General features: G+C 48.1%; 1 long non-coding RNA gene across 1 annotated transcript; it reads right to left on the bottom strand.

Moving 5' to 3' along the window:
• Window positions 1-34,972: 34,972 nt before the first annotated feature.
• On the bottom strand, window positions 34,973-60,309 carry LOC134911891 (uncharacterized). Its single transcript, XR_010176939.1, has 3 exons — window positions 59,965-60,309; window positions 50,051-50,223; window positions 34,973-35,109 (listed from the first exon to the last, which is right to left on the bottom strand). It is a non-coding gene; the product is annotated as an uncharacterized LOC134911891 (long non-coding RNA).
• Between the last annotated feature and the right edge of the window lie 11,780 nt (window positions 60,310-72,089).

The following is a 72,089-nucleotide window of genomic DNA, read 5'->3' as shown; positions in this document are numbered from 1 at the left end:
CACACCCCTTCCAGCATATGGCAACGCCCCTTAGTGGGCCCCTGTGATTGCATTTCCCTGGTGGGCCCTTCATGCCCCAGTCCGACACTGGAAATATGTACAACAAATCAGTCCCCCACTGTGTTACATTTCACTTTTTTCCTACAGCAAAATGTAGCCAAGGAACGAATTGTCATTACAAGTATAAAGTTGGTGAGCTCTATGACCGCTGAACATTCCTTGGTCTTTTCTCCTGCGTTGCACTTTGCAAACGCTGAATAAGTCTTCAGTGCTTAGCAATGTAATGATACAATACAATATTGTCAGTAGCTGCATGTTCAGGCTGACAGCGTCATGACATCAGTGTGCGATATTGCACAGTGGGTGTGCACTGTGTCAGCGGCCCGGGAGGGAAAACACTATGCAATATTCCTCCTTAAGGGGGTATTCAATTGTTTTGCGCTGCTGCAGCTAAAGTGCTCGGTAGCTATTTATTGCGGACCTCTTGAGCCGAGAACAGAAATCTGCGCAAAGTAGGGCTTTTGGGCACCTTAATTGCTTTATGCGGCTAATCCTATCCTGCATTTTGGGCACGTCATCCGCAATAGTGATAGCCACCTAAAATAATTCTCCTGTTCACTATAGACGGGATCTGCGGCAGAGCAAAATAATTAAATTACATCTTCCCCTAGACTGGAGACTGGATGATCACATTTGAGGGTAGATTCAACTATTAGTGGAAGCTGCGGAGGCGCCTTTTGGACCTCGCTGCCGCAGCCACACCTCCTATCCGTCGCAGCCACACCAGCCAACCAACAGGAAGGCCGCAGGGACCAGAACCGGAGGTAAGACTCCGGATGCTGACACCCGTGATCCTGGAGTAGTCGAGTTGAGAGAGCTATACTCTGCAACAATCTCTCCCTGGAAGATGCTTTTATCAACAGATCGTCCAGATATGGAATTATGTTCAGTCCCTGCCTGCGGAGGAGTACAGATCACATATATAAGAGAGCGCATAAAAGTTTTAAACAATTTTTCTCTTACGTCCTAGAGCAGGCATTCCCAACCACGGTCCCCAAGGCACACCAACAGTGCAGGTTTTAGTGATATTCAGGCTTCAGCACAAATGGTTAAATCAAAATAACTGAGCTACTAATTAAGTCACCTGTGCTGAAGCCTGGATATCACTAAATCCTGCACTGTTAGAGTGCCTTGGGGACCGTGGTTGGGAATGCCTGTCCTAGAGGATGCTGGGGTCCATATTTGCACCATGGGGTATAGACGGGTCCACCAGGAGCCATTGGCACTTTAAGAGTTTAATAGTGTGGGCTGGCTCCTCCCTCTATGCCCCTCCTACCAGACTCAGTTTAGAAAATGTGCCCAGAGGAACCGGTCACAGCTAGGGGAGCTCTACAGGGCTTCTCTAGTAAAAGTTTTTTTAGAGTTTGTTATTTTACAGGGAGGCTGCTGGCAACAGCCTCCCTGCATTGAGGGACTGAGGGGGGGAGCAGTGTCCGCCCTGCGGGGTCAGAGCCACTGCCTCTGCTGACTGGACATTGAGCTCAAGAGGGGATAGATCGCGCCCCGCCACAGGAGAATGCTCACCCCGGCAGCCATCCGCCACCCCCTCATAGTGCTGAAGAGTGGCGAGTTAGTCACTGTCCCCCCCTTACATGCGGGGGGTCAGTGTGAAGAGGGCAGCTTAAGGGTGGGAGAGTGGTATTAACCGCGTTCCCGGACGGTTCAGCGGTACAGCGCTGTGAGGGGCGCCCTGAGCCGGCACAGAACCCTGCACTGACCATTTCCAGCCTGTCGGGGTCCGCGGATCTCAGCCAGCACAAATTTCCTCAGGCCAGTATAATCTTCAAGAGCGGGAAGACAGCGCCATTGAAGGGGCGGAGCTTCTCCTCAGAGCGGACCCAGCAGCGTTCAGCACCATTTTTCCTGCCTGCAATCAGTGCCAGTGGATGTCCAGGTCCCTCCAGAGCAACTCCAGCTATCTGTACAGTACCAGGGGGCTGTAGAAGGGGGGGAGGCTGTGTTATAGGCTGTGTCACCTATTAAGGGACACAGTCAGCGCTGGTTAGGGTCTCCCTATACCTATAATAGCGCTGCATGTGGGTTGGCTCCAATCTCTGTGTCTCTCTGCCATTCTTGGGGGGAAACTCTGTCTAATAAATACCCTGTGTGTTTGTGGGGTGTTTGGTGTGTGTGACAACATGTCTAGGGACACTGTTTCATATGCTGCAGAGGATTTGTCTTCCCAGGAAGACTCCATACCATGTAATCAGGATTGCACTATTGTAGCATAGATCCCGGCTAGAGAGCCAGAATGGTTAGTCTCTCTGAGGGGGACTATTTCTCAGATTTCTGATAGGGTTGCTGGGACTGATCATGCCACTCAGATCCTACAATCCTCTATGGTGGTATGGTCTGATACTGCTTCCTCGGGATCCACTGCGGTACATTCTCAGAAATGTGCACTTGCACTGCTTACGCAGGATAATACGGACACAGACTCTGACACTGCAGACGGTGACGGGGATGTGTCGAGGGGGACAGCATCACTTGCTAAGGGGGTGCAGTTGATTATTGAAGCTGTGAGATATATTTTACATATTTCTGACACAGCTACTGAACAGGTGGAGGAGGCCTTTTTTACAGATAATAAGAAGCCCCCCCTCACCTTCCCGGCATCCAAAGAATTAAACGCTATCTTTGAAAAAGCCTGGGAAACTCCAGAAAAGAAATTTCAGATCCCAAAGAGGGTCTTGGTTGCTTTTCCCTTCCCAGGGGAAGATAGAAAGAGATGGGAGTCCCCGCCGATAGTCGACACGTCTGTCTCCAGGCTGTCTAAACAGGTGGTGTTGCCAGTTCCGGGATCTACCGCGTTGAAGGACCCGGCAGAATGCAAGGTGTATACTACGCTAAAATCCATTTACACGACTTCTAGGGCTATATTACGGCCTACTATAGCCTGTGTTTGGATTGCAAAAGCTATTACCAGGTGGTCAATCACTCTGCAGGTGGAGTCGACTTCGCTGGATAGAGGTGACGTTGATTTATTTTTACGCCATATTCAGGATTCTGCAGGGTTCCTGGTAGATTCTATGAAGGACCTGGGTTCCATGGCTGCGGAGATCTCCTCCATGTCCGTCTCAGCTTGCAGGGGTCTCTGGCTGCGCCAATGGTCTGCGGACGCGGAATCCAGTAAGAGTGTGGAGGGCCTACCCTATACAGATCAGGCTCTCTTTGGGGAGGTGCTGGATGCGTGGATTGCCACAGCTACAGTGGGTAAGTCTACTTTTCTACCCTCAGCTGCACCGGCTATGAAGAAGCCTTTTACACCAGCCACGTCACAGTCCTTTCGGCCCGCGAGGTCTAGAAAGAACAAGTCTTCGAACACCTTCTTTAGAGGTGGTCATGCCAAAGGAAAGAAACCTACTCCTGCAGGTTCCCAAACCCAGAAGCCCGCTTCTGATACCCCTAAGTCCTCCGCATGACGGTGAACAGCTAGGCATGGAGGAAGGTCAGGTGGGGCCAAGACTCCGGCAGTTCAGCCAAGTCTGGGTGTCGTCTGGCCTGGACCCCTGGGTCCTGGATATAGTGTCCAGGGGGTACATACTGGAGTTTTAAGATCCCCCACCTCACCGTTTCTTCAAGTCGGGCTTGCCAGCTCTGCTGGCAGACAGAACAATACTTCTGGAGGTCATCAGAAAATTGATGGTGTCAGAGGTCATTGGGGGTAATTCCAAGTTGATCGCATCAGGAAATTTTTTAGCAGTTGGGCAAAACCATGTGCACTGCAGGGGGGAGCAGATATAACATTTGCAGAGAGAGTTAGATTTGGGTGGGTTATTTTGTTTCTGTGCAGGGTAAATACTGGCTGCTTTACTTTTACACTGCAATTTAGATTGCAGATTTAACTCACCACACCCAAATCTATCTCTCTCTGCAAATGTTATATCTGCCCCCCTGCAGTGCACATGGTTTTGCCCAACTGCTAAAAAATTTCCTGCTGCGATCAACTTGGAATTACCCCCATTGTTCCAGTTCCACCTCAGCAGTGGAACAAAGGTTATTATTCAAACCTTTTTGTGGTACCAAAACTGGATGGTTCGGTACGGCCTATTCTAAACTTAAAGTCTTTGAACCCTTATCTCAGGGAGTTCAAATTCAAGATGGAATCTCTGAGAGCTGTCATCTCAGGACTGATGGAGGGGGAGTTCCTGGCGTCGCTGTAACATCAAGGATGCTTACCTCCACATTCCCATTTGGTCGCCGCATCAAGCATATGTCAGGTTTGCACTGTTGGACGATCACTATCAGTTCCAGGCGCTGCCGTTTGGCCTCTCCACAGCACCAAGGATCTTCACCAAGGTGATGGCGGAGATGATGGTTCTCCTCCACAAACAGGGGGTGAACATAATTCCATATCTGGACGATCTCCTGATCAAGGCGTCGTCCAGGAAGAGGTTGTTGAAATCCATCGCGCTCACGACACAGCTGCTGAGGAAGCACGGTTGGATCCTGAACCTTCCAAAGTCTCATCTGGAGCCGACAAGGAGGCTGTCTTTCCTGGGAGTGATCCTCGACACGGAAGTGCAGAGGGTTTTTCTCCCGGTGGAGAAAGCATTGGTGATTCAAACAATGGTCCGGGATGTCTTAAAGCCTACCCGGGTATCGGTTCATCAATGCATCCGCCTTCTGGGGAAGATGGTTGCCGCCTATGAGGCTCTGCAGAAAGGCAGGTTTCATGCTCGACCGTTTCAGCTGGACCTATTGGACCAGTGGTCGGGCTCTCACCTACACATGCACAAGATTTCACTCCTCTGGTGGCTACAACTTCCGCACCTTCTGGAAGGCCGAAGGTTCGGAATTCAGGACTGGATCCTTCTAACCACAGAAAGCCAGGATTTCACTCCTATCTCCGAAAGCCAGGATTTCACTCCTCTGGTGGCTACAACTTCCGCACCTTCTGGAAGGCCGAAGGTTCGGAATTCAGGACTGGATCCTTCTAACCACAGATGCAAGTCTAAGAGGTTGGGGAGCAGTCGCTCTGGGGGAAACCTTTCAGGGAAGGTGGTAGAATCAAGAGTCCTTTCTCCCAATAAACATCCTGGAGCTAAGGGCCGTGTACAATGCCCTTCTGCAAGCAGCACACCTTCTACAGGATCGGGCTGTTCAGGTGCGTTCGGAAAATGTGACCACTGTAGCCTACATAAACCGACAAGGTGGAACGAAGAGCAGGGCTGCTATGTCAGAGGTGTCAAGAATCCGCCTCTTGGCAGAAAGGCACGCTGCAGAGGTGTCAGGAATCTTCATTCCGGGAGTAGACAACTGGGAAGCAGACTTCCTCAGCAGACACGATCTCCATCCATGGGAGTGGGGCTTCCATCCAGAGGTGTTCGAGGAGGTAACCGGTTGGTGGGGTGTTCCTCACATAGACATGATGGCCTCCCGCCTCAACAAGTAGCTCGGGAGGTACTGTTCCCGGTCAAGAGACCCTCAGGTAGTGGCGGTGGATGCACTGGTAACTCCGTGGGTGTTCCCGTCAGTGTATGTGTTCCCTCCACTTCCTCTGATTCCAAAGGTTCTTCAGCTGGTAAGAACAAAGGTGCTGGCAATCCTCATTGCCCCGGACTGGCCAAGGAGGGCTTGGTACGTGGATCTACTGGATCTTCTGCTAGAAGATCTAAGGCCTCTACCTCTTCGGGAGGATCTGCTACTGCAGGGGCCGTTCGCTTATCAAGACTTACCGCGGCTACGTTTGACGGCATGGCGGTTGAACGCCAGATCTTAGCTCGGAAGGGTATCCCGAGTGAGGTCATTCCTACCCTGATACAGGCTAGGAAGGGGGTAACGTCTAAACATTACCATCACAACTGGTAAAAATATTTTTTTTTGGTGTGAATCCAAGCAGTTTCCTGCGGTGGAGTTTCAACTTGGACGTCTTCTCCTTTTCCTGCAAGCAGAGGTGGATATGGGACTGAGATTGGGCTCCATCAAGGTCCAGATCTCTGCTTTGTCCATCTTCTTCCAAAAACAATTGGCTGTCCTCCCTGAGGTTCAGACCTTTTTGAAAGGGGTTCTGCACATCCAGCCTCCCTTTGTGGCGCCAACGGCTCCCTGGGATCTTGATGTGGTGTTGCAGTCCCGGCAATCAGCTTGGTTTGAGCCTCTACAGGAGGCTGATATCAAGTTTCTCACGTGGAAGGTGGTCACTTTGTTGGCCTTAGCTTCTGCCCGACGTGTGTCGCAATTGGGGGCTTTATCTTGTAAAATTCCCTATATGTTCTTCCATGAAGATAGGGTGGAACTTAGGACTCGTCCACAGTTCCTGCCTAAGGTTGTATCGGGTTTCCATATCAACCAACCTATTGTGGTGCCAGTGGCTACTGACTTCTCAATAGCTTCAAAGGCTTTGGATGTTGTCAGGGCTTTGAAGATCTATGTGAAGAGGACAGCTCGTCATAGAAAGACTGACTCTCTCTGTCCTCCACGATCCCAAGAAAATTGGGTGTCCTGCTTCTATGCAGTCGATTTCTCGCTGGATCAGGTTCACTATCCAGCATGCGTATTCTACGGCTGGATTGCCGTGTCCGAAATCGGTTAAGGCCCATTCTACTCGTAAAGTGGGTTCTTCCTGGGCGGCTGACCGGGGTGTCTCAGCTTTACAGCTTTGCCGGGCTGCTACTTGGTCTGGTTCGAACACGTTTGCTAAGATTTACCTGTTCGATAATTTGGCCTCTGATGACCTCAAGTTTAGTCAAGCAGTCTTGCAGGAGCCTCCGCGCTCTCCCTCCCATACTGGGAGCTTTGGTACATCCCCATGGTACTAATATGGACCCCAGCATCCTCTAGGATGTAAGAGAAAATAGGGTTTTAATTACCTACCGGTAAATCCTTTTCTCGTAGTCTGTAGAGGATGCTGGACGCCCGCACAGCGCTTCGTTTTCCTGCATTGGTTTTATAGTTCAGTACTGCCTGGTTCCTAGGTAAGTTCTGCATTATTTACTGTTTCAGCTGTTGCTGGGTTTTCCGGCATGTTAGCCGGATTTGTATGTATTGTGAGCTGGTATGAATCTCGCCAATATCTGTGTAATTCATTCTCTCGAAGTATGTCGTCACCTCGGGCACAGTTTCTAGACTGAGTCTGGTAGGAGGGGCATAGAGGGAGGAGCCAGCCCACACTATTAATCTCTTAAAGTGCCAATGGCTCCTGGTGGACCCGTCTATACCCCATGGTACTAATATGGACCCCAGCATCCTCTACGGACTACGAGAAAATTATTTACCGGTAGGTAATTAAAATCCTATTTATTATACCTTAAAAGACTATAAAATGTCTATTTTAACATAAACACATGCATAATATCGCTAAAGAGCCATTGAAACAATGTAATATGGTACTTACTAAAATACTGCTACAAAAAAAAGAGTATAATTTCATGCATAAACGTGTCAGTCCACAATATTGTATCTATTAACAGCTGCCACTTATCATCCAATTTAGCTTCAAAATGTATTTTGTTTCCACTTGTGTGGCTAGAATAGAACTTAATGTCCCGCACCAATATATTCTAAACTCTTTATCCACACACAGCTGGTATTTAGTAGACCACTTGAATTTTATGGACTGTATCTTCAGTTCAGATAGAAATATTAGATACTGCAGCAATATTCTCCCTTTATCCGATTTTATTGGACAGACTGTGGACCCATTGCTGCAGACCTTTTACATTAGCAGACTTAAGTTGACGTGCAGAGAAATGTTCTCTCATCCACTGGCACATATGATGTAGCGTGTCTATCAAAAATGAAAAGTGATGTCAATTAGAGAACTGTGTCTCACCTCGCCACGGCCCGGGTGGTGTTATCCTCGCTGGTAGAGATCAGCCCGTAGCCGTGGCGGCTTGCCGCTGGATTTTCTCTGCTGCAGCCGTCCGATTTTCTCCTCACTGGGGCTGATGCAGACAGAGCGTAGTGTGGCATCTGAACTTCCCCTGCTGGAGCCGTCCGGCCTCTCCTTGCCGGAACCTGTGTATCCAAGGCGTGATGTACGGATGTAGTACAGCACCCAGCTATGGCGGCATGCCGCTGGATTTCACCTACTGGAGCCGTCCAACTTCTCCTCTCTGGAGCCCAAGCAGGCAGGACCTGGGCCTTACAGTGGATAACAGTGATGCTAATTCACCAAGCCTGCGGCAATAGGGTCTGTCCCACAGTCCGATAATTGTTTCAAAGCACAATAGCAGGGTGCCCTTAACGCGTTTCTCCGCTGTAGTATTTTAATGGTTTCATCAGAAGGTAACCACCTGTGTTAAGCACACTTCTATTTAAGCAGAGTCTCCTCCAATCAATTGCTCTTATTCATGATAAGAGACAGGTGTGCTGCAGGTGTATATGCGTATATATTCTTTGTGGCCGGCTAAGTGTACTCTCTATCAATGCATTACAGGGACCATGTCCCACATAATCATAATATATATTAAAACACCATATAATAAACATCATCACTAAATAGAAAATATATATAAACTATATTTACAATTTTTAATCATGGCAACACGCGAGAGATGAAAGGTTATCACAATTATACCAATGTACGAGATAAGTGGATTCAAAAATAATGTTTATTATATGGTTTTTTAAACATGATTTTAATACCTACCGGTAAATCCTTTTCTCCTAGTCCGTAGAGGATGCTGGGGTCCACTTCATGACCATGGGGTATAGATGGTTCCGCAGGAGCCATGGGCACTCTTAAAACTTTTCAATGGGTGTGAACTGGCTCCTCCCTCTATGCCCCTCCTCCAGACCTCAGTTATAGGAACTGTGTCCAGGGAGATGGACATTTCGAGGAAAGGAATTACTTTAATACTAGTGGTGAGACACATACCAGCTCACACCTCAACCATGCCGCACACATGGCAATCAACAGAACACACGCCAACAGGCATGAACCAATTTCAGCAACAAGTTGAAACTAACATAACACAACTTGTGTATAACTAAACTGCAGGTAAAGTACGCACTGGGACGGGCGCCCAGCATCCTCTACGGCAGGCATTCCCAACCGCGGTCCTCAAGGCACACCAACAGTGCAGGTTTTAGTGATATCCAGGCTTCAGCACAGATGGTTAAATCAAAATAACTGAGGTACTAATTAAGTCACCTGTGTTTAAGCCTGGATATCACTAAAACCAGGACTGTTAGTGTGCCTTGAGGACCGTGGTTGGGAAACACTGCTCTACGGACTAGGAGAAAAGGATTTACCAGCAGGTATTAAAATCCTGTTTTCTCATACGTCCTAGAGGATGCTTGGGTCCACTTCATGACCATGGGGTTTATACCAAAGCTCCAGTACGGGTGGGAGAGTGCGGATGACCCTGCAGCACCGATTGACCGAACTTGAGGTCTTCATCGGCCAAGGTGTCAAACTTGTAGAATTTTGCAAATGTGTTTGACCCCGACCGAGTAGCTGCTTGGCAAAGTTGTAACGCCGAGACCCCCCAGGGCAGCTGCCCAGGATGAGCCCACCTTTCTAGTAGAATGGGCAGTCACCGAATTCAGTACCAGCAATCCTGCCGTGGAATGAGCGTGCTGAATCGTACCTCTGATCCAGCGCGCAACAGTCTGCTTAGAAGCAGGACACCCAATCTTGTTGGGAACATACAGGACAAACAGAACCTCTGTTTTCCGTATCCTAGCCGTTCTTGCAACATAAATTCTCAAAGCTCTGACCACATCTAGAGACTTTGAAGCAGCGAAGGTGTCAGTAGCCACTGGCACCACAATAGGTTGGTTTATATGAAAAGAAGAAACCACCATTGGAAGAAATTGCTGACGAGTTCTTAACTCAGCCCTATCTTCATGGGAGATCAAGTAAGGGCTCTTGTGAGACAAGGCCCCTAACTCAGACACCCTCCTTGCGGATGCCAAGGCCAACAACATGACCACTTTCCAAGTGAGAAACTTCAACTCTATCTCTTGGAGAGGTTCAAACCAATCCAATTGAAGGAACTGCAACACCACGTTAAGATCCCATGGTGCCACAAGATGCACAAATGGAGGTTGAATGTGCAGAACCCCTTTCACGAATGTCTGAACTTCTGGAAGGGAGGCCAATTGTTTCTGAAAGAAAACAGGCAAGGCCGAAATCTGGACCTTGATTGAACCCAATCGTAGGCCAGCATCCACACCCACCTGAAGAAAATGGAGAAAACATCCTAACTGAAACTCTTCCATTGGAGCCTTCTTGGTTTCACACCGAGACACACATTTTCTCCAAATACGGTGGTAATGTTTAGATGTTACTCCTTTCCTGGCCTGAATAAGAGTGGAAATTACTTCTTTGGGAATACCCTTTCAGAATAGGATCCGGTGCTCAACAGCCATGACATCAAACGTAGCCGTGGTAAGTCTTGATACACGCACGGCCCCTGCTGTAGCAGGTCCTCACGAAGAGGAAGAGGCCGAGGATCTTCTATGAGCAACTCCTGAAGATTTGGATACCAAGCCCTCCTTGGCCAGTCTGGGATAATGAGGATCACTCGAACCCGTGTTCTTCTTATGATTCTGAGAACTTTTGGTATCAGTGGAAGTGGAGGGAAGACATACACCGACCAAAACACCCACTGGGTCACCAGTGCATCCACTGCTATTGCTTGAGGGTCTCTCGACCTGGAACAATATCTCTGAAGCTTCTTGTTGATTCGAGATGCCATCATGTCTACTTGAGGAACTTCCCAAAGACCTGTCACCTCCGCAAAGACTTCTTGGTGGAGGCCCATTCTCCTGGATGGAGATCGTGTCTGCTCTGGAAGTCTGCTTCCCAGTTGTCCACTCCTGGAATGAAAATTGCCGACAAAGCTCTTGCATGTCTTTCTGCCCAGAGGAGAATCTTTGTCACCTCTGCCATTGCCACTCTACTTTTCATTCCGCCCTGACGATTTATGTACACTACTACTGTTACATTGTCTGACTGGATCTGTATGGGTTGATCTTGAAGAAGATGCACCGCTTGTAGAAGGCTGTTGTAAAAGCTCTCAACTCCAGAATGTTAATGTGAAGACAGGTTTCTTGACTGGACCATCTTCCTTGGAAGCTTTCCCCCTGTGTGACTGCTCCCGAGCCTCGGAGACTTGCTTCCGTAGTTACTAGGACCCAGTCTTGAATCCCGAACATGCATCCTTCCAGGAGGTGAGAGCTGTGCAGCCACCACAGGAGCGAAATTCTGACTTTGGATGACAGGATTATCCTCTGATGCATGTGTAGATGGGATCCGGACCACTTGTCCAACAGGTCCCACTGGAATACTCTGGCATGGAATCGGCCAAACTGTATTGCCTCGTAGGCCGCCACCATCTTCCTCAACAACCGAATGCATTGAAGAATCGACACTCTTGTTGGTTTCAGAATTTGTTTGACCATTCTCTGGATTTCTACTGGAAGAAATACCCTCTGTACTTCTGTGTCCAGTATCATCCCCAGAAACGATAATCTTGTCTTCGATTCCAACTGTGACTTTGGAAAATTTATGATTCAACTGTGTTGTTGAAGTAATGTCAGGTAGAGTGCACAATATTCTGCACCAACCTTTCCCTGGACCTCGCTTTTATCAGGAGATCATCAAGGTAAGAAATTATACTGACTCCTTGCTGTCGAAGGAGGACCATCATCTCTGCTATCACCTTGGTGAAGACCCTCGGTGCCATGGAGAGTCCAAACGGCAACGTCTGAAATTGGTAATGACACTCCTGCACTACAAATCTAAGATAAGCCTGATGCGGAGGATAGATAGGAACATGTAAGTAGGCATCTTTTATGTCCACTGACACCTTGAAGTCCCTTTCCTCCAGACTGGAAGTCACTGCCCTCAGATATTCCATCTTGAATTTGAACCTTTGCAGGTAGAGATTCAATGTTTTCAAATGTAAAATCGGTCTGACCGAGCCGTCCTGCTTCGCGACTACGAAAAGGCTCAAATAAAACCCTTCTACTGGTTGCGAGAAGGGAACCAGGACAATCACTTGATCCTGACACAATTTTTGTATTGCTGCTAATACCACTTCCTTGTCTGGGATAGAAACTGGTAAGGCCGATTTGAAAAATCGACATGGGGGAATGTCTTGAAACTCCAGCTTGTACCCGTGGGACACTATTTGTAAGACCCACAGGTCCAGGCCCAATTGAACCCAAATCTGACTGAAGCGTTTCAGACATGCCCCCACTTGAGCGGACTCCTGCAAGGGAGCCCCAGCATCATGCTGAAGATTTGGCATTTCTGCTCCTGTGATCCTGGAGACTCTGTGGACTTTTTACCTTTTCCCCTTCCTCTACCTGCAAAGAAAGGGGAACCTTTACCCTTTTTGTATTTATTGGGCCGAAAGAACTGCATCTGAGAGTGATGCGTCTTTTTCGCCGGCGCAGGAGCATTAGGAAAAAATGTTGACTTACCTGCGGTAGCCGCAGAAAACGAAGGTATCCAGCCCATCTCCAAACAAGGCCTCGCCTTTATACGGGAGAGCCTCCATATTTCTTTTGGAATCTGTGTCAGCATTCCATTGGCGAATCCACAACGCCCTACGTGCTGAAATTGTTATGGTAGCAGCTCTTGATCCCAAGAGAACAATATCTTTCATGGCTTCCAGCATATATACAGCAGCGTCTTTGACATGACCTAATATTAGGAGTATCTCGTCTACCTCTATCTATTGTGTCAATGTCTGATGACAAGTTTTCTGACCACTTTTCAATAGCATTACTCACCCACGCTCAGGCAATGGTAGGCCTGAGCAGTGTTCCATTGGCCACATAAATAGATTTCAATGTATTCTCTAACTTGCGGTCTGCCGGCTCCTTAAGTGAAGCCGACCCAGGAGCAGGGAGAATCACCTTTTTTGTTAACAGTGACAGGGCACTGTCTAAAACAGGGGGTGACTCCCATCTTTTCCTGTCTAGGATGTATGAGAAAATAGGATTTTACTGGTAAATCCTTTTCTCCTAGTCCTTAGAGAATGCTGGGCACCCGTCCCAGTGCGTACTTTACCTGCAGTTTAGTTATTACAGTTACACAAGTTGTGTTATCTTGGTTTCAGCATGTTGCTGCAATTAACACACACCAACAGGCATGAACTATGTTGAATACCATGTGTGCGGCATGGTTGAGGGTCTGAGTTGGTAGATATCTCACCACTAGTTAAGTAATTCCTTTCCTCGAAATGTCAATCTCCCTGAGCACAGTTCCTACAACTGAGGTCTGGAGTAGGTGCATAGAGGGAGGAGCCAGTTCACACCCAATGAAAAGTCTTTAGAGTGCCCATGTCTCCTACGGATCCCGTCTATACCCAATGGTCTTGATGTCATCTCCAGCATCCTCTACGGACTAGGAGAAAAGGATTTACTGGTAGGTAATCAAAATCCTATTTTTACGGTTAAAACTATGTTAGCAAACAGTGGGATCCGGGCAACTCTGGGTATCCCAGCTAGTACATAACTGTGCCCACCTTTCACCCGCCCTGTTGTCATCTCCCACAACCTTGCTGCCTGACCCTGCTGTCATTGGCGTGCCGCGTGCGCACAGGCAGTGGGGAGTGATGCTCTTGAGGCTCTGCTGGGCGGCCTGTATCCAGAGTCAGGTTATAGAGGAGGGTGTATTTAGAAGCTGTCCCTCTTCCTGCCTGCCAGATCCAGATGAGTGAGGGCTGGACTAGGAGTGGGGGAGGTCATCGTCTGAGGAGTATTAGGGGTGAGCCAACATAGCAATGAGGGCAGGCTGAGTGAGTAGCGCAGCGGGCCGCAACAGTAGTGGCCTTGATTTAATGAGTAGTGGGGGTGAGCTGGAAGAGTAGCGCAGCGGACTGCAAGAGTAGTGACAGGCTGGATGATTAGTGGAGGCGGGCTGCAACAGTAGTGGCCTCGTACTTTATGAGTAGCGGGAGCGGACTGGAAGAGTTTTGGTTGCCGGTGGGTGGACAGGCAGCCGGGAGTGAGGACTCGCGTCAATGCTGCAGTAACATACAGGGATGGCCTCAGCTACACAAAACCCTTGCACAACTGCAGCTGTTTAGCCCAATGAGAGTAGCCGCAGTTGGGCTGCCACAGAGGCAAGACCAGTCATTTGAAGCTGGCAGACACAGTGCACCCAATTAGATCGAGTTTGCATTTCTAACTTGATCTTATTGGCCAGTGCTCATCTGCAAGGGTTGATTATTGGCTTGCTGTCCTGGAGCTGTTGGCTGCTGTGATTGGTCTAAGCAGCTCTTTACCTTTCTTTAAATGTACAGGATAGGATGAGGATGAAGTTAGGCTGAGGGGAGAAGAGGGACAGCAGCAGGGGGGGTTATAGAATCAGAATCCATTTTATTGGCCAGGTATACACGTATACTAGGGGGTGTAGTATGGCTGTCCGGCGGTCAGGAGACCGCCGGCAGCATACCGACGCTGGGATCCCGGCGGGGAGGGGCGAGTGCAGCAAGCCCCTTGCGGGCTCGGTGGCGACCTACGGTCTATGGGTGTCGTGGACACCCACGAGTGGAAATAGTCCCTGTTGGTCGGCATGCCGACCATCGGGATAGTGAGGGGTCGGGATGGTGGAGGAGGTCATGTGACTGTCGGTCTCCCAACCGCCGGTCACATGAATACCACCCATACTAGCAATTTGTTTTCAGTTTCCAGAGCATCAGCCAGGTGTTCACATAGAAGGGGTAAACACATATGACATACATAAAGTACACAATGCAGTAGACACAGTAATACTGTAAGCTACAATCCCTAACACGAAAGACTACAATACCATAAAATGGGAGCGTCTACCATCCAGCAGCAGGGGCAAACACAGGATTTATCGTGGGGGATTTCCGCATAAATTAATATTTAAAAAAAATAAAAAAATATTTATATATATATTTCCTGGCGTCGGTCACACAAATACATCCCAACTGACAGACCCAGGGACCAGGAGCACGCTGACATATAGATTGTATATGGGCACACCACTGACATACACACAGGGACCAGAAGCACACTGACACACACACACACACACACACACACGCAGTATATGGGCACACTGACACACACATTGTACAGAGGCATACCGACAAATGCACACACACAGTATAAAGGGGGAGCTGCCAGCCATGCAGAAGCACATACCTTCTCTGTAGTAGTGCAGCTACAGCTCCCCCTTCGTCACACAATGCTTCACTGTCAGTCTCCGGCTTCCCTCTGTTTCCCTGCATCGCGGGAGGACACACAACTGCGCTGTGCTCAGTCTGTGCTCTCTGTGTCCTGGGCGAGCGGGCAGGAGAGCGGGTAGGTGCTGGTGAGTGGGTGGCCATGGCGGTGTAGAGCGTAGACGGTCACTCACACTCTGCAGTAGAGCAGCTTCCTCCTGAGTCTGGCGCTGTATGCTGCCGCGTATCGCGCGTATGCGTCGGGTCGGCACTGGCTGCTGTGAAGCCTGAGGCTTGCCCCGATGAGAGCTCCGTGCAGCAGCAGCTTCAGTGATCGCGGTCGTGGTTTGTACTGAGATGGAGACACGGCTGTCTCCATCTCAGATTAAAAAAAATTGGCTGGTCAAGGGGGGTTTCTGGGTACTCAGAACCCCCCCTGCGTGCGCCACTGAGCAGCAATACTGTCAGGAATCCGCAGTCTCCATTGCATCACTTCCAGTGAACAGGGCTCTCCTGGCTTCAGTCCTCTGTCCTCAGAGTATCCCCTGTGAATTGGACCTGTAGAACTACAGGTCCCAGCAGTTCCAGTTCTGTTCCAGTCTTCAGTCTCCTGCAGCCCACAGCTCTCCGTGCTCCACCTAACCAGTTCAGTTCTGTTCCAGTTCTAGTTTTCAGTCCTCTGCAGCCTGGAATGCTTCAGCTAACTCACAGCTGATCTGGACACCTAATCGAGCTAGTATCTCTGCCTGCAGTTTGTGTCCAATCACTGCTGTGCAGGAGGTATAACTTCCAGTTTGTGGCTCTCTCACATCGCCTTGGACAACACGTCACATCCCGTGAACAGGCGGCTCCTGTTTGCAATCCTCTGTCTACAGAGATTTCCTTGTGTATTAGACCTGTGGAACAACAGGTCCCAGCTGTTCCAATTACGTTCCAGTTTCCAGCAGTTCCGGTGTTCCTGTGGAACTACAATTTCCAGCAACCACTCCAACTCTCCTGCAAGTCACATTCTGTGAACAGGCGTCTACTGTTTGCAGTCCTCTGTCTTCAGAGATCCTTGTGTATTAGACCTGTGGAACAACAGGTCCCAGCTGTTCCAGTTACGTTCCAGTTACCAGCGGTCCCAGTGTTCCTGTGGAACTACAAGACTTATCCATCATACTGTCATATTACCATTCCTTCCATAGACTCTCAGCTTCCAAGCTGCACCATTTCCATTGCATACTTTTTATTGTTTATTCCTGCACATTATTCTGCTGCCTTATTGTGTGAACTTTTATGTTAATAAATAACATTGCGCACATGCGCGGGAATCCAATCCAGTCTCCGTACTTCTTCCATCCTACCTCCACTGACCCACTGGCGCCCCCTCCGGGGACACAAACCAAACCGAACCTGACAGTTTGTCCAAGGCCCATGGACTCGGAAGGTGGTTAGAATGTGGGGTCAGGGGCCTTACAAAATCTGGTCTCCCGTTCGGATGGTCAAGAGGCTGCGCAGCAGCAGATGATCCAGTTTCTACAGGGAATGTCTATCCGTTTGGATACCTTGCAGCAATCCCTTCCAAATTCTGTTTTCTCCAGTTCCTGTTCAAGTCACTCCTGCTCCAGTCATTTCAACTTTCCCTGCACAATCCGTTCCTGTGGATGGCTGTTGCTCAAGTCAGTCCTATGGCAGTCCCTTCACAGCGAATTCTCCTGAGAGAGCGACTTCCTCCTTTGAAAGCTTCAAGACTCCTTTGTCTGCTGTGAACTCTGAACCAATAAGCACTCTTTATCATCTATTGGAACAACTTCAAAGTCTCCTAACAAAAATCATTCCAATAATGCCAGAAATCCTGGGTGGTGCTTTAAACGCAGTGAAGAGTACTGTTCAAAGTATTGAGACTAGTGCGACCTCCATGTCAACTTTTTTTCAAACTAAAGTCTCTTCTCCTATGCAGAGGGAGGGCAGATTCCAGAGCTACCCGCGCTCCAAACTCACGGAGGCTGAACGCCGGCATCGCAAGCAGCTTCACCTCTGCTTTTACTGTGGGAGTTCTAGTCATCTTATTAAGGACTGTTCCTTCCGCAACTCAAAAGTTGATGACAGGTCCCAACATCACAATATTTTCACCTGCAAACCTTCCAACGTATCCTCTACAGTTTCAAGTTCCTTTACCCCGGACAGGAGTGTCCAAAAAGTATACGATTGGGGTCCTGTGACAAATAGACCCAATCCCAAGTTCAGAAATCAACAGAGACTATCTACGTTACCCAAAACTAAAGTAGTTTCTGTGCCTACAGCCCGAGAAGGGGCATCCGTGCCCACAGCCCGAGAAGGGGCGTCCGTGCCTACAGCCCGAGAAGGGGCGTCCGTGCCTACAGCCCGAGAAGGGGCGTCCGTGCCTACAGCCCGAGAAGGGGCGTCTGTGTCTACAGCCCCAGGTGGGGCATCTGATGTTGTGACCCCAGTAGGGGTATCTGATGTTCAGGTTCCAGAAGTGGCATCCGGGCATGCAACTCAAAGAAGTGTGTCTGATCTATTAACCCCAGGAGGGGTCTTTAGAGTTTCAGCCTCAAGTGAGGAATCCAGGGCCAAGATCCCAGGAGGAATTCTTAAAGCCACAGATACAGACATGAACTTTTGTTTGCCAACTTCAGAGAGTGCTACCAGCTCAGTACCACTCCAAGAGGGATCATTAGAACATCCGGATTCTGTCTATACAGAGTCAAGTGTCAATGGACCTAGCCCGGTTCCAGCCGTCGGTCCAAAGTCTCCACTGGTTCCAGCCAGCCTGAGTGGCTCCAACGATGGGCTACCTCCTTCGGTTCCAGCCGATTCCAGAATCCTCGGAGCAAATCCGGTCCTATCCATCAGTCCGAGGACTCCACCGGTTCCTACCGCTTCAAGCTCTTCCGGACCCAATCCGGTCCCATCCGTCTGTCCGGATCAGCCTCCTCTGGTTCCAGCCAGCCCGAGTAGCTCTGTTTCCAATGCTGAGCTACCTCCTTCAGTTCCAGCCGATTCCAGCATCCTCGGATCAAATCCGGTCCTATCCGTCAGTCCGAGGCCTCCTTCGGTTCCAGCCGAATTCAGTAAACCTCCTTCGGTTCCAGACGATTCCAGCCTCTTCGGATCAAATCCGGTCCTATCCGTCAGTCCGAAGACTCCTCCGGTTCCAGCCGGTTCAAGCTTTTCTGGACCCAATCCGGTCCCATCCGTCTGTCCAGATCAGCCTCCTTTGGTTCAAGTCAATTCAAATAGTCCTGTACAAGTTCCGGATCCATCCATTTGTCTAAAGTTGCCATCGGTCCCTACCGATTCCAGTTCCTCTGAACCCGGTGTGGTTCTCTCCGGTGTTTCAAGTAAGCAACTCCTGTCGCTATCTCCAGAGTCTACAGTTCTTTCAGATATTGCAGTTGCCTCAACCCAGATGGAGGCTCTAAGCATCTCACCCCAAGATGAAGCTTCTAGCGTTCGGTCAACCTCAGCTGAGAATTCCCGTCAGTCAATCCAGGAGATGACGTCCTCTCTCCACCCTCGAGCATTTCAAGTTGATTCTACTCCTGCTTCTGAATGCTTATTTCAGTCCTCAACTCTCAAGTGTCCTACATTTTCTTCCGATACTTCAACTGACATTCGGCCTTCTAAGTGTCCACTAGATACACAAGCTTCAGTCTATTTTGATGGTGACTATGCTCAGTTTTGTGCAGTGGCGAGCCAATACCTCGCTTTTACTGAGTCTGAACCTTCAGTGACTATTTCTCCAGCCAATGCAATCAGATACTTCCTCCTGTTCTTCAAAGGTAGAGCACTGGACTGGGCGAATCCTCTCATTGAATCTAAGGATCCGCTACTGAGTGATCTTCCCACTTTCTGCGAAGCCGTAAAACAGGAGTTTGCTCCAAAGTTTATGCATTCAGAGTCATCTGGGCATTCCGGCCAATTTGTCAACAGTTTGTCTACTGCTAAATCCTCTCCAACATCTCTGTCTGTGCAAGATCAGGATACATTAGACCAAGCTATTAAAAATTTCCAAGCTGCAAAATCAAGACAATGTTCTCAGACTTTAGATTTGAAAGTTGCATATACTTCCGTGCCTCCATCCTACAGCAACACTTCTGAAAGTATTGACTCCCCAGATTCAACATCTGCTCAGTCTTCTGATCAGTCTTCCAGTTCTCAGTTTTTCGACTCAACTCTTTCCAAACACGATCAGGTTCTGTTGAATCAATGTATCAGAGATTTCAAGAATTACAAGAATTGGAGAGCTCAAAAACCAGTTCAAAGTCTACCATCTGTTGATGTAAGTATTGGCTATGCTGCCGTTACCCCTAGTCCTGGTGTCTCATATAACTTAAAATTCACTGGTCCACAGGTTGTCTCAGATATTGTTCCTAAACTAAAGGCTCCCATGACCACACTAGACCTGGATTCTGACTCTGAAAGTGAGTTTGTTGATGACGACTCAAGTTACAATATGGGGGGTTCTATCCTTCCAAGTTATGCCTTCTCCCAGGAAGTAAAATCTGTCTCAAATGACCATGAATGGTCTACTTGTTCTGACTGGGAAAATCTGTCTTCTGAAGATGAAAGTTGGGAAGACTTTTGAGGACCTCTGCTTTTGTGTATTCCTAAGTTCTTTTTCAAGGATCCTCCAAGTTCCTGCGTGGGTGTTCGGTGCCCACCCATAAAAGGGGGGGTACTGTCAGGAATCCGCAGTCTCCATTGCATCACTTCCAGTGAACTGGGCTCTCCTGGCTTCAGTCCTCTGTCCTCAGAGTATCCCCTGTAAATTGGACCTGTGGAACTACAGGTCCCAGCAGTTCCAGTTCTGTTCCAGTCTTCAGTCTCCTGCAGCCCACAGCTCTCCGTGCTCCACCTAACCAGTTCAGTTCTGTTCCAGTTCTAGTTTTCAGTCCTCTGCAGCCTGGAATGCTTCAGCTAACTCACAGCTGATCTGGACACCTAATCCAGCTAGTATATCTGCCTGCAGTTTGTGTCCAATCACTGCTGTGCAGAAGGTATAACTTCCAGTTTGTGGCTCTCTCACATCGCCTTGTACAACACGTCACATCCCGTGAACAGGCGGCTCCTGTTTGCAATGCTCTGTCTACAGAGATTTCCTTGTGTATTAGACCTGTGGAACAACAGGTCCCAGCTGTTCCAGTTACGTTCCAGTTTCCAGCAGTTCCGGTGTTCCTGTGGAACTACAAGTTCCAGCAACCACTCCAACTCTCCTGCAAGTCACATTCTGTGAACAGGCGTCTCCTGTTTGCAGTCCTCTGTCTTCAGAGATCCTTGTGTATTAGACCTGTGGAACAACAGGTCCCAGCTGTTCCAGTTACGTTCCAGTTACCAGCGGTCCCAGTGTTCCTGTGGAACTACAAGTTCCAGCAATCACTCCAGCTCTCCTGCTACATTCGGTGTGTCAAGCCTCCAGTGGTTCCCTGTGTTCCAGCCTCCAGTGGTTCCCTGTGTTCCAGCCTCCAGTGGTTCCCTGTGTTCCAGCCTCCAGTGGTTCCCTGTGTTCCAGCCTCCAGTGGTTCCCCGTGTTCCAGCTTCCAGTGGTTCCCCGTGTTCAAGTCTCCAGATCCCCTGTGTTCCTGGTTATCTTCCTGCATCTCCGTGGAACTACAAGCATCAGCAACCCCTGCATCTGTATTTGGCTCCACACCTATCTACAACCACAGTGTGCTTCAGCCTCAGCAATAGAGACTCTCTCCAGGTGCATTCCATTACCTCACCTGTGAAGCAGCTTGCTAGCTGCCTGTGCTTAACGAACTGCACTGTGAACATTCACCTGAGTCTCCTGCATCTGCTACCAGGTTGCTATACATTTATTACCATCTCTGCTGGCTCCCTGTTTTAAACCACTCTGGTTTCCACACCAGTGGACTTATCCATCATACTGTCATATTACCATTCCTTCCATAGACTTTCAGCTTCCAAGCTGCACCATTTCCATTGCATACTTTTTATTGTTTATTCCTGCACGTTATTCTGCTGCCTTATTGTGTGAACTTTTATGTTAATAAATAACATTGCGCACATGCGCGGGAATCCAATCCAGTCTCCGTACTTCTTCCATCCTACCTCCACTGACCCACTAGCGCCCCCTCCGGGGACACAAACCAAACCGAACCTGACAAATACAGTGCAATATTACATGAAAAGGAGATTTAGTTAGAGCTTCCTAGAAGTTGTTCAACAGGTGGATTGATTGCGGGAAGTAGCTTTTTAAACTTCTAGCTAACTTTACAGGTAACGCCATATATTGCCTGCCTGATGGTAACAATTTGAGCAAGTCGTGGCCAGGATGTAACTGATCCCCTGCAATTTTCCCTGCACACTTCTTAGCTCTGGACAGGTACAATTCTTAAACAGAGAGAAGCTCAGTCCCAACTTTTTTTTCTGCCATCCTCACCACCCTTTGTAGCCTGCATCTGTCACTCTCATTGGCAGAACTGTACCAGACTAGGGTGGTCATTCCGAGTTGTTCGCTCGCTAGCTGCTTTTAGCAGCATTGCACACGCTAGGCCGCCATCCTCTGGGAGTGTATCTTAGCTTAACAGAATTGGTAATGAAAGATTAGCAGAATTGCTATTAAATATTTCCTTGCAGTTTCTGAGTAGCTCCAAACCTACTCATAGATTGCGAGCACCTCAGTATGTTCGTTCCTGGTTTGACGTCACAAACACACCCTGCATTCAGCCAGCCACTCCCCCATTTCTCCACCCACTCCTGCATTTTTCCCTTGCACGCCTGCATTTTTTAGCACACTCCCAGAAAATTCTCAGTTACCACGCAGAAGCGCCCCTTTCCTGTCAATCATTCACCGATCAGCAGTGCGACTGAAAAGCGCCGCTCGAGCAACAGCAAAACTACTAAGTTTTGTGTTAAATAACTTAGCGCATGCGCGCTGTGTACCATGTGGATGCGCAGTTTTCACCTAATCGCAACACAGCGAAAAACGGCAACGAGCGAACAACTCGGAATGACCACCTATGATCGAAGAACATAGTACAGTCTCAACAATGGCTGAATAAAAGAGCAGCAGCAGTTTTTTGGGAACATTGAACCTCCTAAGTTGCCTCAGGAAGAACAACCTCTGCTGCACCTTTTTTACAGTAGAGTCGATGTTGTAACTCCATTTCAGGTCCCGAAAAAGTTTGGTCCCTAGGAACTTAAAGGAATCCACCAATGACACCACACTGTCGGCAATCACAAGCGGGGGTACAGTGGCTGTCTTCCTGTTACGCACACCAGTGCTAACAGGAGTATACCGGTGTATGAACAGAGAGGGATGCGAAGCAAACAAACTCACAGACAGTATAACATAACATACACAGGAGGTGATGGAATAACTAATAAACACAAAGTGAACAGAGAAGCCCAAAGGCTCAGGAACTGGGTGTCTCCCTAGTGTCAGGAATGCTCAGATGGAATAGAGCGGACAATGAAGCGATATGTAGTGATTTAACATGTGGAGCACCCGAAATGATGTTGCTAAGAGCAACAGAAAAAACCCCAAAGGGTTACCAACGGGTGTGGGAATAAACTCCTTGGTCAGAGATAGAAATATAGACACAAGGAGAGTATCCACAATCCTAACCCCCACTTGCAGGGCACAGGTTCAGCTTACTGCCACTAAACTGACACCTGGACGCCCTGCACAGTGAGGGAGGATTAAGCAAGCAGGTCTGAGAGTGCAGCCGCAAACCTGCTGGCTTCACAGAATAGCAAAAGAACCCCAGCAGGTTAAACAACTGACTCCAGTCTTACTGCTAGGTCCGGATTGGCAGAATGAAGTACCGAATCCAAAGGCCTACTGTATTTGCAGTAAGCAAAAAGTAAATACAAAGTCACACAGTACTAGCTAACTCTCTGGAACTGACTAACAAACAAAGATTCAGCAGCATTTGCCTAGCCTAAGAGGATGGTTTATATACCAGGTGCTGTCCACGCCCCACTCAGACCTCACAGACTGTGAGCACAAAACCAGCGCCGGATACCCTGCCGTGCACAGAGCCTGTAACCACTACACAGTAAATACCCGGACCGGAGTATCAGCTGCGCTCAGGTTACTTCGCTAACACTTGCCTCCCGGTTGCCATGGCGACGTGGCAGCACAGAGCAGGAGATCCTAACAGTACCCCCCTCTGACGAGGGGTCAAAGAACCCCTACCACCAGGATTATCTGGGAACTGCGAGAAAAAAGAGCGTATAAGTCTGGGGGCATGAAGATCACAACTGCGCAGCCACGACCGCTGCTCCGGGCCATACCCCTTCCAGTGCACCAAAAATTACAGCCGACCCCGAACCATCTTGGAGTCAAGAACCCTTTCAACCACAAACTCCCTCTGACCCCGTATCAGAAGAGGAGAAGGTCTTCCACTGGAAGAAGGATTACTAACCACCAGTTTTAAAAGGGAACAATGAAATGTTTTATTGATACCCAATGAACGGGGCAGATCTAACTGAAATGCCACCGGATTGATAACCCTGGTGATCTTATAAGGGCCAATGAACCGGGGGCCTAACTTATGAGATGGCTGTCTCAACTTCAAATTCTTGGTGGACAACCAGACAAAGTCTCCTAATTTGAAGCTGCAGGGTCTTCTCCGCTTATCAAAAACCCTTTTGGTCACTAATGACACAGACACAAGGGCTTTCTTCACTTTCCTCCAAATACCCCTAAAGGCCGAAACCACAGAGGAACCACCAGGCGTGGAATCCAGGGGGTCAAAAGAATTGGCCTTAGGATGATGCCCATACACACAAAGGAAGGGAGAGATCCCTGTAGCAGAATGAGCCGCGTTGTTATAGGCAAACTCCGCCATGGACAGATGAGCAACCCAGTCAGTATGACACTTGGAGACATAACACCTGAGGAACTGCTCCAAGGACTGGTTCACCCTCTCAGTAGCCTGACGACAAGCTCACAGAAATCTGGAGATCAGAACAAAATGCCCTCCAGAATTTGGCCACAAACTGGGATCCACGGTCAGAGACCACATCAAGTGGCAACCCGTGGAGGCGCACAACATGCTGCATAAATAACTCAGACAGACGTCTGGCCGATGGCAACCCAACCAGTGGAACGAAATGCGCCATCTTCAAAAACCTGTAAACGACAACCCAAATGGCTGTCATCCCCGAGGATTTGGGCAAGTCCACCACAAAATCCATGGAAATGTGGGTCCATGGCTTAGATGGAATAGAGAGTGCATGTAATGGGCCGACAGGAACCCCTCTAGGAGTTTAATTTCGGGCACAAACGTCACATGCCCGAACCCACTGATCCACATCCCTAGCCACCGAGGGCCACCACACCGCCCTAGACAGCAACTCCCGACTTCTGGCAATACCCGGATGCCCTGCCGACCTCTATGCATGGCATTCCAGGAACACTCGCTGTCTTAACCTAGGAGGCACAAACAAGAGACCTACCGGAAGGTCTGGAGGAGCCTGCTCCTGTGCTCTAAGGACTAATGACAAGAGGTCCTGAGTAATGCCCACTTTAATACATGATGGGGACACAATGGGCAATGGCTCCTCGGTGGTCTCTTGGACTGGAGCAAAACTCCGCGAGAGCACATCAGCCTTGATGTTTTTTGACCCAGGGCGATATGTTATCAAAAAATTAAAGCGAGCAAAAAACAAAGCCCATCGTGCCTGCCTGGCATTGAGCCGCTTTGCTGACTCTAAATATGCCAGATTCTTATGGTCGGTGAGAATTGAGACCACAAACTTAGCCCCCTCAAGCCAGTGTCTCCACTCCCCGAGTGCATCCTTTATAGCCAACAATTCCCGGTTACCCACATCATAATACATCTCGGCAGACTAAAATTTACAGGAAAAGTAAGCACAGGGATGAAGGCGATTATCAGACACCCCCATCTGAGAGAGCACCGCCCCAATACCCATCTCAGAGGCATTCACTTCTACCACAAAAGGCCGCTCTGGATCTGGGTGTCGCAGCACCTTGGCCGAGACAAATGCCCTTTTGAGACGGGCAAAGGCTGCTTTGGCCTCACAAGACCAGTGAGCAACATCCGCCCCTTTCTTAGTGAGTGCCACCAAGGGGGCCACTATAGACGAAAATCCAGTGATAAACCGTCTATAAAAAATCGCAAAGCACAGAAAACGCTGAAGCGCCTTCAAACTAGTGGGCTGCACCCAATCCAGGACTGCCTGTAACTTAGAACCCTCCATTTGGAAACCTTCAGAGAGATAATATACCCTAGAAATGCGATTTGCTGGACTTCAAATTCGCACTTCTCCAGCTTCGCCCCAAGCTGGTGGTCTCTGAGTTTCTAGAGAACTAAGCGTACATGCTTCCGATGTTCCTCCAGGGAATGGGAGAAGATTAGGATGTCATCTAGATAAACAACTAAGAATATATCCAAATATTCCCTGAGCACATCGTTCATGAATTCCTGGAAGACTGCCGGGGCATTAGAGAGCCCAAATGGCATCACCAAATATTCATAATGCCCTGAGTGGGTATTAAAGGCAGTCTTCCATTCATCCCCCTCTCTTATTCGGATTAGATTGTAAACACCGCGTAGGTCAATCTTAGAAAAAATGGTGGCAGTACGAAGCTGGTCAAACAAAACAGAAATGAGAGGCAGTGGGTACGAGTTTTTAATCGTGATACGGTTCAATTCCCTGAAGTCGATGCAGGGTCGCAACGAACCGTCCTTTTTACCCACGAAGAAGAACCCCGACCCAACTGGGGACTGTGAGAGTCTGATAAATCCCTTAGCCAAGTTCTCCTGAATGTACTCTGCCATAGCCTGAGTCTCAGGACGTGACAGGGAGTACAACCTGCTCTTGGGAAGCTTAGCATCCGGCAACAAATCAATGGCACAGTCATAGGGGCGATGGGAAGGTAGTACCTCTGCAACTTTTCTGGAGAACACATCCGCAAAATCTGCATAACATCCTGGCAATCCTAGCAAACTTAGCTGCGAGAGCCTGACTGGAAGGCTCAAGCAACTCCTGAAACAATCAGTACCCCAACTAAGAATCTCCCCAGAGACCCAGTCAAATTGAGGGTTATGGGCCCTTAACCAGAGTAACCCCAAAACCAATGGGGCAAAAGTACAGACAGTCACATAGAAAGACAATTTTTCAGAGTGTGTGGCTCCAATAAACAAAGGAATTTGGCTGGTGCAGGAGATAATTTTACCCTGGGGCAATGGTTCCCCGTTTAACCCACAGATCTCAATCTCTGATGCCAAAGGTAATGAGGGAACAGAGTGTTCCAGGGCAAATTGACGGTCCATGAAAACCCCATCGGCCCCACTGTCAACAAAGGCCTCAGTTCTGACAGTTTGACCGAGGATCTCCAAAGTCACCGGAATGAGAAAAGTATTTTTGGGAAATTCTGACTTCTGGCCTGACAGGATATTTCCCATCACCGTCGGGCCCTGAAGTTTTCCGGCTTTTCTGGGCATGATACTACAACATGACCATTATTCCCACAGTACAAACACAACCCCTGCTGTCTCCTCCACGTCTTCTCACGCGAGGAGAGGCGGGTAGCCCCAATCTGCATAGGGTCCTTGGAATATTCCTCAGAGTCTGAGGTTCCCTTGGGAAAAAAGGAAACTGCGGTCTCCCTTTCATATTCGACAGAGAAAAAATCCCGCACCAGAACCAATGTTAGAATAATCAATGTTATTATTTAGGGGTTAAACGCCAAATTTTCATTCAAATATTGTATATTTTAGCGTTGGTGCTACCTACTAATCTAAAAATGTATACAAAGAAAAAGAATTGTGGCAGAGATCAGTTTGCCTGGGTGCACTCCCCCCCTTTTTTTCCCTTAACAAATATATTTTATGATATTCTTATTTTCGTATTTTTAAATTTCTTTTGTGTTTTATTACAAACATGAAGTACCAATACCCACATGGAATGTCATCCTTTATTCATAGTATCCCATAAGGTATTATAATGGCCTAAACATTAGGCCACACAAAGCGAAATATTAAATTTTTTTTATAGAAATAGAAAAACGTGAAAAGAAGAATTGTTTATTAGACAGATTTCTGTCTTGTGTAAAAGATAAAAATAAATTAAATTTCTTAAAACCAAATCGTGTGCCGCTTATTTGTTTAATGTCTTTTATGTCACTCTTATGATGAGTATAAAGACTCTAGGCTCCAATTGTTTATATGTCTGTACCCAATAAATATCTGTGTGCAATCCTAATACTCAATTATATCTGATCAATATGTTCCTTCCAAATGTACCGCACTCAAATTACATGTGGCAATATGACAAAATATGAATAAGATAAATAACACTTTCTGTCCAAGTTTTCTTATATGCTTATATTCATTTATTTATAGACAGTATTGTGTATCAATCTCCCATTGCTCTATATATGCTATTGACACTGTGTCAATTGGTTCCTCTAGTAATGGTAAATTACAACCACATATTGCTTACATGCTGTGACTGGCAACAATTGTTGCTATTATGTGTCAGTATGGGTTCTTGGCAGTCTGCCAGTATTCCTGTGCTGCACAGAAATAAATTGTAATTGCTTCCTGCTGTATCACACAGGAGATTAAATTAGAAGTGTCCCCCTCCAAGTTTATAATATATGATTGTTTCTTATAGACAATATGAGTACTGGGGGATGAGATTTGCAGATGAAATTTACAGATCCTCTCCTCTCACATCTTCTATATATCAATTGTATGATTTTGCAGTTATACTCTGTATATATCTATGGAGATGAGTGTTATACTCAGCCGTTATCCCCTATTATATCACCCCAGCACTCTCGGGTTATTGGAGAGCTGGCTATGTCAGAAAATAAATTGCAGTCAATGTGGGGACGGATTTACTCTCTTACATACAAAACCCACCGACTAGCATACTCTGCATGATTTATATATTGCAATGCACGTATCTGACAGCCTGGATGTAATCAGCCCCTACTGCCCTCCTCCCACAATCACATGTAACTCTGCATAGCAATCTCGGGTAACACTCTTAGATCTGTGACTAACACATTAATTTGCGGTACACTGGTAATTGATTTAGGAGCTTAGAATTCTGTACATGTACATTAGCAGGGCACGGCTAAACCTATGCGCATTTCGCTCTTTGTTAGAGCTTCTTCTGGGCTCTAGCGTCTGGCGCCCGCCTCCTCATGCAGTTTATATCGTAGGTGGACCAATCGGCAAAACCCGCTACGTTCTCTTATCACTGTCATTGGTTAACGGGGTATTTTCAAACCTCCTGTCCGTTTCTCATGCTTGCGGTCTAGATGATCAATCTACACACTTAACTCCTTTCACCTACACAGGTGATCTTGTTAGGTTCCGTGCCATTGAGTCAGCGTGCTAATTAGCCTGGGGGACCCCGTACTATGTGTATTCATAATGAATTGAATCGAACTATGTAAATGGTGTGGTATATCCATGTTGTCATTAAATCTTTTTGTGTCAAATATGTGTCCCATTCTTGTATCCAGAGTTGATATACAAGCAACCTGCTGCATATAAATGTTCTATATTGTCATTACTTTGCTAAGGAAATATATATATCCATATCATGTATTGAAAAGAACCCACATAAAACCATATCCCCGTGTTCTATATATCTTTCACCCCTAAAAAGTGCACCAAGTGCAATATAAATTGTTATTATTTTTGATCGTGTTGAATTAGTGCGTGTCATTTATACTGCTATTGGATACCCACGTCATTACCACTGACATGTTATCACTCCCTATAAAATTTCAACCATACAATGCATATCTGCAGTGCACTGTCCTGTGCATTCCTAAAAGTGTTGTCCAGAAGTGCATGTGCAAAAAACAAACAAATTAGTGTTGTGAAAAACGTGAACAAAATGCAATAACAAGCTCCGTGCTCATCTATCTATAATAATGTGCTGTGATTACTGCCTCACTCCCAGTGTCCATTATTAAATGGAAATCCTCGTAGAATTTATACTTCTATATATATGCATCCATATATAAAGTGCCTATTGTCCATCCCCCCCCCCCCTTTTTTTTGTGTGATAATTAATTTTATGCCCTATATTGATCAATATACACATGTGTCCTATAAATAACCCAAAATAAATTATGTGTCCAAATCGATCCCCATTCTATCACACATGTATAATAAATTTTATCTATTCCTCCAGTAGTGAATATTTTGTATAGCTATATCTATGTATGTCTAATTTCCACAGTAATGCCCCATTAAGTATAACATTCAGGTTGCTGTTGGTATAGTTTATGTGGTTTGTTAAGTAGATCCCCTATTCCACATATTTAAGCCTGGATTCTATATAAAGATGAGTCCACACCATAAAAGTTCTAGTGTTCGTTCATCCAATCTTTGTATCTATATCCCTCATGTAGTGGATTGCATATCTATTTACACAGGGTAATTTGTTATTATGTCCATCCCAATAGTCCTCCCTGTTGGATGGATGTTATTATTGCAATTTCACATACCACAAGGATGTTGGTATCTATGGAGTTGTATCAACCCCATGATGTACATATAGGCCCTCATTCCGAGTTGTTCGCTCGGTATTTTTCATCGCATCGCAGTTAAATTCAGCTTAGTGCGCATGCGCAATTTTCGCACTGCGACTGCGCCAAGTATCTTTGCTATGAAGGTAGTATTTTTACTCACGGCTTTTTCATCGCTCCGGCGATCGTAATGTGATTGACAGGAAATGGGTGTTACTGGGCGGAAACACGGCGTTTTATGGGCGTGTGGATGGAAACGCTACCGTTTCCGGAAAAAACGCAGGAGTGGCCGGAGAAACGGTGGGAGTGCCTGGGCGAACGCTGGGTGTGTTTGTGACGTCAAACCAGGAACGACAAGCACTGAACTGATCGCACAGGCAGAGTAAGTGTGGAGCTACTCTAAAACTGCTAAGTAGTTTGTGATCGCAATAATAAGAATACATCGGTCGCAATTTTAGGATGCTAAGATACACTCCCAGTAGGCGGCGACTTAGCGTGTGTAACTCTGCTAAATTCGCCTTGCGACCGATCAACTCGGAATGAGGGCCATAGTATTGTGAATAAAGACAAGTCTTATGTAATTCCCATGTTCCATATGTCCAGAATTTAATTGTACATATATGTCGGACCTTAGGTCCATCCCATGATAATTATTATATAGATTCGACCATTCCCTTATATCAGTTATTCTAATTGGTCTCATATAATGTATTACATGTACGCATGCACCCCTTGACGTCCAAGGTAAGTTATTATTCTGTCCGGTCAACTGGTCCTCACTGTTGACTATGGATTCCCATTCCATTTTCACGTGAGAACAGGGCCGGATTGGCCATAGAAGTCACCGGGAGTTTCCCCGGGGGGCCGTTTGGGCCGTGGGGCCGACTGTCCTACGCGGCCCCGCCCCCTCTGCATCACCAGGCTGCAGGCACACAATACCTGCATAATGTAATAGTGTCTGCGGCCGCTGTCAGGAGAGGCGGCCCCGCAAATCACCATGTTATGCTGCCCCCCCCTTCCCCTCAACAGCTTATGCCTGTTGTGTTCACGCCCCCCCCCCCCACACTGCACGTCACCAGTCAATGCTATGGGCAGCCGGGCCGCTATGGAGAACTGTGTGTCAGAAGTGCTGGGCCGCCCCCCCCCCCCCCCCGCGCGCACGTCACCGCTGCCAGACGAGAGCTGTTAGAAGTGCTGGGCCGCCCCGAACCTCTCCTCTCCTCCTCATCCCCCCCCCCCCGCCAGCAGCTTATTTTTGTGTGTGGCCGCGGGCCTCTATGGGGAGCTCAGAGCTGTGTGTCAGAACTGCCGGGCCGCCGCCCCACCCCGCATGTCACCACTTCATGCTGCCACAGCTTATTTTTGCCCGGGTGTTCTGTGTGCGGCCGAGGGCCGCTATCTAGAGCATTGTCAGAAGTGCTGGGCCGGCCGCCCCCCCGCATGTCACCACTTCATGCTTCATGCTACCACACTCCACCCCCACCCCCCTCGTCAGCAGCTTATGCCTATGTGCTATCAAGAGAGCTGGGCTGCCCCCCCCCCCCCCCTCCGCACGTCACCAGTTTATGTTGCCACCCCCACCCACCCCAGCAGCTTATTCCTGTGTCAGGAGAGCTGGCCCGGCAACTCCCACCCCCCGCACGTCAGAAGTTTATGCTGCCCCCTCTCCCCCTCCTGCGTCAAGTGACTGTGTGGGCACTGCAGCTGCCAATGAGCGGCTCCACCCCCACCCATCTGACCTGAAGAGGAGGTCCGCGCGCCAAACTTTTCCGACGTCATCAGCGTGGACCATGCGGGAAGGGAAGGTGCGGCCGCAGTGGGATCACATTCTGTAGTAAGAGAGGTGAGGCTTCACGTTCTGCAGAAGAGTGATTCCCCTAAATGTATGTTCCTCTCATGAGGTGAGGTGAGGTGCCTCATGTCATGGGGAGGTGAGGGGGGGGGGGTGAGGTGCAATTTTATGTTTGGAGGGGTGCGAGGTGTACTTTTATGTTGGGGGTGGTGTGGGTGTGAACTGCAATTTTATGTCTGGGGGGGGAGGTGTAATTTTATGTCGGGGGTGGGGTGTGAGGTGCAAATTTACGTCTGGGGGATGTGTAATTCAATGTCGGGGGGGGGGGGTGTGAGGTGTAATTTTATGTCGGGGGGGTGAGGTATTATTTTATGTCTGGGGTGTGTGAGGTGTAGTTTTATGTCTGGGGGTTGTGAGGAGTACTTTTAATTAATCCCGCCTACTTTGGTATTGGCTCCACCCACAGTTCATTTGGTGCCGCCCACATGAGGCCACTTTTAGAAATTTTTCCAGGGCCACTTTTGTTTCCCAATCCGCCCCTGCGTGAGAAGATATATATATATATATGTACACACACATATATATATATATATATATATATACACATATATATATATATATATGTGGATCCATGATCTCTGTTCCTCCAATAATACGTGGATGGTACGGTAAGTGTACATAAGTATATACTGTGATTGTCTAATGATCATAAATAATTATTTTCAAATTTGTAAATGCATGACCTCCAAACGTTCCCTGATCCTATATGGATCCATGATGGATCCATGATGTCTACTCCTCCAATAACACATGGATGGTACGGTAAGTATACGTAAGTATATATTGTGATAGTATAATGATCATAAGTAATTACTTTCACACTTGTGAATGCACGACCTCCACATGTTCCCTGATCCTATAGTCAAAATTGTGCTCCTGCTTCATTCACTCGTTGTACCTGATGCTGGTCCTATTTGCTAGATAAACCACTGATGATATATGGAATCACATGGTTGTGTCATCCTATCACAGGTCCTTTCTCCTCCCTGTCTAGCAGGTTCCCCAATCTTTCTATAGGTGGTGTACTCAGGTGTTGTTTTACTTAGTACATGCCTACGCTCTCTCAGCCGTCTATCGACCCGGATGGATAACTGCATGAGCTGATCTAAGCTATCAGGCGAGGGATATTGTACCAGTTGGTCCTTTATCTGGTCAGAAAGGCCCCTTCGGTACTGGTTTCTCAGGGCTGGGTCATTCCACTGGGTATCATGAGCCAACCTCCGAAACTCCGTACTATAAACCTCAGATGGCCGTCACCCTTGCTTAAGGACCGTAATCTGAGCCTCGGCTGAAGCCATCTTGTCAGGGTCATCATACAAAATGCCCAGTGCCGTAAAAAAAGCATCAACACTTTTAAGCGACGGACAGTCAGGCTGCAACCGATATGCCCAGACCTGTGGGTCTCCTTGTAGCAAGGAAATCACCATGCCCACCCGCTGAATCTCCGACCCAGAAGACTGGGGCCTAAGCCTGAAATATAGCTTACAGCTCTCCTTGAAACAAAAGAACTGCGAGCGATCTCCAGAAAAACGATCCGGGAGATTTAATTTCGGTTCCTTAACCCCTGAACTTGCCGCTGCTGCTGCGGGAGCTCTGCTAGCGGCCTGCGGGGTGTTCATTTTAATGGACATCTCATTAAATTGTCGATTCAGGACCTGCACCTGATCGACCACCTGTTGCAAAATATTTTGAGGGGTATGCTCCATATTCCGACAAAATTTCAACAGGAGTATGGCTGCTGAATATGTTATGCACAACAGTGCTAACAGGAGTATACCGGTGTATGAACAGAGAGGGATGCGAAGCAAACAAACTCACAGACAGTATAACATAACATACACAGGAGGTGATGGAATAACTAATAAACACAAAGTGAACAGAGAAGCCCAAAGGCTCAGGAACTGGGTGTCTCCCTAGTGTCAGGAATGCTCAGATGGAATAGAGCGGACAATGAAGCGAGATGTAGTGATTTAACATGTGGAGCACCCGAAATGATGTTGCTAAGAGCAACAGAAAAAACCCCAAAGGGTCACCAACGGGTGTGGGAATAAACTCCTTGGTCAGAGATAGAAATATAGACACAAGGAGAGTATCCACAATCCTAACCCCCACTTGCAGGGCACAGGTTCAGCTTACTGCCACTAAACTGACACCTGGACGCCCTGCACAGTGAGGGAGGATTAAGCAAGCAGGTCTGAGAGTACAGCCGCAAACCTGCTGGGTTCACAGAATAGCAAAAGAACCCCAGCAGGTTAAACAACTGACTCCAGTCTTACTGCTAGGTCCGGATTGGCAGAATGAAGTACCGAATCCCAAGGCCTATTTGCAGTAAGCAAAAAGTAAATACAAAGTCACACAGTACTAGCTAACTCTCTGGAACTGACTAACAAACAAAGATTCAGCAGCACCTGCCTAGCCTGAGAGGATGGTTTATATAGGAGGTGCTGTCCACGCCCCACTCAGACCTCACAGACTGTGAGCACAAAACCAGCCTCCGATTCCCTGCCGTGCACAGAGCCTGTAACCACTACACAGTAAAAACCCGGACCGTAGTATCAGCTGCGCTCAGGTTACTTCGCTAACACTTGACTCCCGGTTGCCATGGCGACGTGGCAGCACAGAGCAGGAGATCCTAACACTTCCTCCTGAAGTCTACCACCATCTCCACTGTTTGAGTGGATTTAACGTAAGGTTGTTGTTGCTGCACCACACTGCCAGCCGGTCTACTTCCCGTCTATGGTGGTCATTCCGAGTTGTTCGCTATTTTTTTCGTTTGCACAACATATTCGCAAAATTGCGAATACGTTGCACAAAAGCGAAAATCCGCCCCCAACGTATTTTTCCTATTTCGTACGCAGTAATACACAAAGTAGGTGTAAGCCAAATTACATCGCACTAATGCGAACCCATCGCAATACCACAAACCTCATCGTATAAAACCTAACTTCTCGTAGATGTCCTCTTAAAATTGCACACGCTTTTAGTGAAAAAAACGCACAGCAATGTTTTTTTTAAAACTTTTAAGTTAAATATGGCTCCACAAGCCTTCCTCAATTACGAATCCAATTAGTGTAATGATTGATAATGGTCATGACCAATTAAGTCTACAAATAATACCTGAAGAACACTTTGTAGGCATAATGGGCCATTAACATTGTGAATAAGTTATTTTTAATGTAGATGTGGGAAATGTGGCTTTTTTTTTTTGTAGAGGTTTAGTGTGTGAATAAATGTGTTAACATGTTTTTAAAATCAATAAGCTCCTAACTATTTTTAATGTTTATTTTCGGTATAAATTTTAAACTCACATTCTTAAGTTACATGTCAGAAATGTTTAAGTTAACCAATTTCTGCTAGGCAATCTGCAGTTCCTTTATTGCATAAATGAACACAACACCCCATTAACTGGAAACAAACATGTTTATTTGATTTTATTTTTTAAACAAAATTATTATATATATATATATTTATTTTTTTTTTTTTTTCATTTTAAACAAATTTTTCTAACAAATCGACTGTTGCCAGTAAATTTTGTAGTTGCTGGCGCATGCTGGCCAGAATTTCACCTAAACTTATGGGAACTCCAACTGCAACATCTGAAATTAAGATGCAAAATAAACATTAATAACTTCCTCACATTACTTATTATACAAACAAGGCACAAAACACACTTTAATGCAGGCATGTCCAAACTGCGGACCTCCAGCTGTTTGTAAAATACATATCCCAGCATGCCTTGACCCAGTTTTGCTGTCATAGAATGCAAAAGCTGTGTCTGGCCATGCTGGGATGTGTAGTTTCTCAACAGCTGGAGGGCCGCAGATTGGACAGGCCTGCTTTAATGGCCAAGTAACTACATCATGGATGTTTTAATTAGAAAACATTAGCAGAACAACACACAAGCCTGCTCAGCAAGGTTTTTTTTATTTTTTACTTAAACAAAGTGTGCGACACCATGGGGTACATACAGTAATATGGGAGTTATATTGTAGATGGAATGTTACCCATAGCAACCAATCAAAATCAATATATTATCTTGTAGAAGGTGCAAAATAATTGAATAGTATGATCTGCTTGGTTGCTATGGCCAAAATAACAACTTAAATAGTAATACCATCTTAGTAAATGTAGCCTCATGCAGGGATTCATTCACATCTGGAGTGAAGCAGTTTTTTGGGGTTTTTTTGTGTTTGGCCCTGCATCATCACAATGCATATCCACAGCTTCAGAAGGACCACATATCGTAGCATGCCCACACTCCATGAAAGACTGCCTTCCAACATAAGGTCAAACAGCTTTCTAAATGTATAAATCCTAAATAGTAGGAGTGTAACTTTCACAACACAAATCACTGTGTCCTTAGCCTGACTAACAAAGTGACTCCTGCGACTTTAATTTGAAAATATGGAAATACCCAGGCACAATTGTAAAAGTAAAACCACACAAAAAGTATCACTCAGGTCTAAATGTTTTGCATATAATGTATCTCATACAACCCCTGTTGTGCAGCCAAACCTGTCGACATAGTGATTGACGACCCAGAGTGGCCATCCTCAACATTGCAGATGTAGACACTGTACATATAATGTTCCTCACACAAATGTAAATGCATCATCCATACCATAATGAAGAAGACAACCATTTAACCTTGACAAAAGATTGCCCACAGTACAACACTGCATTTATTTGAATGTTTTTTTTATTTTAAAATAAAAAAAATAAGGAATGTGTGTGAACTTACTCTCCTCTGCAACTTGCCCACCTCCCTCAAGTGGCTACGGGGCCTCTGCTGCCCATTCTGTTGGCGGCGAAGGTGGCTGGCTGGGGGATGGAGGCTGGATGGGGGAAGGAGGCAGGATGGGGGGAGGAGGGTCTAAATGTGTTAGAGGATGGAAGGGGGAGGACCTTACAGAGGGGTTTGTGAATGATAGGGTGAGGGTGGTGGAGTGGATTTTTGGGACACAGAGGGGGAGGGGGACAGAGAGGGGGATTGGTCGGGAGAGGGGAATTGGGCTTGAGAGGGGGTTTGGAGCAGTTCCTCTAAGGACTAATGACAAGAGGTCCTGGGTAATGCCCACTTTAATACATGATGGGGACACAATGGGCAACGGCTCCTCGGTGGTCTCCTGGATTGGAGCTAAACTCTGCGAGAGCGCATCAGCCTTGATGTTTTTTGACCCAGGGCGATATGTTATCAAAAAATTAAAGCGAGCAAAAAACAAAGCCCATCATGCCTGCCTGGCATTGAGACGCTTCGCTGACTCTAAATATGCCAAATTCTTATGGTCGGTGAGAATTGAGACCACAAACTTAGCCCCCTCAAACCAGTGTCTCCACTCCTCGAGTGCATCCTTAATAGCCAACAATTCCCTGTTACCCACGTCATAATTCATCTCGGCAGGTGAAAATGTATGGGAAAAGTAAGCACAGGGATGAAGGCGATTATCAGACACTCCCATCTGAGAGAGCACTTCCCCAATACCCATCTCAGAGGCATCCACCTCCACCACAAAAGGACGCTCTGGATCTGGGTGTCGCAGCACCTTGGCCGAGACAAATGCCCTTTTGAGACAGGCAAAAGCCGCTTTGGCCTCACAAGACCAGTGAGCAACATCCGCCCCTATCTTAGTGAGTGCCACCAAGGGCGCCACTATAGATGAAAATCCAGCGATAAATCGTCTATAAAAATTCGCAAAGCCCAGGAAACGCTGAAGCGCCTTCAAACTAGTGGGCTGCACCCAATCCAGGACTGCCTGTACCTTGGAACCCTCCATTTGGAAACCTTCTGGGGAGATAATATATCCTAGAAATGCGATTTGCTGAACTTCAAATTCACACTTCTCCAGCTTCGCCCCAAGCCGGTGGTCTCTGAGTTTCTGGAGGACTAAGCGTACATGCTTCCGATGTTCCTCCAGGGAATGGGAGAAGATTAGGATGTCATCTAAGTATACAACTAAGAATCTATCCAAATATTCCCTGAGCACATCGTTCATGAAATCCTGGAAGACTGCCTGGGCATTACAGAGCCCAAAAGGCATCACCAAATATTCATAATGCCCTGAGTGGGTATTAAAGGCAGTCTTCCATTCATCCCCCTCTCTTATTCGGATTAGATTGTATGCACCGTGTAGGTCAATCTTAGAAAAAAATGGTGGCAGTACGAACCTGGTCAAACAAGACTGAAATGAGAGGCAGTGGGTACGAGTTTTTAATCGTGATACAGTTCAATTCCCTGAAGTCGATGCAGGGTCGCAACGAACCGTCCTTTTTACCCACAAAGAAGAACCCCGACCCAACTGGAGACTGTGAAGGTCTGATAAATCCCTTAGCCAAGTTCTCCTGAATGTACTCTGCCATAGCCTGAGTCTCAGGACGTGACAGGGAGTACAACCTGCTCTTGGGAAGCTTAGCATTTGGCAACAAATCAATGGCACAGTCATAGGGGCGATGGGGAGGTAGTACCTCTGCAACTTTTTTGGAGAACACGTCCACTAAATCTGCATAACACCCTGGCAATCCTGGCAAACTTAGCTGCGAGAGCCTGACTGGAAGGCTCAAGCAACTCCTGAAACAATCAGTACCCCAACTAATAATCTCCCCAGAGACCCAGTCAAATTGAGGATTGTGGGCCCTTAACCAGGGTAACCCCAACACCAATGGGGCAAAAGTACACACAGTCACATAAAAGGACAATTTTTCAGAGTGTGTGGCTCCAATAAACAAAGAAATCTGGCTAGTGCAAGAGGTAATTTTACCCTGGGATAATGGTTCCTCGTTTAACCCACAAATCTCAATTTCCGATGCCAAGAGTACTAAGGGAACAGAGTGCTTCAGGGCGAATTGGCGGTCCATAAAAACCCCGTCGGCCCCACTGTCCACAATGGCCTCAGTCTTGACAGTTTGACCGAGGATCTTCAAGGTCAGCGGAATGATAAAAGTCTTCTTGGGAAATTCTGACTTCTGGCCTGACAGGATATTTCCCATCACCCTCAGGCCCTGAAGTTTTCCGGCTTTTCTGGGCATGATACTACCACATGACCCTTATTCCCACAGTACAAACACAACCCCTACTGTCTCCTCCGCGTCTTCTCACGCGAGGAGAGGCGGGTAGCCCCAATCTGCATAGGCTCCTCGGAAAATTCCTCAGAGTCTGAGGTTCCCTTGGGAAAGAAGGAAACCTTGGTCACCCTTTCAAGCCTACGCTCTCTCAGCCATCTATCCACCCAGATGGATAACTGCATGAGCTGATCCAAGCTATCAGGCAAGGGATATTGTACCAGTTGGTCTTTTATCTGGTTAGAAAGACCTCTTCGGTACTGGTGTCTCAGGGCTGGGTCATTCCACTGGGTATCATGGGCCAACCTCCGAAACTCCATACAGTAAACCTCAACTGGCCTTCGCCCTTGCTTAAGGATCGAAATCTGAGCCTCGGCTGAGGCCGTCTTGTCAGGGTCATCATACAACATGCCCAGTGCCGTATAAAAAAAGCATCAACACTTTTAAGCGACGGACAGTCAGGCTGCAACCCATATGCCCAGACCTGTGGGTCTCCTTGTAGCAAGGAAATCACTATGCCCACCCGCTGAATCTCCGACCCAGAAGACTGAGGCCTAAGCTGGAAATATAGCTTGCAGCTCTCCTTGAAACAAAAGAACTGCGAGCGATCTCCAGAAAAACGATCCGGAAGATTTACTTTCGGCTCCTTAACCCCTGAAGGTGCTGCTGTTGCGGGAGCTCCGCCAGCGGCCTGGGGGGTGTGCATTTTAATGGACAAATCATTAAATTGTCGAGTCAGGACCTGCACCTGATCGACCACCTGTTGCAGCGTATTTTGAGGGGTATGCTCCATATTCCCACAAAATTTCAACAGGAGTATTAGGCTGCTGAATATGTTATGCACACCAGTGCCTGCAGGAATGTACTGGTGTCTGAACTGTTATGCAAACCAGTGCCTGCAGGAATGTACTGGTGTCTAAACGGAGAGGGATGCAAAAACAAATGAACTCACAGACAGACTGGGGAATATGACATTACATACACAGAAGGTGATAGGGTAAAAAAAATAAGAATTTACTCACCGGTAATTCTATTTCTCGTAGTCCGTAGTGGATGCTGGGAACTCCGAAAGGACCATGGGGAATAGCGGGCTCTGAAGGAGGCTGGGCACTCTAGAAAGATCTTAGACCACCTTGTGTGCACTGGCTCCTCTCACTATGACCCTCCTCCAAGCCTCAGTTAGGACACTGTGCCCGGACGAGCGTACACAATAAGGAAGGATTTTGAATCCCGGGTAAGACTCATACCAGCCACACCAATCACACCGTATAACTCGTGATATTAAACCCAGTAAACAGTATGAAACCACTGAGCCTCTCAACAGATGGCTCAACAATAACCCAATTTAGTTAACAATAACTATGTACAAGTATTGCAGATAAAACCGCACTTGGGATGGGCGCCCAGCATCCACTACGGACTACGAGAAATAGAATTACCGGTGAGTAAATTCTTATTTTCTCTGACGTCCTAGTGGATGCTGGGAACTCCGAAAGGACCATGGGGATTATACCAAAGCTCCCAAACGGGCGGGAGAGTGCGGATGACTCTGCAGCACCGAATGAGAGAACTCCAGGTCCTCCTCAGCCAGGGTATCAAATTTGTAGAATTTAGCAAACGTGTTTGCCCCTGACCAAGTAGCTGCTCGGCAAAGTTGTAAAGCCGAGACCCCTCGGGCAGCCGCCCAAGATGAGCCCACCTTCCTTGTGGAATGGGCATTAATAGATTTTGGCTGTGGCAGGCCTGCCACAGAATGTGCAAGCTGGATTGTACTACAAATCCAACGAGCAATAGTCTGCTTAGAAGCAGGAGCACCCAGCTTGTTGGGTGCATATAGGATAAACAGCGAGTCAGATTTTCTGACTCTAGCCGTCCTGGAAACATATATTCTCAGGGCTCTGACCACGTCTAGCAACTTGGAGTCCTCCAAGTCCCTAGTAGCCGCAGGCACCACAATAGGCTGGTTCAGATGAAATGCTGACACCACCTTAGGGAGAAACTGGGGACGAGTCCTCAATTCTGCCCTATCCATATGGAAAATCAGATAAGGGCTTTTACAAGACAAAGCCGCCAATTCTGATACTCGCCTGGCAGAAGCCAAGGCCAATAACATGACCACCTTCCACGTGAGATATTTCAGATCCACGGTTTTTAGTGGCTCAAACCAATGTGATTTTAAGAAACTCAACACCACGTTGAGATCCCAAGGTGCCACAGGGGGCACAAACGGGGGCTGAATATGCAGCACTCCTTTAACAAATGTCTGAACTTCAGGTACTGAAGCTAGTTCTTTTTGAAAGAAAATCGACAGAGCCGAGATCTGTACCTTAATGGAGACCAATTTTAGGCCCATATTAACTCCTGCTTGCAGGAATTGCAGAAATCGACCTAGTTGAAATTCCTCTGTTGGGGCCTTTTCGGCCTCACACCAAGCAACATACCTCCGCCATATGCGGTGATAATGATTTGCTGTAACCTCTTTCCTAGCTTTAATAAGCGTAGGAATGACTTCCTCCGGAATGCCCTTTTCCTTCAGGATTCGGCGTTCAACCGCCATGCCGTCAAACGCAGCCGCGGTAAGTCTTGGAACAGACAGGGCCCCTGCTGTAGCAGGTCTTGTCTGAGCGGCAGAGACCACGGGTCCTCTGAGATCATCTCTTGAAGTTCCGGATACCACGCTCTCCTTGGCCAATCCAGAACCACGAGAATTGTGTTTACTCCTCGCTTTCTTATTATTCTCAATACCTTTGGTATGAGAGGTAGAGGAGGGAACACATAAACTGACTGGTACACCCATGGTGTCACTAGAGCGTCCACAGCTATCGCCTGAGGGTCTCTTGACCTGGCGCAATACCTCTCTAGTTTTTTGTTTAGGCGGGACGCCATCATGTCCACCTGTGGACGACCCCACTGATTTACAATCATTTGGAAGACTTCTGGATGAAGTCCCCACTCTCCCAGGTGGAGGTCGTGCCTGCTGAGAAAGTCTGCTTCCCAGTTGTCCACTCCCGGGATGAACACTGCTGACAGTGCTAGTACATGATTTTCCGCCCATCGGAGAATTCTTGTGGCTTCTGCCATTGCCATCCTGCTTCTTGTGCCGCCCTGTCGATTCACATGGGCGACTGCCGTGATGTTGTCTGACTGGATCAGCACCGGCTGTTGTAGGAGCAGGGATTTTGCTTGACTTAGGGCATTGTAAATGGCCCTTAGTTCCAGAATATTTATGTGAAGGGAAGTCTCCTGACTTGACCAAAGCCCTTGGAAGTTTCTTCCCTTTGTGACTGCCCCCCAGCCTCGTAGGCTGGCATCCGTGGTCACCAGGACCCAGTCCTGTATGCCGAATCTGCGGCCCTCCAGAAGATGAGCACTTTGCAGCCACCACAGAAGAGACACCCTGGTTCTTGGGGACAGGGTTATCAAGCGATGCATCTGAAGATGCGATCCGGACCACTTGTCCAACAGGTCCCACTGAAAGATTCTGGCATGGAACCTGCCGAATGGAATTGCTTCGTAAGAAGCTACCATCTTTCCCAGGACCCGCGTGCAGTGATGCACTGATACCTGTTTTGGTTTTAGGAGGTCTCTGACTAGAGAAGACAACTCCCTGGCTTTCTCCTCCGGGAGAAACACTTTCTTCTGGACCGTGTCCAGAATCATTCCCAGGAACATTAGACGTGTCGTCGGGACCAGCTGTGACTTTGTGATATTCAGAATCCAGCCGTGCTGGCGCAGCACTTCCTGAGATAGTGCTACTCCCACTAACAACTGTTCCTTGGATCGTGCCTTTATTAGGAGATCGTCCAAGTACGGGATAATTAAAACTCCCTTTTTTCGAAGGAGTATCATCATTTCCGCCATAACCTTGGTAAATACCCTCGGTGCCGTGGAGAGTCCAAACGGCAGCGTCTGGAATTGGTAATGGCAATCCTGTACCACAAATCTGAGGTACTCCTGGTGAGGATGGTAAATGGGGACATGCAGGTAAGCATCCTTGATGTCCAGGGATACCATGTAATCCCCCTCGTCCAGGCTCGCAATAACCGCCCTGAGCGATTCCATCTTGAACTTGAATTTTTTTATGTATGTGTTCAAGGATTTCAAATTTAAAATGGGTCTCACCGAACCGTTCGGTTTCGGCACCACAAATAGTGTGGAATAGTAACCCCGGCCTTGTTGAAGTAGGGGTACCTTGATTATCACTTGCTGGGAATACAGCTTGTGAATTGCCGCTAGCACCGCCTCCATGTCTGAGGGAGCAATCGGCAAGGCAGATTTTAGGAACCGGTGGGGCGGAGCTGCCTCGAATTCCAGCTTGTACCCCTGAGATACTATTTGAAGGATCCAGGGACCCACCTGTGAGCGAGCCCACTGATCGCTGAAATTCTGGAGGCGGGCCCCCACCATACCTGGCTCCGCCTGGGGAGCCCCACCGTCATGCGGCGGACTTGGAAGAAGAAGCGGGGGAGGACTTTTGCTCCTGGGAACCTGCTGTATGTTGCAGCCTTTTTCCCCTGTCTCTGCCTCTAGACAGAAAAGACCCTCCTTTTCCACGCTTGTTTTTCTGGGTCCGAAAGGACTGCACCTGATAAAATGGCGCCTTCTTAGGCTGTGAGGGGACATGGGGTAAAAATGCTGACTTCTCAGACGTTGCTGTGGAAACTAGGTCGGAGAGACCATCCCCAAATAATTCCTCCCCCCTATAAGGCAAAACTTCCATGTGCCTTTTGGAATCTGCATCTCCAGTCCACTGGCGAGTCCATAAGCATCTCCTGGCAGATATGGACAATGCACTTACTTTAGATGCCAGCCGGCAGATTTCCCTCTGTGCATCTCTCATATATAGGACTGAATCCTTAATATGTTCAATTGTTAGCAGAATCGTGTCTCTGTCTAATGTGTCAATATTTTCTGACAGTTTATCTGACCATGCAGCGGCAGCACTGCACATCCATGCTGACGCAATAGCTGGTCTAAGTATAATGCCTGAGTGTATATATACAGACTTCAGGATCGCCTCCTGCTTCCTATCAGCAGGTTCCTTAAGGGCGGCCGTATCCTGAGACGGTAGTGCCACCTTTTTAGACAAACGTGTGAGCGCTTTATCCACCCTAGGAGGTGTTTCCCAACGTGACCTATCCTCTGGCGGGAAAGGAAACACCATTAGTACCTTCTTAGGAATTACCAATTTCTTATCAGGGGAAGCCCACGCTTCTTCACACACTTCATTTAATTCATCTGACGGGGGAAAAACTACGGGTAGTTTTTTCTCCCCAAACATAATACCCTTTTTTGTGGTACCTGGATGTAAATCAGAAATATTTAACACCTCTTTCATTGCCTCAATCATGCAGTGAATGGCCTTAATGGGCATTAAATTTGACTCATCGTCGTCGACACTGGTGTTAGTATCCGTGTCGACATCTACTTGTGCCATCTGAGAAAGCGGGCGTTTTAGAGCCCCTGATGACTTTTGAGACACCTGGACCGGCACGAGCTGAGAACACGGCTGTGCCACAGTCGGCATGTCGTCAAATTTGTTATGTAATGAGTCTATACGTGCACTCATTTCCTTCCATAAGCTCATCCACTCAGGTGTCTGCCCCCCAGGGGGTGACATCCCTGCTAAAGGCATCTGCTCCGCCTCCACATCATTATCCTCATCAAACATGTCGACACAGCCGTACCGACCCACTCCACACACACAGGGAATGCTCTAATAGAGGACAGGACCCACAAAAGCCCTTTGGGGGGACAGAGTGAAAGTATGCCAGCACACACCAGAGCGCTATATAAGGCAGGGACTAACTAAGTTATGTCCCTTATAGCTGCTTTTTAATATATATTATATACTGCGCCCAAATAAATGCCCCCCCCCCCTCTCTCTTTTTTACCCTTTTCTGTAGTGTAGTCTGCAGGGGAGAGCCAGGGAGCTTCCTTCCAGCGGAGCTGCGAGGGAAAAATGGCGCCAGTGTGCTGAGGAAGATAGCTCCGCCCCTTTTCCGCTGCCTATTCTCCCGCTTTTATATTGATTCTGGCATGGGGTATTTACCTCATATATAGCCCCTGGGGCTATATATTGAGGTATTTTTGCCAGCCAAGGTGTTTTTATTGCTGCCTCAGGGCACCCCAGCGCCCTGCACCCTCAGTGACCGGAGTGTGAAGTGTGAGAGGAGCAATGGCGCACAGCTGCAGTGCTGTGCGCTACCTTGGTAAAGACTGATGTCTTCATGCCGCCGATTTTCCGGACCATCTTCTTGCTTCTGGCTCTGTAAGGGGGACGGTGGCGCGGCTCCGGGACCGAACATCAAGGCTGGGCCTGCGGTCGATCCCTCTGGAGCTAATGGTGTCCAGTAGCCTAAGAAGCCCAATCCGGCTGCAAGCAGGCGAGTTCGCTTCTTCTCCCCTTAGTCCCTCGCTGCAGTGAGCCTGTTGCCAGCAGGTCTCACTGAACATAAAAAACCTAAGACTATCTTTCTTTTCTAAGAGCTCAGGAGAGCCCCTAGTGTGCATCCAACCAGTGCACACCAGGTAGTCTAAGATCTTTCTAGAGTGCCCAGCCTCCTTCGGAGCCCGCTATTCCCCATGGTCCTTTCGGAGTTCCCAGTATCCACTAGGACGTCAGAGAAATAAACACAAAGTGAACAGAGAAGCCCAGAGGCTAAGAAACTGGGTGTCTCCCTAGTATTAGGAATGCTCAGATGGGAAAAAACAAGATGCTGTGTTTTGATACGTAGAGAACCCGAAATGCTGTTGCTAAGGGCAACAGCAAAACCCTAAAGGGTTACCAACGGGTGTGGCAGTAAACTCTTTGGTCAGAGATGGAATAATAGACACAAGGAGAGTCTCCACAATCCTAATCCTCACTTGCAGTGCACAGGTTCAGCTTACTGCCACTAAACTGACAACTGAACACCTTGCACAGTGAGAAAGGATTTTGGCAGGCAAGTCTGAGAATACAGCCGCAAACTTGCTAAGTTCACAGAGTAGCAAAAGAACCCCAGCAAGTTAAACAACTGACTCCAGTCTTACTGCTAGGTCTGAATTGGCAGAGTGTAGTACCAAATCCCCAGGCCTATTTGCAGTAAGCAACAACAAATACAAAGCTACACAGTACTGGCTAACTTTCAGGAACTGACTAACCAACAAAGATTCAGCAGCATCTGCTTAACCTGAGAAGAAGGTTTATAAAGCAGGTGCTCTCCACGCCCCACTCAGACCTCACAGACTGTGAGCACAAAAACCAGCACCGGATCCCCTGCCGTGCACAGAGCCTGTAACCACTGCACAGCAAAAGACCCAAACCGGAGTATCAGCTGCGCTCAGGTTACTCCGCTAGCACTTGTCTCCCGGTTGCCATGACGACGTGGCAGCACAGGGCAGGAGACCCTAACACTGAGCAAGTTATTGGGTGCAGTTGACAGCCTGTGTAGCAATTATGCTCAACATTCACTTTTGCAGAAGCACTTTGATACAGTCACTACTGCTTGCCCTACCCACACACACTGTCATGTTTATTCTACAATAGTGTATTGTAAGTGTGCTAATTTTCACACTCTCACATAGTGAAAGTAGTCAAAGTTTATGCAAAAAATCTGTTATGTACTGTAATATTTTACTTACTGCGCCTACGTAGGTTACGGATTTGTTGGCGTAGCTCCACCAACAGGTCCGGCGTACGCTTGCGGAGGTCGCTCCAGCGCCTCTCCAATTGTATTACGGTCCTCCGGCTGCGGACTCGGGTCCTCAATAAGCGGTGGACCTCCACGCAGGCCTCGCACTTTACCCTATTTGGGACAAAGGGCCCTGCGTAGCCTACGCGGCGCTCCATCACTGCCACCAGGACGCGCAGCTCGCGGCGTGTGAATGCTGCTGCGCGTATCATGGTAATGGCGTTTTACATATATGGGCTTATACAGTATTTATAGTTTGTGTTGGCATGTGATTGGTTGGAAATGTATGGTGTCATCTGTAATTAGCTTTATTGATATGTGTACATTGATGTGCAGGACAGTTTGCCAAGTTCTCATGGGCGGAGATTCGCACCCGCGGACACACACATACACACACACACACACACACGCACATGCACATGCGCGCACACACACATCATTCAGATATGGCTTCAAATCATATACATATTAGTCTACACATATATATATAAAATAAAAACATTTTTTTTAATTAAAAACCATTGTATACAACATACTTACACAACATACATAAAAAGGAGAACATTACATAAAAAAACTGTTCTGTAACAATATAAAATACTCTGAAAGCTCACTCAGAACTGTGCTCACTCAGAAATGTCCACCTAGCTTCAGTAATTTTCAGCATACACCCCCACACACACACAGGTTGCATGCAGGGCGTTTATATAGCCAGTGCAGCAATTACTGGACCAATTTGCAAAATATACACCTGCGCGGAATTCCGCACCGGAAAACGCAAGCAGCTATAAATAGCTAAACACTCGTGCATACACACATGCCACCAGCAACATGGCTACTCATGAGCAGACGGCAGCAGAGATGGACGAGGTGCAGAAGCAGATGGCAGCTCTAGCACATAGAAGCTTAGCACTGCAGAGGCAGATGCTTGAGTTTGCCAATGCTGACTCAGAAATACCAGGACCCAGTACTATACAAACTCCTTCTGATACCCAGGAGTTAGGAGTGAATCCCCAGCCAGATATAGCTAGTGGGGAAACTGAGGGTGATTCCGGACTAGCAGCTCAAACACAAACTACACAAACAGCTAGTGAAGAGGAAGATGGTGAGGAAGGTCAGGATGATACCTCACAGGCTACTTCCAAAAAAAAGAAAAGACAGACAGTCTTCACTAAGAGGGAGATACGGATTTTGGTCACACAGGCCATGCAAAAAATACATCGAGGACCCAAAAACATGGGTGCTGCAACCAAAGACAGAATTTGGAGTGACATCACTAATTCTGTAAATGAAGTCGGCTCAATAGTCCGCACCTCGCAGGAAGTTCGAAGATGGTAAGTGTATATTGCCAGTCCTTTTTCTGTGCCAAGTATGCTTAAAAAGTTACTTTGATGTGATTTTGCCTATAGCAAACAAATGCATAACATGTGTACTATAAAGTAAAACAGGTTTTCATCATTTAACACTCTATTTTTCACAACATATGTAGTTGCTTCAAATCCCGCCTGAAGGGCAAGAGGTCTGCGGAGTGGAATGTCTCGAGGGCAACAGGGGGCGGTCCTGCTGCCACTGTGAAATACACAAAAAAAGAAGGAAAGAGGGTTCGGAATGCCCTAAAGTGGTGCACACAATCTTATACTAAAATATAACTTTTATTGACATATATAATAAAACCAGCGAATATTTAAGAAAAAGGGTAAAGTAGTGTAAGTAAGAAAGAAATCGTGATTAAAATTGAAAAAGCTGCGCACTAGATGTCATCCGTATAATTCCTAAATTCTAATGTTTGAACAATGGAGAGTGTCCTAGGAGTGTATATTTTCTCTATAGCTGTAAGTCTTTTAGTTCACACTCCTGAAATTAGTGTCTCTTTTTTTCTTTTTTTCTCTCGTCCCTTTCAGGATATATAATATGAGACCTTTAGGGAAACAGGACTCCTATTTTCTTAGTATATATTAGTAGTGAGATGGTAATAGTGCCCTAATGGTTTGCTGCGTTTTAATAATAATGTATAAACATGATAAACTGATCTCCCAAACAATGTGTGTTGTGTTTTGATTGTATCACTGGAATAGTAACAAAAATTCTTGCTAGGCTTCAGTTGTATCACAGAAGTGTTTGTATGTTCTCTTGAGTTCCTTTAATATTGTTACATCCACTACGAGTGAGTCATGTGTGTAATGATACAATTGTAACACATGCGAGAGAAACAGCAGGTGTCGGATTCTCACATTGAACTCTAAGGGGCCCTACTCACTCGGCGATTCGCCGCCGAGGTGCCCGACGGCCGATACGGCCGACGGGCAACCCGGCGGCGGGGGGGGCAGTGACGGGGGGAGAGAAGTTTCTTCACTCCCCCGTCACCCGGCTGCATTGAAGTGCAGGCTAATATGGACGAGATCGTCCATATTGGGCTGCATGCACAGCCGACGGGAGACCAGCGATGAACGAGCGCGGGGACGCGCATCGTTCATCGCAGGAGTCTCCACACTGAAAGATATGAACGAGTTCTCGTTCATTTATGAACGAGATCGTTCATATCTTTCAGTATATCGGCCAGTGTGTAGGGCCTATAACAGCCTTATGATTTTTGGCTGTTTATGCTTAATGAGCTTATCTTGATTTTATTGTGACATGCAAGTGGGCTTATTTGCAGCTAACGTTGCTGCTTATCATCATAATGCCCCTGTCACAATATTAATTAATGATTGGTATTCACAGTGTTAATAACTTGGCACTTTCCCCTCGAAATCACTACAACATTATAATGTAATCGCTCCTAAATCATTCATAGAGGAGCATTCAAGATTAATTCTCTTGAATTAAGATAGGACAAAAATGAAACAGGCTTATTAGATAACAATTAGTCATTAAGAGTGTGAACCATGTCACTGATGTCCCAGTATGTGTGCAGTCCTTTAAACAGTGTTTTATAGTATATGTATACTGTTCATATCGGGACTAAGTACTGCATAAGGACATTAATTATAGGCATTTAATACATGTCATTAATTAAGCCCAGTGATTTTCAATGTGCATAGTAGAATCAGACATGTATATTCTCAATTGGGCTGTTTCCCATTCAAGGAGCACTTGATTCACAGTTCACTGCATACTGAGCTTCACACTACACACTGAGACAGGTATCTATTATGGCTGTTTCCTATTTCCCCAACTATCGTGGGAAGACACTCTCCATAAGATTAATCCTTCCTATTCTAACATGCTACGGTGACTGTCTAAAGTGCGCAGCTAGCCTGACGCACGCTTCGCTGTTTGCTTCATCAGAGGCAGGCCACTGTGAAATATACAGATCTGGAGGAGATAGCGATGGACTGTGTGAGCTATGAGGAGGGGGTTGGGGTGTCTCATATGGACACGGACCTGCCTGAAATACTCTATGCACATGACTTGCCAGGTAAGTTTACACACATATTTGTATTGTTTAATTTTTTTTACTCTTTTTACACTCATTCTTCTATTTGCTTTACACATAACACAGCACAGGGGGGTGAGCAGGTAGAGTCACAGGAGGGTTATGTGGCTGAGGCTGAGGTGGAGGGACCTAGTGTGTCTGGCACTGTGGGACCCCAAATCCCACTCATCCAGATTCCAACTGGCCCCCCCACCCAACCCTGACTGAAATAGCCAGGCATGGTGAGAGCCTGAATGCTTTTCAGGACAGGATGCTCCGGGAGGTAAGCCAGATACCTGTCCAGCTCACTGAGCACAGAACCAGTGTGGAGCAAGGTGTAGCTCAACTCTGCCAAGGTCCGGCAGAGATCAGGCAGGGCCAAGATCAACTCACCTCCTCCTTCCATGAACTTGCCAATTCCATTCAGCAAGGGCTCCAGGACATCGCTGTCTCCCTTGCCCACAGTGGCAGAGAGCCAGCCACATCGGCTCCCTCCCCCTGCCCAGGAAGAACATCCCACTGGGCAAGGCCCTCGAAGGTCGCTCCGCAGACCAAGCCAAGAAGAACTACATCAGGCGGGGGAAAAAAAGAGAAAGTGATGTCTTTCCAGATGGGCAGCACCCATGTTTTGCATGTTGCCTCAATGTATTTTTTTTATTTTGGCTTGTGTGGCCAGAATGTAGAACTCCCTCAAAATGAAAGGTTTTCTTTAAATTGCAGCCTGTGAGTTATTTGTGCCTACACCTGATCCATCTTCCTCTCCTAGCGTGCCGTGTATGTTTGTGTGTGTCTACCTCAGTTCCCCTAAAAGTTTTGTCTGGCTGGGGGTTCACTTACTTAATTGAAAACATCATATTTGGTCAGAAGATGTGGTTACCATAGTACTGGGTCCTGCTATGTGCATTTGGCCAATGCCATCTGCTTGCTGCTATGTCCATCTCTGTATGTTATGCTCATTTGTAGCCATGTTGTGTTGGTGATTTACATCTTTTTTTGAAGTTAAAAAAAAAATTACTTTACAATTGTTTGTGTGTTTTAGTAAAGGTTATGCACTCAGGAAAATTGTGCCCTGTAAACTTGATCATGGCATATTGACATTTGTGTAACAAGGGAACAATCAGAATATTAAGACAAACATTTCATAGTGTAATTTTAAATCTGTATGCCTTGCAGAACACTTAAATGGCCCTATAAAAAAAAACTTGGGTTACTAGGGGCAACATGCCATAGTATTAGATATGGACACATATTCCCCCCCCAAAAAAACCAACATATTAAATCACATTAAATGTAGGCTGCATTATGGTGCTCATGTTATTTGGTATGTACAAAGGAATATGTCTATGTCGAGAAGATTTAGATGATGTAGTTTAGAAGTTGGTTTAGTCACATTTGATAGTATTAAACAAATAATTAAAACATGCATTTAACATCAAAGTATTTATATTTGTCCCAAATATACAGTGCATTCTTTGTGAGTGTGTCAGATTTATACGTGGTAACAATACAAATGTTAAATGGACATATAATTGCTTTTTTGAGTATTTTGTAAGAGCAGTGTTTGCAGAGTAATTGCTCAACAGGTGAATTCAGTTGCTAATTAATTGCTAATCAGAGCAGACACACACTTGTATCAGTACTGAGTAGCTGCAGCCCTACACACTAAAGGTGGCCATCCACTACTCAGACTTGTCTGAACTGCAGATCTCATCAGATTTCTCTTGAGGTCTCCCGGGAGCTTCCCGGGAATCGGATCTGACCCTGGGCTTAATTTTCACTACATTCACTTCAGATGTATCTGATGCGATCTATCATGTGTCAGATCGCATCAGATATATCTGATGCACACATGCTACATGCGATTGATCTGATGCTGCTGCTGCCGCTGTTCCCCCTCTTGGTGGGTGGGAGTGGCTAGGCAGATGCCAGTCAAGTGACGCTTCAGATGAATCTGATCAGATACATCTGAAGAAAAAAAACCAATCCGATGTGCACCTGTTTTCTTCAGATTCAGATAAATAGTTGGGGCAGCCTCAGAGATCTGTAGTTCAGACATATCTGACACGGGAGTGCGCATCGGATCGGAAGAGCCATCCGATGTGACACTTTTCTTCAGACTTGACGGTCAGATGCGTCGAAATCTGAAGAAAACTGCCCAAATCGGACTAGTGGATGGGGGCCTTAAAAGATTATCTGTCCAATCTGGCTGATTGGAAAGAAAATCTGGCAATGTCTCGGAGCAAATGGTAATTCACAATTTGCTCTCAAACATTGGAAAACAGACAAAAATGGACTTTAAGATAAATTGGTTAAGTTTGTTTCATTAAACCAATTTATCTGAACTGTTTTTGTCCATTTTCTTGATTTTGGTAGCAAATTGTTGATTGTCATTTGTTCCCAGCCATTGCCAGATTTTCTTTCCAATCAGCCAGATTGGACAGATAATCTTTTAGTGTGTAGGGCCCTTTACTCTTCGGCTGCGTCAATATAGCGAACATTTGATATGTACTTTTAACATGGGAAACGCATTTTTGCCAAAAACACGCCTACTGCTGAATGCATACTCCCACACTAGCCGCCCACTTTCACGCCCATTTCGTAGGATTGCGAAGCCGTGCCTCGGCCACGCCTCTGTCACTCCCTGTTTTCGTTTGTATATTACGAGCACATTTTCATATTGCAATTCTGCACAAGTGTCGTATCGTTTGCTTCGCGCATGCGTATTCCCGCTTCTGCGCATGTGCAGTTTGTGTGTTTTTTGCCGTTTGCTATGCGATGATCTGCTGCGAACAACTCGGAATGAGGGCCTATATGCAGACTTGTCCCTGTCCTTGATTAGACCAATGACTATGGTATCGCCTGCGAATTTGATCATTTTTACCGATTGCACCTGCGAGGTGCAGTCATTTGTGTACAGATAGAAAAGCAGGGGAGAAAGGACACGTGCACATGAGGTAAACTTCCCCACTTTCACGACCTGCTTCCTGGCCGACAGGAAATCTACAATCCAGGAGTAGGTAGATTCCGAGACCCCTAAAAAGGAGTAATTTGGGGAGCAGAATGCTAGAAACAATTGTGTTGAATGCCGAGCTGAAGTCAACAAACAGGACCCTCGCATAAGTACCCGGCAGGTCCAAATGCTGCAGAATATAATGCAGCCCCATTTTTCAGCATCATCAACACACCTGTAAACTACAAGGGGTTTAGGTGAGGGCCTTTCACCTTTTTCAGATGGTTCAACACTAATCGCTCAAACACATTCATGACCACGGGTGCCAAGGCAATTGGTCTGTAATCAATCAGGTCCGCGATGACTGATTTCTTTGGGACCGGGATGATAGTGGAACATTTGAAACAGGAGGGCACCCTACACAGCTCTAATGATTTGTTGAAAATCCTGGTGAAAATGGGGGCAAGCTGTTCAGCGCAGGTTCACATAGCAGATGGTGAAACGCCATCTGGACCAGAAGCCTTCCTAGGTTTTACCTTCCTGAACAGCTCCTCCACCTCCCCTTGACCCACGTGTAATGGATTAAGAGACAGATATTCAGGTCTACCTGGCTCGTAGCTACAAGGGGGGGGGATGTTACAGGAGAACACAGAGGAACAGCTGGGGGGGACAGCGGCAGGGGGGTTTCAGGAGAACAGAGATAAAAAGCTGTGGGTGACAGCAGTAGGGGGAGGGATGGCCATCGCTATTTTAGCTAGAACCATCGATAGCTAGAAAACATGCTATCATCTACCATCGATGGTGCCCGGCATCAAATGGTTGTGCATGCGCAGGAGAGGTTTTGCTGGAGAAACAAACCAGTAGCATAATTTTCCTTTGCGCATGCGCAGGCAGCACCCCATCCCCCTGCAAGTAGCAATCTTCCCTTTCCATTGAGGGGGGGCGGGAAGGGGTGGTGCAGGTGCAAGAGATTGACAGCTGGAGTAGAGCTGAGCAGCTGCAGGAGGCATCCGTGTCTGCTGCCGGCCGGGCCTAGGATGAATACTCACTATCAGCAGCGCAGCGGCAGGCTGCGGCAGCACAAGTAGTGACATTGACTGAGGACCTAATTCAGATCCGATCACAGCAGCAAATTTGTCAGCAGTTGGGCAAAACTATGGGGGTCATTCCGAGTTGATCGCTAGCTTCTGTTGCTCGCTTCGAGGCGATCAGTTAAAAAAATGGCAAACCTGCGCATGCGCCTGCACCGCAATGCGCACGCGCGTTGTACGGGTACAAAGAACATTGTGGTTTTGCACAGGTTCTAGCGACAATTCCATTTGCACAGCCGAACGCAAGGAGATTGACAGGAAGTGGGAGTTTGTGGGTGGCAACTGACCGTTTTCTGGGAGTGTTTGGAAAAACGCAGGTGTGGCCGGGCATTTGCAGGGCGGGTGTCTGACGTCAGGCAGGGTCCTTCGTAGCCAGAGCCGGCCCTGACCAATATGGCAAGATTTTGTCTGGTGCCCCCTAGCACCACCGCTGGTTTCGGCTCTGACCTTGTACCTCTTTACCGGCACAATCACCCCTCACCTATACCAGTCCTTATTTTGGTGCTTGTATCCCCTATATTTTAAATAGGAACAGTTCACACATTCGGCGCACAGCCCAAAAAGGGGAGTGTTTTTGCTGGCAAGGGGCATGGCCACACAATAGTAACCCCAATTCAAATTACGCCACTTACTACAACTTTATTCACATTTTATCATGCAATAGTGTCCATAACTCACATTACATCCCACAGTAGTATCACTTTACCTTATAAACATTACTCCTCACAGTAGAGCCCCTTATTCACATTACATCACACTGAATTGCTCCTTATTCACATTACACCACACCATATTGCTCTTTATTTACATTAGATGACACAGTAGTGCCCTTCTATACGCAAAGCCACATAGTAGAGCACCTTATGCACATAATGCCACACATTAGTAATGCATTTATACACATGATTCCACACGTAATGCCCCTTACACATATGACACACATTATTAATGTCCTTATAAACATAATGCGCCTTACACATTATGACAACCTTTATTAATGCCCTTTTACACATAATGTCAATTACACATATGCCGCACATTATTAATGCCCTTATACACATAATGACACACAACATGCCTATATACTATGTGAGACTGTGGCTGTATCTGCATATTAAATGCTACACACAGAATATAGGCATGTTGCATATCATTTTAATCAGCAGAAGCTGCTGATGCCCCTAGGCATATCAAATGCCCTAGGCAATTGCTTAGTTTGCCTATGCCTATGGCCGGCTCTGTTCGTAGCAGCAAACATCGCACAGAATAAGTAACTACAGGGCTGGTCTTGTTCTGCACAAAATGTGTTTGTAGCCACTCTTCTGCACAGGCGTTCGCACTCCTGCAAAGCAAATATACACATTCCCTCGTGGGTGGCGACTATGCGTTTGCACAGCTGCTAAAAGTAGCTAGCGAGTGATCAATTCGGAATGAGGGCCCATGTGCACTGCAGGTGGGGCATATCTAACATGTGCAGAGAGATTTAGATTTGGATGGGATGTGTTCAAAATGAAATCTAAATTGCAGTGTAAAAATAAAGCAGCCAGTATTTACCCTGCACAGAAACAATATAACCCACCCAAATCTAACTCCCTCTGCACATGTTACATCTACCCCACCTGCAGGGCCAGATTAAGCTTTGGGGGTGCCCGGGGCACTTAAGACCAGGGGGGCCTGGTGGAAGGTGGTGGATGTATATTAGATTGTGCATACTTCCCATTCCAGGAGGGACACAATGCTCTCTACATGGACTTAATATATGATTGGCGTCGTGTGTGTTGTACTATTTAATTGATAAGAAAGGTGTTTCAACACAGGTGATTGCAATCATAAATTTAGAAGAAAGTCCAGGTAGAGAGAATTTTGTCCTTCCTATAATGGGTCATGGTGATAGGTATAGATTGTGTATATTAAATTTAAACCAATGGTGTATATTAGTTTTAACTAATAGTGTAATAATGTCTAGGTACTGTTTATAGCTCCACCTAACTGAAAGACAACTATTTTATAAACTTTTATTGTAGTGGAACATAGACAACTTAACCTTAAAATACACACAAAAAAATAAAATAATTAATTATACAAGAATAGCATCAGCCTTTGTACTACTTACACACTGAGACAGGACTCAGGAGGACTCCCTGTCTGTGTCTCTACCTCCTAGAGCCAAGTGGTTTAGTAGCATAACAATTTACACAGGACAGATACCCCCAGGCAGTGAGGAGGAGAAGCTGGGATCCCCGTGTCACTTACAGCTCTCTCCACCCTCCTATCTCTACTCTGGTCAGAAAGCACCATCGGTAGCTCATGAAATATGATATTCCTGTGTCTCTGCTTGCACTGCATACTGTCCTGCTCTCATTCTGGCTGCTGATTCTGCTACTGCTTAAGAGGGAAAGCTAGGGTGATCTGGCTGGGGGGGCCCTCTGACAAAGGGAGACCGGGGTACAGTATGCCCTGAATCCCCCCCCTAATCTGGCTATACCCACCTGCCGTGCACATGGTTTTGCCCAACTGCTAACAAATTTGCTGCTGCGATCAGATCTGATTTACCCCCTGAGTCTTTTGTGGGGCTTTGAGCACGAGAACAAAAAAAAAACCTCCAAAACATTGCCATCAGTCCCCTACTACCGATGGTGGAAAACAATATGGTTCTCCACCATCAATGGGAAAAATATTCAAAATTGACCATAAACCATTGATGATTTCAAATCATTGATGGTCGAAGGCCACCCCTAGGGCGGGTTATAGGAGAACAGAGAGGAATAGCTGGGGAGGGGACAGCAGCAGGAGGGATTACAGGAGAACAGATAGGAATAGCTGGGCATGGGGGGACAGCAGAAGGGGGGTTACAGGAGAACAGAGAGGAATTGGTGGGGGGGACAGCAGCAAGGGGGTAATAGGAGAACAGAGTGGAATAGCTGGGGAGGGGGGCAGCATCAAGGGGGTTACAGGAGAACAGAGGCATAGCTGGGGGGGCAGCAGCAGTAGGGGTTAGAGGTGAATAGAGGAATAGCTTTGGAGGGGGGGGCAGCAGGGGGGGTTACAGGAGAACAGAGAGGAATAGCTGGGGAGGGGGTGACAGCAGCAGGGGGTGTTACATGAGAACAGAGAGGAATAGCTGGGGAGGGGAGGACAGAAGCAGGGTGGAGGTTACAGGAGAACAGAGAGGAATAGCTGGGGAGGGGGGAAGGACAACAGCAGGGGGTGTTACATGAGAACAGAGAGGAATAGCTGGGAAGGGGGGGACAGCAGCAGGGGGGGTTACAAGAGAACAGAGGAATAGCTGTGGAGGAGGGTACAGCGGCAGGGGGGTTACAGGAGGAGAACAGAGAGGAATAGCTGGGGAGAGGGGGACAGCAGCAGGCAGAGGCGTAGCTAGGGTTTTCGGAGCCCAGGGCCAGATGAAAAAACAAAACAAAAGAAGCATGTGCGCGAAAAAATGCCTGTGGCCACACTCCAGAAGGGGTGTGGCCACGCACCAGAAGGGGTGTGGCCACTGAAAATGGCCCACAGTGCCAGATACAATGCCCCACAGTGCTGGATACATGCCCCACAGTGCCAGATACATTGCCCCACATTGGCAGATACATTTCCCCCCAGTGCCAGATACATGCCCCACAGTGCCAGTTACATTGCCCCACAGTGGCAGTTACATTGCCCCACAGTGCCAGATACATGCCCCACAGTGCCAGTTACATTGCCCCACAGTGCCAGATACATGCCCCACAGTGCCAGTTACATGCCCCACAGTGCCAGTTACATTGCCCCACATTGCCAGTTACATTGCCCCACAGTGCCAGTTACATGCCCCACAGTGCCAGTTACATTGCCCCACAGTGCCAGATACATTTCCCCACAGTGCCAGATACATGCCCCACAGTGCCAGTTACATGCCCCACAGTGCCAGTTACATTGCCCCACAGTGCCAGTTACATTGCCCCACAGTGCCAGATACATTTCCCCACAGTGCCAGATACATGCCCCACAGTGCCAGTTACATTGCCCCACAGTGCCAGATACATGCCCCACAGTGCCAGTTACATTGCCCCACAGTGCCATATACATGCCCCACAGTGCCAGTTACATGCCCCACAGTGCCAGTTACATTGCCCCACATTGCCAGTTACATGCCCCACAGTGCCAGTTACATTGCCCCACAGTGCCAGATACATTTCCCCACAGTGCCAGATACATGCCCCACAGTGCCAGTTACATTGCCCCACAGTGCCAGATACATGCCCCACAGTGCCAGTTACATTGCCCCACAGTGCCAGATACATGCCCCACAGTGCCAGTTACATTGCCCCACAGTGCCAGATACATGCCCCACAGTGCCAGTTACATTGCCTCACAGTGCCAGTTACATTGCCCCACAGTGCCAGATACATGCCCTACAGTGCCAGTTACATGCCCCACTCAGTGCCAGTTACATGCCCCACTCAGTGCCAGATACATGCCCCACTCAGTGCCAGTTACATGCCCCACTCAGTGCCAGTTACATGCCCCATTTAGTGCCAGATAGATGTCCCACTGAGCCGCCCCCCCCCCCCCCCCGTCACTCACCGCTAGTTGATATGTGAGGGGAGGAGAGCGCAGCGCCTCTCCTTCCCCTCACCACTCCATGTCTCCAGCGGCTGTCTGGCGCCGGTTCGCTAGCCAATCAGAGGTCGCGGACCTGCAGCCAATCTGGAGCCGGTCCGCAAGCTCTGATTGGCTAACGCCGCCGGAGACCTGACACCAGTGCCAGATTAAGGGCCACATGGGCCTGGAGCTGAAATATATGAAGGGCCTATTGTATGGCGCCGCGGTGAGTGTAACCATCACCGTGGGGGTATGACTGTTGTGGAGGTGTGACCAATATTGTGGGGGCGTGTCATGTGTCATGGGGTGTAATTAGAACTAGAACTTTGCGGGCCCCTTAGCAACATTTTGAAGTGGCCCCCTGCAGCTTCTAGAGAGACACCTCTCTCTGCAGTGCTCCACCAGTGTTAGTAATGTACTGTTTATTAGGAGAAAGCTCCGCCACTGATAAAACTACAAAATAATGTAAATTGACAATTCTAGAAACACTGCATTGCAATAAAACAGACTAAATGGGACAAAGGGGGTAATTCTGAGTTGATCGCAGCAGGAACTTTGTTAGCAGTTGGGCAAAACCATGTGCACTGCAGGTGGGGCAGATATAACATGTGCAGAGAGTTAGATTTCTTGCCCAACTGCTAACAAAGGTCCTGCTGCGATCAACTCAGAATTACCCAAGGCAGGTGATGAGGGTAGAAAAATGCAAGCACCACCACCCCAGAAATATTTTTTCCAAATAGCACTCTGCACTGCAGTGATACCACCACCTCCTTACTGTATGTGCAGTTTGTTTTTATTCTACCTGTACTGTACGTGTAACCCCTGCTCTTACATGTTTATCAATTTCCCCATCATACTGTATGTTATACCATGTAACACACAAGTTTCCGACCAACTACATATATACTGAGACCAACATCCTCAATAGGGTCACAGGCCTGGTGCCATAATCCCGGGCGAGCGCATGTCGGGCTGCAGGATAGGTAAGCCATGGGGGGGAGGGGGGGGGGATTAAGGTTAGGTTTAGGCTGCGGGAGGATGGTTAGGGTTAGGATGAGGGTGAGTTAGGTTTAGGTACCCCCGGGGAGGGGTAAGGTTAGGCTGTGGGAAAGGGGGGAGGGTTAGCTTTAGGTAGCGGGAAGGGGGGGTTAGGTTTAGGCACCCATGGGGACGGTTAGGCTGTGGAGAGGGTGGGTAGGTTTAGGCTGCTGCAGGGGAGGGTTAGGGGACCATTGGGGAAAGGTAACTATACTTACCTTCCCCCTGTCGGGATTCTGAATAGCGGGATGCTGCAGTCGGTATTCTGACTGCCGGCATCCTGCTCACTGGCATTTCAATCCCTACTTATTTGTGCTATGCTTACAGATACTTTCATTCACATATACTGTATAACGTTTTGCTCTTACCTGTGTCACAACTGAATAACCAACACTAAATGATTTCTTTTTTACTTACATGAAGGATCTCTTTGCAAATTGTTTTTTTTTTTTTTTTTTTTTTAAATGTCCTATGTACTTTTACAAATAATCTAAAGATTAGAACATGATTATAGGGCATCCCCAACTGACATACTTTATGCCTCAAACATGATATGGTCATTTAACTGGAGGTCTACTCCTTAGCAGATAAAACAGTATTGGCAAAAGTATTGCCCTTTCACCCCAAGTGATAAACTCTCTGACCTTCCATTCTCTGAACATCCCCTAATCCTTCATGTTCCGCGGGAGACGACTACGTTGCAAGTGCTTCCTGAACCTGGATTCCTTCAACAGCAGCCAGTTTAATGCCTATGCATGACACAAGGGGAGTGACAGATCGCACGGTATCTGTAATAAGGTGGCTGGGGAGGCCGGGGCCAGCCAGCCACAAGGGGGTGAGTAGTATTCAGATGGAACACCTGGGTGGCCAGGCTCTTATGCGTCCCCTGCCATTGCCAGGCATCAGGAAAATTTGTTTAGTCGGAAGCCTATGGCTGGATGCTGCAGGGGGAGCGACGGGACTCGTGGTGGCCTGGGCTCTGTAGAAGCCGCGCCCCTGGTGTGACATCACATGCTGAGAAGGACGCGCTTAGACCCTGTGCAGCGCCGCGCTGCAATCAGTATTATGTCAGGGATTCTTGCTTTTTCCGACGAACAGGGCATAGGAGGGAAAATTTTGCGGTGGCTACTTTATATAGGTGGGTCCGTGGACAACTGCTGAAATGCTGTGCAAGCCGGGGAAAACAAAATACTATCCCCAAGTTCAGCAGACCATGTGGGCCTATTTTCATTGGGGGCTTGGAGCTGCAGCTCCATCCGCCCCATTGTTAATCCGGCCATGCCTGACACAGCACCGCAGCTGGCAGCGCTGGTAGTGCTGGCAGTGGTGGTGAGGGGAGGGAGAGATGCTGCGCTTTCCTCCCCTCACATTTTGGCGTGACGGGGGCGAGTGGGGCATGATGCCCTGGCCGCCGGCGGTGCCCCCTCTTCTGGGCCTGTCAAGGTGCCCAGGGCACATGCCCCACTCGCCCTACCCTTGTTATGCCTTTGGCAGCGGGGGGGGGGGGGGGGGGTTACAGGAGAACAGAGAGGAATAGTTGGGGAGAGGGGGCAGCAGCAGGGGGGGATACAGGAGAACAGATACGATTAGCCGGGCTGGGGGGGGGGGGGGTTGCAGCAGGGGGGTGGGGGGTTACCATAGAACAGATAGGAATAGCTGGGGAGGGGGGTACAGCAGCAGGGGGCGGGGGTTACAGGAGAACAGATAGGAATAGCTGGGGATGGGGGGACAGTAGCTGGGGGGGTACAGGAGAACAGAGATGCATAGCTTGGGGGCAGGAGAAGTTGGGGTTACAGGAGTAGCAGGGGAGGGGGGGTTATAGGAGAAAATAGAGGAATAGCCGAGGAGGGGATATAGCAGCAGGGGGGGTTACATGAGAACAGAGAGGAATAGCTGGGGGGGGGGACAGCAGCAGGGGGGGTGGGGGTTACCATAGAACAGAGAGGAATAGCTGGGGAGGGCGGTACAGCAGCAGGGGGGGTTACAGGAGAACAGAGAGGCATAGCTGGGGGGGGGGGACGACCATAGAACAGATAGGAATAGCTGGGGAGGGTGGTACAGCAGAAGGTGGGTTTACAGGAGTAGCAGGGGGTTATAGGAAAAAATAGAGGAATAGCCGGGGAGGGGATATAGCAGCCGGGGGGAAGGGAGGGGGTTACATGAGAACAGAGAGGAATAGCTGGGGAGTGGGGGGGGGGGGGGGGGACAGCAGCAGGGGGTGTTACATGAGAACATAGAGGAATAACTGGGGAGGGAGGGAGGGGGGATAGCAACAGGGGGGGTTACAAGAGAACAGAAAGGAATAGTTGGGGAGGGGGGACAGCAGCGGGGGGGGTTACAGGAGAAGAACAGAAGAATAGTTGGGGAGGGGGGGACAGCAGCAGGCTGGGGCTACAGGAGAACAGAGGAATAGCTGGGATGGGGGTACAGCAGCGGGGTGGGGGCTTACAGTAGAACATAGAGTAATAGCTGGGTAGATGGAGACAGCAGCAGAGGGGTTACAGGAGAACAGAGAAATAGCTGGGGAGGGGGGGGGGGGGCAGCAGCAGGGGGGCTACAGGAGAACAAAGAGGAATAGCTGGGGGAGGGGACAGCAGCAGGGGGGTTACATGGGAACAGAAGAATAGCTGGGGAGGGAGGTCAGCATCAGGGGGGTTACAGGAGAACAGAGAGGCATAGCTGGGAGGGGGTGAAGCAGCAGCAGGGGGGTGGGGGGTTCCAGGTGAATAGAGGAATAGCTGGGGAGGGGGGGGGCAGCAGCAGGGGGTTTACAGGAGAACAGAGAGGAATAGCTGGGGAGGGGGGGTAGCAGGGGGTGTTACATGAGAACAGAGAGGAATAGCTGGGGAGGGGGGGTAGCAGGGGGTGTTACATGAGAACAGAGAGGAATAGCTGGGGAGGGGAGGACAGAAGCAGGGGGGAGGTTACAGGAGAACAGAGAGGAATAGCTGGGGAGGGGGGGCAGCAGGGGGTGTTACATGAGAACAGAGAGGAATAGCTGGGGAGGGGAGGACAGAAGCAGGGGGGAGGTTACAGGAGAACAGAGAGGAATAGCTGGGATGGGGGGGCAGCAGCAGGGGGCTACAAGATAACAGAGAGGAATAGCTTGGGAGGGGGGACAGCAGCAGGGGGGGTTACAGGAGAACAGAGAGGAATAGCGGGGATGCGGTGGACAGCAACAGGGGGGGGTTACAGGAGAACAGAGAGGAATAGCTGGGTGGGGGGGCAGCAGCAGGGGGGTTACAGGAGAATAGATAGGAATAGCTGGGCGGGGGGGCAGCAGCAGGGGGGGGGGAGTTACAAGAGATCAGATAGGAATAGCTGGGCGAGGGGGCAGCAGCATGGGGGTTACATGAGAACAGAGAGGCATAGCTGGGGGGGACAGCAGAAGGAGGGGTTACAGGAGTACAAAGAGTAATAGCTGGGAGGGGCGGGCAGCAGCAGGGGAGGGGTTTACGGAGGACAGAGAGGAATAGCTGGAGAGGGGGGGGGCAGCAGCAGGGGGTGTTACATGAGAACAGAGAGAAATAGCTGGGGAGGAGGCAGCAGCAGGGGGGAGTTACAGGAGGACAGAGAGGAATAGCTGGGGAGGGGGGACAGCAGCAGAAGGTTCAGGAGAATAGAGAGAAATAGCTGGGGAGGGAGGGAGGGGGGATAGCAGCAGGGGGGTTACAAGAGAACAGAAAGGAATAGTTGGGGATGGGGGACAGCAGCAGGGGGTTACAGGAGAAGAACAGAGAGGAATAGCTGGGGAGGGGAGACAGCAGCAGGCGGTGGCTACAGGAGAACAGAGAGGTACAGCTGGGATGGGGGGACAGCAGCAGGTGGGGGGGGGGGTTTACAGTAGAACATAGAAGAATAGCTGGGGAGATGTGGACAGCAGCAGAGGGGGGTTACAGGAGAACAGAGAGAAATTGCTGGGGGGGGGGGGCAGCAGCAGGGGGGGCTACAGGAGAACAGAGAGGAATAGCTGGAGAGGGGGGACAGCAGCAGGGGGGTTATAGGAGTACATAGAGGAATAGCTGGGGATGTAGGTATAGCAGCAGGGTGGGTTACATGAGAACAGAGAGGAATAGCTGGGGAGGGGGAGCAGCAGCAGGGGCGGTATATGGAGAACAGAGGGGAATAGTTAGGGGATGAGGAGAACTATACTGTAAGCATACCTCCCAACTTTGTTCCGTAGTAAAGAGGAACATCTGCGCGCGGAGCGTGCACCCGCCGGAAAAAGGGACGTGGCCTGTGAAAAGGGGGTGTGGCTTTACGGAAGGGCCCACGATTGTTTTCATCACTGAGGGGGCATGCCCAGCACTCTGTGAGCTGCTGGCATGCCCTCTCTCCATCTGCCTGCACTGAATAGACGCTGTGCGCATGCACACAGCGCCTATTCTCTGCTGCTCTGCTAAGCAGAGCAGCGAGTGCAGGAGCCTCCCAACTGCCCCCACCAACGCGGGACCCTGCGGCCCACAGGTGGGACAGCTGGACAGTCCAATAAACATGGGACTGTCCCGCGAAAACCGGGACAGTTGGGAGGTATGCTGTAAGTGGGAAAAAGAGGGAGCTTTAGGAGAGAACAGGATGTACAGTAGGAAAGGGGATGCATTCAGTATCCCGGTTCTACCGACACCTATTCTCCCTCTTGGGGTGTCCATGACACCCCTGGAGGGAGAATAAATAGCGTGGCGAGCCTGCAAAGGCCTCTTTTGCTCCCACCCCGCTGCCGGCATCCCGCGGTCGGGATTCTGACCTCCGGGATGACGGGCGCCGGTATATAGATACCAACCCATAGGAAAGAGCACATGTGAGAGGAGGAATGAGAGTCACATGCAGTCACTGTCGCTCAGGTGTGCCGGAAGTGAACCGCGGGTATGGAAATTAAATGGGGAAAAAAATGCTATATATATTGCAACGTTGAGTGGCACCGCAGGCAGGGGCACAATGCACACATGCAACTTGGGGTAGGAAGATGGGTCCCTGGTTCCATCAACCTGCACCAAGTAAGTAAGTACTGTTTTAATGACTGATTAACACGTTCAGTTTGTCCGTTAGACTGGGGATGATATCCAGATGTTAAAGAAAGTTTCATATTCAATGAGGCACAAAAACGTTTCCAGAATCGTGCGATGAATTGCGGACCCCGATCAGAGACAATATCAGTGGGCAAACCATGGAGCCTGAACACATGGCGGAGGAACAAAACTGCCAACCCTTGAGCAGAACCGGGGGAGAGCAATGAAATGAGCCATTTTACTAAAACAGTCTACCACCACCCAAATGACTCGAAGACCCGCTGAAAGAGGAAGATCTACCACGAAATCCATGGATATATGTGACCATGGCCTGAGAGGAATGGCTAGAAGCATGAGTTGCCCGACTGGCAACGCTCGATCAACCTTGAACTGTGCACAAACCTGACAGGAACGGACAAATTCCTTAACATCTTTAGAGAGATCAGGCCACCACACCAAACGAGATACTAGTTCCAAGGTCTTGGTGATACCTGGATGCCCAGACACTTTGTTGTCATGAAACTCAGCTAAAACAGAGCCTCTAAGAAATTCAGGGACAAAAAGACGATTAGCAGGAGTAGCATCGGGAGCCTGCTGTTGAAGCTGGACCAGCTGTGTAAATAAATCATGTGTGAGGCCTGCCCGGATGATAGATGATTGAACTATAGGGGTGGTGGCAGGATGGTTATTGTGTACAGGAAGAAAACAACGTGACAAGGCGTCAGCTTTCGTATGCTTGGAACCGGGCCTGAAGGTGATAATAAACCTGAAACGAGTGAAAAACAATGCCCAACGTGCCTGACGAGCATTAAGTCGTTTAGCTGACTCAATATATTGCAGGTTCTTATGGTCAGTAAAACTGTAATGGTATGCCTAGCACCTTTCAGCCAATGTCTCCACTCCTCGAAAACACATTTAACTGCCAGCAATTCTTGATTACCAACATCTTAGTGTTATGATTCCCGTACTCCAGACCAGAGGAGATCTTATGGCAGAGGTCTGAGTACTGGGAAGATATGCTGATTGTGGGAGCAGGAGAGCCTAGTAACCCCTGGCGCCCTAACTCCGTTGTCTCGCCCGTGTTATCAGAAATCCCTTGCGAGACTATGGTTGCTTGAGCCCATGGCAGCCGCGTTCGAAGGGCGGATTATGTCTGCCCAACCCCGATGCCCCCGCAGGTCTTAATGGGAGACAAAGGGAAATCCGAGACAGGGTGATAACAAGGGGCCCTCTGACTAAGCAACCAGGCCAGGGGTTACAAGCTAACTAACTTAAACCAAAGGTATGTGCGGACTAGCCGCCAGGGAAAAGGACAACCAAAGATCCACTGATCCGTTACTCCTATCCAGCACCGCTGGATACCAGAGTGGATCTGTGGGAGCGGAATCCTCCGCAAAAGCTCCAGAACACAAATAAACTAAATAATAAACAGTAGCGGACAAGCCGCAACACACGGCTGAGCCGCGACTCATGAACACCACAGGATGTTAAAGGTGCTCGGTCAGACTCCAGGAATAGATGACAAACTTCCGAGTACAGGATCTCTGAGGACAGGAACAACCGGATTGAGCAGGACTGGAAACTCTCTGTAGCAGACACAGGCAAACAGGAAGCTATCACCGGCGTCTGTAGGAAGTCCTGAGGGTGCCTTTATTCAGGAACCCTCCAATCAAGATCCAGACAGGGTAATCTATTTGACATGCCGTGCAGCTTGTATGCTGCACGGCCAGCACATAATCAGGTAATCAAAACAGACCCAGCAACGGGGAACGCGGCTGAACGTGGCGTCCCCGTTGCTAAGGTCAGGGCGGCTCAGTGCGCCCGGCGTCTAGCGTTGCTAGGGAGCCGGCGGCTGAACGCGCACGGCGTCCCTGGTTGCTAGGCGCCGGGCCGCACCGCCGAGCGGACCCCGGCGCCTAACAGTACCCCCCCCCTTGAGGAGGGGTCAAGGAACCCCTAAAGCCAGGTTTCTGAGGAAACTCTCGAAAAAATGCCCTTTTGAGCCTTGGGGCATGAAGATCCTCATCCAGGACCCAAGACCTTTCCTCTGGCCCATAACCTCTCCAATGTACCAAAAAATAAAGCCGACCCCGAGACAACTTGGAATCGAGAACCTTCTCCACCAAGAACTCCTGCTGACCCTGTACATTTACAGGTGATCTCCCCTGAGATATTTTACGAGGAAATCTACTGGACGAAACATATGGTTTAAGCAATGAGCAATGGAAGGTATTTCCGATCCGTAAAGTTTTTGGTAAACGTAACCGGAAAGCAACTGGATTGACTTTTTTGATAATGAGAAATGGTCCAACAAATCTAGGACCCAATCTGGCTGAGGTTTGTCGAAGTTTAATGTTGCGAGTCGACAACCACACCTTGTCTCCTACTTTAAAAGTGCACGGCCGCCGGAGCCTGTCAGAAAATTTTTTTTCCCGGAAAGCTGCTTTTCTGAGAGCCAGGTGCACTTTTTTCCAAATAAGTTTGAGATGAGAGGTCAGGGCCAGAGAGGAGACAGAGGAATGTTGAAAAAATGAATTAGCTCTGGGGTGAAAACCAAAAACTGTAAAAAATGGAGACACATTGGTGGAGGAATGACAGGCATTATTATAAGCAAACTCCGCCAATGGAAGAAACTCAGACCAGTCATTTTGGAGTTTGGCCGAGTACAAACGCAAATATTGTTTAAGAGATTGGTTAACTCGCTCAGTCTGTCCATTGGATTGAGGATGGTAGCCGGAGGTTAATGATAATTTCATCTTCAACGAAGCACAAAAAGACCTCCAAAATTGTGCAATAAATTGTGGACCCCGGTCTGAGACAATATCAGTGGGTAAGCCATGGAGTCTGAAAACATGGCGGAGGAACAAGACTGCCAATCCCTGGGCAGATGGCAATCGGGGAAGAGCAATGAAATGGGCCATTTTGCTAAAACGGTCCACTACCACCCATATGACTCGGCATCCGGCTGACTGAGGGAGGTCCACCACAAAATCCATGGAGATATGCGACCATGGCCTAAGAGGAACATTCAAGGGCATAAGTTGACCTATAGGCAAAGAACGGGGAACTTTATGCTGTGCACAGACCTGACAAGAAAAAACAAACTCTTTAACGTCCTTGGAAAGACCAGGCCACCATACTGAGCGGGAGACTAATTCCAAAGTCTTAGCGATTCCCGGATGCCCGGCAACTTTGCTATCATGAAACTCCGTCAACACAGTTGCTCTCAAAAACTCAGGGACAAAAAGACGACCAGCAGGAGTATTTCCAGGAGCTTGATGTTGAAGCAGTTTTAACTGGGTAAATACATCCTGTGTGAGGCCTGCCCGAATGACTGAAGACGGAAGTATGGGAGTAACAGGACTGCTGTCTTGAACTGGAAGAAAACTGCGTGACAGGGCATCTGCCTTAGTATTTTTGGAACCTGGCCTGAAGGTGATAATGAATTTGAAACGAGTAAAAAATAAAGCCCAACGAGCCTGCTGGGCATTCAGCCGTTTAGCTGATTCAATGTATTGAAGATTTTTGTGATCAGTCAAAACTGAAATGGTATGGGTCGCTCCTTCAAGCCAATGCCTCCACTCCTCGAAAGCCCATTTAATAGCCAGCAATTCCCGGTTACCAACATCGTAGTTGGATTCTGCAGATGAGAATTTCCTGGACATAAAGGCACAAGGATGTAATTCGAGGGAATCAGGATCCTTCTGAGAAAGGATAGCCCCTACTCCAACCTCCGAGGCATCAACCTCAACAATGAAAGGCAATTCTGGGTTGGGATGTCTAAGGACGGGGGCTGAGACAAAGGCTTGTTTCAAGGCCTGAAAAGATAACCCAGCTTCACGTGACCAATTGGTAGGGTCTGCTCCCTTTTTGGTCAGAGCCACAATGGGAGCTACTAGGTCAGAAAAGGAGTGAATAAATCTTCTATAGTAGTTCGCAAACCCTAAAAAGCGCTGAATTGCTTTTAAATTGGTGGGTTGCGCCCAACTAAGGATGGCTTGGAGCTTCTTTGGTTCCATACGGAATCCCCGAGGGGAAATAATGTACCCTAAAAAGGATACCTCCGTGACATGAAATTCACACTTCTCCAGCTTGGCATAAAGGTGATTTTCACGTAATTTCTTTAGCACCTGACGCACCTGGGTAACATGTTGTTCTACTGAGTCAGAGTATATCAAAATATCGTCTAAATAGACTACAACGAACCTTCCCAGAAACTCACGGAGCACATCGTTAATGAGATCCTGGAAAACTGCCGGAGCGTTAGACAGGCCGAATGGCATAACCAGATACTCATAGTGGCCTGACTGAGTACTGAATGCCGTTTTCCACTCATCCCCTGACTTGATTCTGATGAGGTTATATGCTCCTCTAAGGTCAATCTTAGAAAAAATCACAGCCGAACGTAGCTGATCAAAGAGGACAGAGATCAGCGGCAGAGGGTAAGTATTCTTTACTGAGATTTTATTCAAAGCTCTAAAGTCAATGCAGGGTCTAAGAGAGCCATCCTTCTTCTCTACGAAGAAGAAACCTGCACTTAAAGGGGATTTAGATGGCCTGATAAATCCTTTCTCAAGGCTTTCTTTCACATACTCATTCATGGCCACAGTTTCAGGACCAGACAATGCATATAACCTTCCTTTAGGCAATGTGGCACCAGGAATTAGCTCAATGGCACAATCATAAGGCCTATGGGGAGGCAGAATATCCGCATTGCCCTTGGAAAATACATCAACGAAATCCTGGTATTCCCCAGGAATAGGTGCGGGAACGGCGGCAGCTACTCGGATAGGAAGTGTAATACATTCTTTACTACAGATGGTACCCCATTGTAAGATCTCCCCTGACTGCCAATCAATGATGGGATTATGAAAGGCCAGCCAAGGGTGACCCAGAACTACAGGAACTGCTGGACAATGGGTAAGGAAAAACTCAATCTTTTCAGAATGCAGAGCTCCCACCGAGAGTAAAACAGGAGGTGTACATAGAGAAATTATCCCATTGGACAAGGGACTCCCATCTAAACCATGCATGGTGACACACCTACCCAAGGTTAACTGAGGAATACCTAAGGCCTTGGCCCATGTTAAGTCCATAAAGTTCCCTGCAGCTCCACTGTCCACAAAAACAGAGACCGAGGAACAGAGGCTGCCAAAGGAAACTATAGCTGGAACTAACAGAGAATTATTTGAGGAGATGAGCTGCAGACCAAAGTGAACCCCCTCACAACTCACTTGGTCAGGAAGTTTCCCGACTTGTTCGGACAACTACGGGCAAAATGTCCCTTACCTCCACAGTATAAACAGAGACCAGAATTTTGCCTCCTGGTTCTTTCCTCCGGAGACAATTTGGAGAGACCTATCTGCATAGGCTCCTCCATGTCTACAGGAATGGAAAGAACACAAGGAGCAGGCCCGACAGATGCCCCTTTTTCAGCCCTCCGCTCTCTGAGCCGACGATCTATCTTAATAGAGAGCTCCATGAGTTTATCAAGAGTCTCAGGAGCGGGATACTGAAGGAGACTGTCTTTTATAGATTCAGATAAGCCGAGGCGAAACTGACTGCGCAGGGCAGGATCATTCCATCCACAGTCGTTCGACCAACGGCGAAACTCCGTACAATAACTCTCTGCGGGATTCCTACCCTGTCTAAGAGCACGCAACTGACTCTCAGCGGACGCCTCTCTATCAGGGTCGTCATACAATAGCCCTAAAGATTTTAAAAAGGCGTCTACAGACGATAAGGCCGGGTCGTCTGTCTTTAAACCAAAAGCCCAGGTCTGAGGATCCCCCTGAAGCAGAGAAATAATAATTCCAACCCGCTGAGCCTCTGTATCTGAGGAGACTGGTCTCAACCGAAAATAAAGTTTACAAGACTCTTTAAAATTAAAAAACTGTTTTCTATCCCCAGAAAAACGGTCAGGCAGATGCATTTTTGGTTCAGGGATGACCCTCGGGGAAGTCCGTAACAGATCTTCCTGTGACCTCACCCGGAGGGACAGATCCTGAACCATCTGAGTAAGTTCTTGAATCTGACTAACTAGAAGCTGGCCAGGGTTTGGCCCAACACCGGTGGGATTCATAAGGCCGACAAAAATCTCCCAACTGAATAAGTGAAAAAAAATTAACTCCTGTTAATTAAAAAATTTTTCTTTGTCTGGCCGGTGATAATGTTATGATTCCCGTACTCCAGACCAGAGGAGATCTTATGGCAGAGGTCTGAGTACTGGGAAGATATGCTGATTGTGGGAGCAGGAGAGCCTAGTAACTAGTAACCCCTGGCGCCCTAACTCCGTTGTCTCGCCCGTGTTATCAGAAATCCCTTGCGAGACTATGGTTGCTTGAGCCCATGGCAGCCGCGTTCGAAGGGCGGATTATGTCTGCCCAACCCCGATGCCCCCGCAGGTCTTAATGGGAGACAAAGGGAAATCCGAGACAGGGTGATAACAAGGGGCCCTCTGACTAAGCAACCAGGCCAGGGGTTACAAGCTAACTAACTTAAACCAAAGGTATGTGCGGACTAGCCGCCAGGGAAAAGGACAACCAAAGATCCACTGATCCGTTACTCCTATCCAGCACCGCTGGATACCAGAGTGGATCTGTGGGAGCGGAATCCTCCGCAAAAGCTCCAGAACACAAATAAACTAAATAATAAACAGTAGCGGACAAGCCGCAACACACGGCTGAGCCGCGACTCACGAACACCACAGGATGTTAAAGGTGCTCGGTCAGACTCCAGGAATAGATGACAAACTTCCGAGTACAGGATCTCTGAGGACAGGAACAACCGGATTGAGCAGGACTGGAAACTCTCTGTAGCAGACACAGGCAAACAGGAAGCTATCACCGGCGTCTGTAGGAAGTCCTGAGGGTGCCTTTATTCAGGAACCCTCCAATCAAGATCCAGACAGGGTAATCTATTTGACATGCCGTGCAGCTTGTATGCTGCACGGCCAGCACATAATCAGGTAATCAAAACAGACCCAGCAACGGGGAACGCGGCTGAACGTGGCGTCCCCGTTGCTAAGGTCAGGGCGGCTCAGTGCGCCCGGCGTCTAGCGTTGCTAGGGAGCCGGCGGCTGAACGCGCACGGCGTCCCTGGTTGCTAGGCGCCGGGCCGCACCGCCGAGCGGACCCCGGCGCCTAACACTTAGTTGGATTCTGCGGAGGAGAATTTTCTGGACATGAAGGCACAAGGGTGTAACTCCTAAGACTCCGGATCTTCCTGAGATAGGATAGCCCCCACTCCAACCTCTGAGGCATCTACCTCGACTATAAAGGGGAGCTCCGGGTTAGGATGTCTGAGAATAGGAGCCGAGACAAAGGCCTGCTTCAAGGCCAGAAAGGCAGACTCAGCTTCTGGCGACCAATTGGAAGGATCTGCTCCTTTTTTAGTCAAGGCTACAATTGGAGCGACCAAATCAGAAAAGGCATGAATGAAACGCCTATAATAATTTGCAAACCCTAAAAAGCGCTGAATTGCTTTTAAATTTGTGGGTTGCGCCCAACTATGGATGGCCTGGAGTTTTTTCGGTTCCATATAAAACCCCTGGGGAGAAATAATATACCCCAAAAAAGACGCTTCCATGATGTGGAAATTACATTTTTTAAGTTTAGCATATAAATATTCCCCCGTTGCTTTTGAAGAACCAGACGCACAAGGGAAACATGTTGTTCCAAAGACTCGGAGTAGATCAAGATGTCGTCTAAATAAACAACTACAAACTTTCCAAGAAAGTCACGAAGCACATCATTGATGAGGTC

The sequence above is a fragment of the Pseudophryne corroboree genome, chromosome 4 (assembly GCF_028390025.1).
Source record: "Pseudophryne corroboree isolate aPseCor3 chromosome 4, aPseCor3.hap2, whole genome shotgun sequence".
Classification (NCBI taxonomy): Eukaryota; Metazoa; Chordata; class Amphibia; order Anura; family Myobatrachidae; genus Pseudophryne; species Pseudophryne corroboree.
Note: the sequence above shows the minus strand (reverse complement) of the source record. Positions and strands in the feature narration are given on the sequence as shown.